Source organism: Bidens hawaiensis, unplaced genomic scaffold (genome assembly GCF_021521415.1).
Source record: "Bidens hawaiensis isolate Kalapana, Puna unplaced genomic scaffold, B.hawaiensis_p1.1 tig00012954_1, whole genome shotgun sequence".
In the NCBI taxonomy this organism is placed as follows: domain Eukaryota; kingdom Viridiplantae; phylum Streptophyta; class Magnoliopsida; order Asterales; family Asteraceae; genus Bidens; species Bidens hawaiensis.
This window is the reverse complement of record NW_027492082.1, coordinates 245225-302783: the sequence shown is the minus strand read 5'-3', so window position 1 is coordinate 302783 and position 57559 is coordinate 245225. Positions and strand designations below refer to the sequence as shown.

Here is a 57559-nt window from a genome sequence, read left to right as displayed (position 1 = left end):
TTCAATATATTACACTAAGAAAATTTTAACAACTACATGAATGTGAATAAAACAATAATTTTTAAAATTATAAAACTTCACGCCAATTTTCCCTTTAACCATTAAGTTTTGTCAAAATAACCATGACATAAACACAGTTAAAAAAGATGCAAAAAAGTTAATAACGAAAATGAAAGGATTAAACAAGTCAAACAATGAAGCCGATGCTTGATTTGAATCTGCCCAGTTTAGCTAAACTCACCCAGGCTCTTAAATCAGTATAATAATAATAATTATTATAATAATAATACACAAAACCAAAAGACACGTTGATGAACAGTATTGATGGGTGGGCCACAACAAGTAAATGATTGAGAAGTTTACGAAAGAAGTGTGAAAAGTTTTTATTTTTTTGTTAAAAAGAAAACAAAAACCAGATGTATGATTGAAATTCGATATAATGAATTATATATCTCATCAAAGCTTATGAAACAAAAAACTAAACTGAACCCCTCTGAATTCTTCATCACCACAATGAAAACTCTTACACTTCTTCCTCTATGTTTTTCCTCATCTTGCATATGGTTTCTCTTGGTTTCTTCACTTTGCAACATCTGTGTTTGTAATCAAAACTCAGACCCAGTTCAATGCATACCCACGGAAAGATTGGCTCTTATTGATCTCAAGAACAATCTCACTGACCATGCAAACCGTCTATCATCTTGGGTAGGCAAAGACTGCTGCACTTGGTCTGGTGTGGTCTGTAACAATTTCACGGGTCACGTCCATGAGATTCACCTTCGTGGACCTGTCATAATACATGAACCTTATTACACCCATGATGAAGTTGAAGAAGCAAGAAAAAGAAGGTTAGGAGGAACCATAAGTCCATCAGTGATCAACCTGTTACAACTCCGATACCTTGACTTGAGCCGCAACGATTTTGGCCACGGCTCGATTCCAGCATTCATAGGTTCTTTCCAAAATCTTATGTATCTTAACCTCTCAATGTCTGAATTTGGTGGCGAAATTCCTCACCAACTTGGAAATCTGTCAAGACTGCGCATCCTAGATCTTCATGGTTCCAGTAATCTACATTCTGAAAAATTAGCATGGCTAAAGAATCTTAAAGGATTGCGAAACCTGGATATGGGTGGCACCAACCTCAGAAACGCTTCAGATTGGTTTCCGGTAGTCAGCAATCTCACTTCTTTGTTAGAGCTTCATTTTTCCGAGTGTGGGTTAAATTTGTTACCTAGCAATCCAACAACAGGTGCTTTTACGTCCCTTATTGCTCTAGATCTTTCGTATAATCTCTTTGACACTGTGTTGCCTGGATGGATTTTTAGCCTCCATAATTTAGCTTTTTTAGATCTTACCGATTGCCATATTATTGGTGTAAATCCTGGAATTCATGGTGGTTTCCATAGCATGATATCTTTAAGGACTCTTTTTCTTTCATTTAACACCTTTGTGAATTCTGCATCCCTACTGAATGGATTGTCTAGTCTAAGTAATCTTCGTCAGCTTGATCTTAGTTTTTGTGATATTTCTTCACCGATTCTAGGCAATCTACAGAACTTGTCATCTATTGAACGTGTTGACTTATCACACAACCAGATTGTAGAGGAGATACCTAAATCATTAAGTAATCTATGCAACATCACCACCCTTAATCTGAGAGAGAACAAATTTTCTGGTAATGTGTCAGAGCTTCTTTAAAGATTATGTGAATGCAAGTCACCTAAGTTGGAAGAATTAGATTTCAGTGATAATTATCTGATTGGTCAACTACCTGAAAGGCTTGGAAAATTGAACAATCTGGCCACTATCTATCTTGCTTCCAATAACTTAACAGGGACCATTCCAGAAAGTACTGGGCGACTTAGTAAACTATCTAGTCTAGATCTTCATGACAATTCATTAACGGGTATTGTGACCAATAACCACTTTGTCAATCTAACGGCCTTGAAATTTTTTTGGGCTGAGGAAAACAAGTTGGTGTTTAAGCTAAATGTTAACAACTGGATTCCGCCGTTTAAACTCAAAGAGTTTAGAGTACGTTCTTGCAGTTTAGGCCCTCAATTTCCTTCTTGGATTCAGTCACAAACAGACTTAACACAATTAGATGTAGCCCACACAAACATATCAGACACCATTCCCAGTTGGTTTTGGACTGCGTTCCCAAGTGTATATTACTTGAACATATCCAACAACAACATTCAAGGGAAGTTGGGAGATGTTATTTCTTTTGCACCTGAAGCAGTATTGGATCTAAGTAACAACCATTTACACGGTACGTTACCTAGTAATTGTAGTACACTGAACTTTCTGGATCTTTCTAACAATAATCTCTCAGGATCTCTACAACAGTTCTTGTGTTCAAGCTTTTCAGAACCGCCGTTGTTACAATTTCTTAATCTAGCAAACAATAACATGTCAGGTGTTATCTCAGATTGCTGGATGAATTTTCTTTATCTAACCACTCTGTACCTCAAGAAAAATCGGTTTTCTGGTATAACCAGATTGGGATTATGCTTTGATTTGATTTTGGTTTAAGTGGAATATAATGCTGACCATGGATGATAAAGCAGAAAAGATACTAAAAAAAAAAGAAAAAAAGAAGTGAATTGGAGATTTTGGAATCTGGTTGTAAAGTCAACGTTGACCAAAAAGTCGACAATATTCGATGGCAGGAGAAGAGTTCATGTTGGTTGGGGGATTTGTTTAGCCAAGAAGTGTTTATATATAGATTTGTTTGTTTGGTTTGACACAACTTTTCTTTAAATCTTTTTTTGTGATTTAGGACTGAAGAAGTAAACAACGGGAACACGTTTATAGAACATCTTCTCATTCATGTGTGTTGTCAATTTATCTGTTTTGAGTTTTTGTCATGGAACTTTGTGTTTGATTCTTTGATATGTGATGGTGTGTACAAAATTAATTAGGGTTATACATCCTAGAAGGTGTATGTTAGTTTCAAGATTCTTGCGTCAACCCCTTTGTAAAAGATAAACTGTTAGTAATTGCGCATTTGTGGTTCATGATAATTTTTATTGAAAATAATCTAGTTGTCTTTCGAAGCACCAAGATATGACTGCCCCATTAATTGTTCTTTACTGCTCTTGATCCATCATTTTACGCTTTTTGTTGTAGCTGTGGATGAAAGGGTTCTTGTTGCTTTTTGTTGTATTTCAGGTTTTTATTCTTTGGAGAGAATCATTGAATTAATATATGATTGAACTTACAATTTCATTATTTTCAGTTTGATGCAGATACCGGGAATCCACATTCACGTTTTAGCACACGTAAAAATATCGTAGCTGATTATTACAATTCACTCAAGTAATCATTTTCACATTTTGTCTCAGCTTTTCGCTTGCACCAACGTGTTCAAACAAGCTAGTATATACACGGGTAAACATATCACTCAGTTTCAAATTTTACATCCCATTAAATTAAATAACACTCGTACATCACTTTTCCCATAATGAGAAACTAATCGCATTGTCTACCTTTTATAAAACAATTCTACTCATATTAATAGTTGTATGAATTTGCTATCTACATTGGAGGAACTAGAGGACTCAAAATCAAGATATTGGAAACTTTCTATGTGTTTTTAGTTTCTTTCTATTTGTTGTCTTGAGTCTTGACAGAGTATCTATTGAGGGTTGTTTGGAGTAAATTATAACAATTTGATAACTCATTTGAATGTACATTTAATATGACTATGGAATTCTTTAAAATACTTGAGCATCCGTAGTCCGTAGAGGATCCACTGTAAAGTGAAAAACATCCCGTCACATCATTATTATCATGCGTAATAGTTTCACATGAAAAAGAAAAAGAAAAGTGTGTGATTGTGATTGGTTAAGATAAATATTAAATAAATTAACACACTTGATCCCTGCCCTACACCCGTTTTTCACTCAACGAGAGAGCTCCCCAACACTCCGAAAACGCCCCATACGTTTTGGTCAGATGGGAGTTTTTGTCTTTGGTGGCATGGGCGTTGGGTGCTACCTGTGTTGTCAAAAGCCCTTTGGTCACACACCTTAGGCAAGGCCCAAGGAAAACACCTTGCTTCCATTTAGCGATGGGTAAGAGTCTGGTCAGTTGCTATTAGATTTCATGAGATGCTGGCCAAATGCTGAAAATTCCAGCAAAAGTTCGTAAATTCCAGACAAACTTGTTTAATACATACTAACTTGAATTTAACGTTGAGTAAAGCATATGAATATCTTCTAAAGAATATGATATATTAATTAAATATATGTGTTAGCTAATTGAATAAATTTTAAAATGTATATCTTAGTTACTTACATAATTTATCGAAATGTACGAATAATGATCAAATAATATTGATTTTATGATAATATACATAATAGAATTTTGAAATGTGTCTTTTACAAAATTGAAATAATTTTAAAATGTATCCGTTACAAATTTGAATAAATTTTGAAATGTATCCGTTAGAAATTTGAATAAATTTTGAAATGTATCCATTAACACCCTTAAGCATTCAAATCAAAATTTAAAATCTATCCGTTAGGTAATTGAATATATTTTGAAATGTATGCGTTAACACCCTTAAGCATTTAAATCGGTTATCAATACGAAGGCGTACTTTTTGAAAACCCACAACCACTACAATAACCACACTGCGGTGTAATCGTTCGCCATCGTCCTCACACGAAGTATCCACCAAAGCTATCGCTATCGTAAGCATTCTCATCATCCCTTTGATTTTAATCTTTACTCTAAATTTGATGCATACATATCTTTATAGGATTGAATCGTTGACCAATATTCATAAATATATTGTTCAATTTTCGCTTTTTACCTTTATTCATGTACCGAATTAACTGATAATTTGATAACTTTGGTATGATTGTGTCTGGGCATTGAAATCGATTATTAACAATCGTGTATGGTCAAGATTACTCTATTGATGTCTAATTGAAGTCGTAAAAAACGAGTATAACGATTAGGTTTTCGTACAATCCATTATTTCTCTCTTGATTGTGGCTTTAAATGGAATTCATGAGGTTTTTATTGCGTAAATTTGTTCTTAATTCAGAATATGCTGTTCATCATTACACTTTGGATCGAATTGTCGAAATCATACACCATGCACCAGACGAAAAAACATGAATTGCTATTAGGTTTGTCTATAAATTTGTTATTTATTGCTTGATTGTCGTTTCTAAGGGTATTTATGAGGAACTTATTTAGTATGCTCTTAAATCAAACTAATTAATTAGTTCATCATTAGACTTTGCTATTTGTGACGGTTAGAAGCCGATGATCATTGAAAATCAGGGTTAACTGATTTGATTTTCTCCTGCAGTCGATGTGTAGGACGTTTGTATGTGTTGTTTCAAATTTTAAATCCGTAATTGGAAATTCTAGTTTACATTTTCATGAATCTTCTTAAACTTCAAATTTCTTACCAAAGTAACACTTCAAAATGCAGTTCTTGAAGAACTCACGTGAGCCTATAATTTCTAGAAAGCGATTGTTGGATTATTCTAACAATAGTGATCTAGAAAAACTCAGAAAACAGAAACCAATGGTGCAAGCGGTTCATGATTTCCCTCCTCCTTGGGAATGAAAGGAGGCGCTAAACTAGCCTTTGAAGAACTCAACAAATGTTTACTCAAATCTTGAGAATAATAAGCTCAGTAGCTTGAATCCTAATGAATTTGGAAGAATTAATGGTTCTTCCGTCTCAAGTACATCAATCGGTAAAGTAAAAGTTAGGGACCGCGCAAGTTCAAACAATGGTGGTGCCCAAATTCGGAAGTCACCAACACCATTGTTACTGTGAGGAGCCAGGGAAGCTTCTAGATGATGTAAGACACAAATATTTGGAAGATGAACTCTCATTTTTGGAGGATAAGAAATTCAAAAGCATTGAATATGCATATGCAGAATTCTGGGAGAACAAAACCTTCATTTGGGTAAAAGCCTACTTGAAAAAGTCAACTTTTGTGACGCTATAAAGGAGGATAATGACCAACAATCAATGGTCATCGCCACCAAGGTGTCAAGGAGAAAACATTTGAAGAATGCAAAGAATGTTACCTCAAATGTTAGAAAGTTGACTTTAAATGGAAAAAATAAAAGGTTTCAACCCATATAATTGGGCAGAAACATTCTTTTGCTCAAATGAAAGTGAGGCCAAAACGTCAGAATTCAAAACGAATATTGTATCGCATATGGAGCACATGAAACATGGAATGATCAAAGAAGCAATAAGTATTTCTGTTCAAGTCCACCTACAACTTTTGCGAGAAAACAAATTGAAGATATAGGGAGAAAAGATTGCTCATTGGAGGGTTCCTGTGGAGGTTGTCAAGTTAGTCAAACAAATGTTGAAATGGATGGAGCCTGTAAAGAGCTTAGGCCCCATATGTGGTGTACAAATTGGGGATAAATTCAAATATCGGGCACAACTAAAGATGATCGGTCTTCACTGCCAACTTCAATCAGGTATTGATTATACCAATATTGAAGGAAAAAAATTGGCAATAAGTATCGTTGACTCGCATCGGTACGCAAATGAGTCCGGATCAACTGATATGCTGATATATTGTGGTTAGGGTAGTCTTTGGATTCTTGTGGCGCAAATTGCTATCAGAAGATCGAAAACTTATACATGGTAACCTGGCTTTGAAGAACATTATGGATGAGAGAAACGTGATTAAGTGATAAAGAAACTTGAAGGGTTTGATAAGAATGAGGTGTTTGTGCATGATGGTATGTATGTTGTGAATCATTGTACACAATAAAAAAAATGAAGAAGACAAGATCAAGTTGAAGTTACATTTAAATATAGTACCTCAGCAACCTCCACTTTACCATATGTTTGTGTATAACTGATAGAAACATCTAGCATTCAATACTTGGTCAAGTGCAGGCTGTCTAGTTAATCTATTTAAATGAAACCCAAACACAATCTTTCCATCTTCATTTCTTGTTTGTCTATAATGATTTGCATCATACAAACCATCATACACAAACGCCTCATCCTTATCAAATTCAAGCTTCTTAATCACTCGGATTACAGTTTTCTCATCCATACTGTTCTTCAACACCAGATTACCGAGTTTAAGTTCTTGATCTTCTGGTAGCGATTTAGGCCCTAAGAATTTTAGACCACCATGACCACAATATATCAACATATCAGCAGATCCGGTCTCATTTGCGTACTGATGAGAGTCAACGATACTTATTGCCAAGTTTTTTCCTTCAATCTTGGTATAATCAATACCCGATTGAAGTTGGCAGTGAAGACCGATCATCTTTAGTTGTGCCCGGTATTTGAACTTATCCCCAATTTGTACACCACATATGGGGCCTAAGCTCTTTACAGGCTCCATCCATTTCAGCATTTGTTTCGTTAATTTGACAGCCTCCAAAGGAACCCTCCAGTGAGCAATCTTTTCTCTCTTTATCTTCATTTTGTTTTCTTGCAAAAGTTGGGGGTAGACTTGATAAAAATACACATTGCTTCTTTGATCTTTACACATTTCGTGTGTTCCTTACTCAATAGAAGGTCTATTGTGACTTCTGACTTTTTTGGCCTGGCCTTCCTTTGAGCCAAAAGAAGATTTGTTGTCGCCCAATTCTTTGGGTTGAAACCTTTTATCTTCACCATTCGAAGTCAACCTCCTAATGTTTGAATTAACATTTTCTTAATTCTTCAAAAGTTTCTCCCTGACACAATGGTAGCAGTGACCTTTGTTCGTTGGTCATGACCCTCCTTTGTAGGGTCCAAATTTTAACCTTTACAGCAGACTTTGACCGAAATGAAGTTTTCTTCCTCATGAATCCTGCATGTTTCATGCTTTTGAGTTTATTTTCCTTCGAATACCGAGAATTCATCTTCCAAAATTGTTTACATTATCTAATAGCTTCAATGGGTTCATCACATTAACAATGGGTGGTGGCGACTTTGGGTTTTTGGGTCTCACCATTGTTTGAGTGTGTGGGATCCATAACATAACTTTACCAGTTGGTGGCCTTGTGCCAGTAGAACCATGGGCTCTAACAAACTTATTAGGCTTCAAGCAACCAAGTTTATTATTTACAAGAATTGAGTTAACTTTTCTTAAATTCTTCAATGGCATTTGATTCCCAGTCAGGAGCGAAATCACGAACTGTTTGCACCATTAGTGTCGGTTTTCTGAGCTTCTCAAGATCGCGATAATTAGAATCCTCTGACGATCACTTTATAGGACTTATAGGCTCTCTTGTGTTCGAATCATGCCAAATTAAACGTCACTTGCCATTTTTTTGGGAAATTGAATCGACAAACGCAAAGGAGCGTCCCAAGATTAAGCGTTAGCTTGCAATGGAGCTTCAATATATCTATTCAATTGGATTCAACATCACTACAATTCTGCGTCTATTTTAGGTATTTGTGATAGCTCAATTTGATAATTTATCGGTCTGTTGTTTATTTTTGGCAGATAACTTTAGTGTTTGGATAAACAAGCATACCGTCTTTGTTTTCTATGGAAATGTTATTTTGGAATATAGCAAGTTTGTAGCTCAGTTCTTCGCCGTATTTTTTTTCTCAAAAATGTATATATGTTTGTCATGCTTAGCTTGCTTATTGTTAAATTGTTATTTATTAATTCCAAAAGATTGAAATTGAATTTACAAAACTGAAATCACTTTAGATGGCTCGATTTGTTAAAAAAACACACACTAGAAAATCAGGATTCGAGTTAACATTCGAGTTAATTCACTTTAATCTAGTTTGGTGATTAATTCAAACGATTGATAGTTAATCGGGTGCAATACTTGTCTTGGACAATTTGTGAAAGGTTTAATTTCGTTATCCAGTACAACAAAACCGGGATAAGCAACGAGATTCAATTGAACGTCATTTGATGCTTTGAAATAGAAAATGTAACTCATTCAAACAGTTTATGTCTTTAATCTTTATGATCGCCAAGTACAGAAAGAAACTGTTAGTGTATTTCAAAGTCAAAATTGGGCTCAGTACACTTTTGTCTAAGAAAGTTATTATGCACAAAATTATATGCCAAAGATGCATAGTCTCAAATTGACGGATTTGTAGTAATTAATAGTTGTGAATTGAATCGCTAAGGGGCAACATTGGAATTTAATTTAAAACTCCATATGCAATAGTGGTAGCAAACAGTTTGTTTAATTAAAACTCTAGGATCATTTAATTACCAACCCATGTTCCAACCCTTAATATGTTTGCAATTATGCTTCATGGGTTTGGTGGGTCGAGTCCAAGGGTTTCACAGATCCTATCCTTGAATGGCTAAAAGCCTAAAACCACTCATAAATGTAGACTAAGTTTGCAATGATTAAAAACTATATACCAAACTTGCAATATGATCAAACCATGTGGTCCACGTGGACCATTTGTGTAATTTTTTTCTCGGTTTCACTAAGAAACTATAGAATTCAATTTCTAGAAATGCAACATGACCTTGTTTTTATGAGCAACGGGTTGTATGACTCTAAAATGATGGCTAGTGAAATTTTCAAAAGCTTATATTGTTCGATTTAGTTACAAAATCGAGTGCTATAGACTATAGCTTTAAAATGCTACATGTAGAATTTAATTAGCTTATAACTATTATACTTTCAACCCATTATATCTATAATGTTTTGTCATGCCTTTTTTTTCTATATAATAGATAAAATATGCCTATCATAGTTTTATCTCTAAACATGTGTGATACTTATATTGTCATCTTCTTTTAAATTATATTATTTTTATATAGATTAAAAATTGTATAAGGTTCTTCATTAGCACATCTGTTTAGGAAATTTTGAATTGACTAATCTTTACATATACATCATCATAGACTACTTGAACTATATTTGGCCTTTTAAGACTATTCATATTGGTTAGGTCTATAAACACCTCAGCTATTTGAAAGACATCCTTCAAATTTTAATGATGACTTTTAAGCTTTATTTATTTAATTTCTACTTGGTAATAAAGTTATAGAAAAAAGAAATTAATGATAAGAAATGTATTTGATCATTTCAATTACTTAATTTGAGAAACCAATAAGATGCATCTAATACCAGACATTAATGAGTAATTTGGTATCAAGTATGAGACCGGATAGATACACTATTTTGAAACCATGCTTGTCAAACCGTAAATTTATTCTCAGTTAACTAATATATAAATTTATATATTTGTTTGTAGTTAGAAAACTTTAAATTTAAATTGTTATAATAAGACTTTTTGTTTTTCATACTGCATAAATACAAATAAACACTAAAACTAAATATTATCTAGTGAACAAGTTAGATATATTTACATATTATAAACTGATGGGAAATATCAAAATTTGAAATTTAGATCGTTAAAAAAATAGTTGAATTTACATAATGTATATCTTTATAATGATTACATATGTATATAGAAAAATTAAAGAAATAAGCTATATTTAAAGTAAAAAAGGAAAAAAATTAAGAAGGGATATATTTGTTTGAAATTTTAAATAAATTGTCGAATTTTAGAAAATTGAAATTTGAATATTTGAATTTTATAAAATAAGTTAATATTTAATTTGTAAAATTTAATACAAAATCTTAAACTATCTTGATTTTGAAAAGTTTACAAGTTCGTAAGAAGTTTATAAATACTAAAAATTTCATAATATTTTTCAAGAAAAAAATAAAATCAATTTAAATAATAAAGAAAATAAATAAATAAATCAATTAAAGAGATGACATGTTGGTCTAGTAATATAGTTTTTTGTTCTTTAAAAAGTGAGGTGGTTGGTTCAAATCCTTGCAAATTCAATGTTAAAAAATTTTAGTGAACAAATGACTAAATAAATAAATAAATAAATCAATTAAACATAAATAAATAAATAAATAAATCAACAAACTCTAAAATTAAACATAGCCGTTAGATATCTATACAAATTTTAAAACGTATTCGTTAGTCATTTAATTATATAATTTTTGAAAACAGTTATAATCTAATAACATTGATTTTAACATAATATAACAAACTCTAAAATTAGAATATAATAATACACTTCTAAATGTAAGTCCTCCTATACCTAAGCCTAACTTGCACCATACCATGAGTAATGCGTAGTAGCGCAAATCTTTGGCCTTTGGATTAGAGGCGCTTCGCCGACAAGATAGCACAAGCAAAGCTATTCTCATTCACTCGTTATAGTCATTCATTTTTCATGCTAATATATATAGAGAAAGAATGAGGCAAGGCAACAGAGAAACAAATGACTTCAATTAGACCAAACCCACCCGAAGAGGAACGTGCGCACGTTGGCATTAGTAGATGTTACAGTATTTCAGCTGGAACAGCTATATGTACATTTTCTAATGAAAAATTAAATAGAAAATATGGAGTAATTTACTGACGAAATCTAAAATTAGAATGTAACATAATATACTTAGGTGCTGTTTGTTTTTGCAGACATAAACTGTCTGCAAGCTGATTTCATCTGTTTTCATGTCTGCAACTGAAGATGTGGTCTGAAGATCTGCAAGCTGAAAATATAAGACTGTTTGTTTTTATAAGCTGATACTGTCTGCATAACTGTCAAACTTATCTCACAAGATAGAAGTCATTTATTCAAGTTACATCTAGTTTTTAGTCTTTGCTTGCCATGCCGATTTGGTTTTGGTGGGTGGTGGAAGGTGGTGGTGGTGGATGGTGGTAGTGGCGGCGGACGGTGGGTAGTGGCGGTGGATGGTGGTGGTGGACAATGGGTGGTGGTGATGGATGGTTTTGGTTGGTGGTGGACGGTGGTGGTGATGGATGGTGGTGGTGGTGGGTGATGGATGGTGGTGGTGGCGGTGATGGATGGTGGTGGTGGTGATGGATGGTGGTGGTGATGGATGGTGGGTGGTGGACGGTGGTGGTGATGGATGGTGGTGGTGGTGGCGGACGGTGGTGGTGATGGATGGTGGGTGGTGGACGGTGGTGGTGATGGATGGTGGGTGGTGGACGGTGGTGGTGGCGGTGATGGATGGTGGTGGTGGTGGCGGTGATGGATGGTGGTGGTGGTGGGTGATGGATGGTGGTGGTGGCGGTGATGGATGGTGGTGGTGGTGGCGGACGGTGGTGGTGATGGATGGTGGGTGGTGGACGGTGGTGGTGATGGATGGTGGGTGGTGGACGGTGGTGGTGGCGGTGGATGGTGGTGGACGGTGGCGGCGGGGTACGGGGGTGGTGGTGGCGGCGTACGGTGGGTGGTGGTGTTGGCGGACGGTGGTAGGAGCAGTGGATGAGAGGGTGGCTGCAAAGGGAGAAGAGTATGGTTTTTTTGTGAAGATGTTTTAAGCAAGATTTCCTTGCTTTTCTTTTAAGATGAAAGAAGATAACTTCAGATCTGTTTTAAGAAAAAAAACAAACAGTCTTCAAGGGTAATGTCTGCGCGCCTGCAGACATTAGCTCCCTTGAAGATGTTTGAAGAAAAAACAAACACCCCCTTACTTGTTTACTTGAGACATATACCATTTTTTTCCCTAACCATAACCGTACATATATATGTTTATTGTTATTTTTTCTTTATTATAGAGTGATTTATCTATCTCTCTATATCTTTTTTTGGTAATAAAGTTGTAAGGGAAAAATTTCAAATTTTGAAATTCTAATCTTTAAAGGAATATTCAACCTTAGGAATAATGTATAAATTTATTACCATTACATAGTAAAAAAAACTGTAAGAAATGAGTTGTATTTAAAGTTTAAAAAAAAGAAATTAAGAGGGGTATATTTGTTTAAATTTTTAAATAATTAGTTGATTTTAAAATTTTGAAGATTTGAAATTTATATAAAAGTTAACATCTTTTTAATACAAATTCTTAAATATTTTGAATTCTTAATATTTATTAAAGTTCTTAAATTTTATAAATTGATTCAAAGTCTTAAAAATCTTGATTTTGAAAGTTATAAAAGTTTACAAGTTTATACAAAGTATAAATTTTAAAATATGTTTACAAGTTTTTGTTATATAAAAAAGACCTCAATTGAAATAATAAAGAAGATAAATAAAGTCAAATTAAATTTTAGAGGGGCCCGCACCTATCAAAAACTAACAAAAGCTACATACAGACATGCTCAAGAGACATTTTTAGATGTCCCTGATACTTATTGTTTATGAGAAAGCATGTGATTTTTGATGTTTTAATAGGGATAAAAATAAATACATAAAAATCACAAAAAGGGACATGAATTTATTGTTAAGTAAAACTTTAAATTTCACATCTTAAGAAATCTAAATATTAATTACATGTAGCCGTAACTATATATGTACAAAAATTTTAAAATGTGTTCGTTAGGTATTTAATTACACAATTATTAATAGCATAACGAAAAAAAGGTTATAGGAAAAAAATTAATTATAAGACATGCATTTGGTAATCTCAATGAGTAATTTTAAATAGGGGTGAGTAAGATAAGGGTTGGACCCTTGAAACCCGGTTACCCGACTTGTAAAACCCTTATTTAGATCCGAATATATAATATGGGTCGGGTAAAGGGCATTTAAATTTCACCTTAAAGGATAAAAGGGTTTCAAGGGTCCGACCTTTTTTCAAACACTTGACCCGTTTACTAGTTTCTAGATAGATATACATCAAATTCGCGATTAATATGAAATTTAGGAGAGACTTGTATTTTATATATGATTCATCAGAAGTTTCCCAAATACTAAGAAAAATAAAAATAGAGGGCCATACTATTTATTGGAAACATGTATATGAAAATCACTAAATTTTTCTCTACATGTAATTTGTGAATGTAAATATTATTTGCATTAGTTTAAATGGTTGATAAACTTTCGAAGTTAGACTTTACTATGTTATTTATTTAAAGTATAATTGTTCTACGATTCATATTTTAAAGTCATATATGAGATATGCAACTAGTAAATGCATAAAAAGATATGTGAGTACTGTCTTAAAGGATAAAGGGTTGGACCCTTGAAACCCTTATTTATACCCGACCCTTTTATTGTTTAGAGGGTAGGGTCTCGGGTCCACGTTTCTTCCTAAAAGGGTAAAGGGTCCGGGTAGGGTATTAGATAAAAGGGTCAGGTCTTATCCTTTAAACAGCCCTAATTTTAAAAAATCTAACAAGATGCATCTAATACATGACAATAATTTGGGTATCCACAAGTATGGGGCCTGAGACATACATTGTTTTGAAACCGGGTATGTCAAAATTTAAATTTATTCTCAGTTAACTAAATCTATATTTTTACTTGTAGTTAGAAAATTAATTAAAATTACTTAGTTTTTTATACTGATAAACAAAAATAAACAACTCAATCTAAATATTATATAATGAACAGGTTAAGTATATTTAAATTTTATGTAATTAAAAGAAAATTTCAAATTTTCAAAGGAACAGTTGCATATTACATAAAATGTATATATTTATAATCATTGCATATATGTAAAGAAAAATGGTAAGAAATAAGTTGTATTTAAAGTAAAACAAATCTTGAAGGATGGTATATTTGTTTAAATTTTTAAATAGTTAGTTGATTTTAAGACATTGGAGATTTGAAATTTATATAAAAGTTAGTATGTTCTTAATACAAATTCTTAAATTTAATGAATTCTTAATATTTATTAAAATTCTTAAATTTTACAAATTTATTCAAAGTCTTAAAAAATCTTAATTTTGAAAGTCTATAAAAGTTTACAAGTTTGTAACAAGTTTATAAATTTTAAAAAGTTCACACGTTTTCTTATTAAAAAGAACACACTTTAAAAAATAAAGAAAATACTTAAATTCAATTAAATTATTGGAGGGGCCAACACCTATCAAAAACTCGTAAAAGCCACAAGCGGACATGCTCGAGAGTCAGTTTTAGGCTTCGCTGATACTTATTAACGTCGTTATGAGAAAGCAAATGATTTTTAGTGATTTTAATAGAGATAAAAGAAAGTACATAAAAATCACAAAAAAAGGATATGCATTATTATTGTTGAGTAAAACTCTAAAATTCACATCTTATGAAATCTAAATATTAATTACATGTAGCCGTTAATCATACATTTAAAAAAATTTTAAAAAGTATCCGTTAGTTATTTAATTGTGCAATCTTTAAAAGCATAATGTAATCCAATAACATAGATTTTAAATTTTAACATAATATAACGAAATCTAAAATAATAATGTAATAATAATATACTTCAAAAATGAAAATTTTAGAAAGAAAATGAAAACCAAGCTTAATTAGCCGTTAGCTTAATTAGCTTTTAAATCGGTTATAAATACATAGACCAGCTTTTGAAGACCTGCAACAACTCCAACTGTTAACTCACTGCATATTGTAACCGCTTTCCATCATCCTCACTCACAATATCATTCACCAACGCACATTTGCAAGTAAGCAATCGATTTCTGTAAATTTGATGCATTCGTATCTTTATACGTACACTTAAATTTCTTGACGAATTATTATGAAATGTTGCTTAATCTTTACCGATATAATTAATAACTTGTTATCTTTGGTGTAATGTGTTAATGCATTGAAATCGGTTATCAATAATCGTGTATATCGTGTTGGGTTCTATACGGGTGTAGCCCCGGCCTGTCTTGGGTTGGGCAGTTGAAGACTAGAAGGGTTGAATGGGCTGGCCACCCACTCAACTTTAGTGGCCCGTTTTATATTATTTCTTGTAACTTATGGAGGAAGAAATAAAACACTAGTTAGCCTCCCTATATAAACAATGTTGTATCTTGTAATTTCTTGAGCACCTCAATAAAAGAAGAGACCCTGTTCGTTGCCCGTGGACGTAGGTTACACACCGTGACCGAACCACGTAAATCCCGTGTTCGTATGTATTGCTTTACTCCTATACAATTATTATTATTAGCAATTGTGTGTGTTCGTGAAACCCACTTTCGCCGTCATTGACTTAATATATTACATTGAATTCTGTGATTTGTTTGTGGATACCTATTGCCATCGTCCAAGCATTTTTCTCACTACCATTATTAATTAATTTATATAGCCTACAATCATATTGTGAAACTCGATCAGAAGGAAGCAAGCCGTGCATGTTCATTCACTTTCAGGTTCTGTTCGTTTGGTTACTTGTTTTTATTAATTTAAGTTTTGTTTTACTTCTCGTTTAGCTGCTGCGCTTATTCGTCTCGTATTATTATTCGTTTTAGAAATCAATTAGAAATACCGTTGTATTGTGTTGATTTCTGTCACCCTATCCGACTCCTTTCGGGTCAGCCGCGTACACGTAATACCTAACAAGTGGTATCAGAGCCAGGTTGGCTCTCACTCTTTGATCTCCGGTATTATGGCTGATGAGGGTAAAACGAAAATCGAGAAGTTCGATGGACAAAACTTTGGATGGTGGAAGATGCAAATCACGGATTTGCTAATACAGAAAGATCTAGATGTGGCTTTGGAGGAACCGCCAGAAAAGATTACAGATGAGTGGAAAGCTATTGACAAGAAGGCGAAGTCAACAATTAGGCTTGCCTTGTCTATGAACGTGGCGTACAACATCTTAGACGAAACCACAGCGCGTGGAATCATGGAGGCGTTGTCAAACATGTATGAGAAGCCATCATCTGCAAATAAGGTGTTCCTAATCCGGGAGTTGGTAAACACACGCATGAAAGAGGGAGGTTCTGTTACCGAACACATATACACCTTCAATTCTCACCTGAGACGTTTATCATCGGTGAAGTTCAAGATTGATGATGAATTGCAAGCTTGCCTACTTTTGTCTTCATTACCTGACAGTTGGTCAGGAACAATCACTGCAGTCACCAGTTCAGTAGGTTCGGATGCCTTGACTTTCAACAAAGTTCGTGACCTGATTTTGAATGAAGATTCTAGAAGGAGGAATAATGGAGAATCATCAAGCACTTTGCTAAGTGCTGAAGGTAGAGGGAGAAGCAAGAACAAAGGAGGCAACAGGGGTAGATCAAAATCTAAGAAAAGAAGCAAATCTAGACCAAGAAAAGATATTACCTGCTGGAATTGCCAGGAGAATGGGCATTTCAGAAGTCAATGTACCAACCCTCCAGCACCTCAACAGAAAAAGGAAGTAAAATCTACTTCGGAAGTAAATGCTGCTACAAATGAAGTTTCAGATGATGAAGCCCTAGTCTGTTGTGTTGAGAACACAGTTGAGTCTTGGATCATGGACTCTGGTGCGTCTTTCCATGCCACGTTTAGCACAAAGAGCCTAATGAATGTTAGAACAGGAAACTTTGGTAAAGTCCGTTTGGCGAATAATGAGGCTCTAGATATTACCGGGATGGGGGATATCGACTTGAAGACTTCTTCGGGAACTACATGGACTCTGAAAGATGTCAGAATAATTCCTGGGTTAAGGAAGATGCTGATTTCTATTGGGCAGCTTGATGTTGAAGGTTATAGTGTTACTTTCAGAGGAGGGCAATGGAAGGTCATTAAAGGTAACTTGGTAATTGCTCGCGGGAAGAAAAAGGGTACGTTGTACATGGCAGAAATCTCAGCGGGAGAGGTGAATTCAGTGGCTAGTGGATCGAGTCCATCATGTTTGTGGCATCAACGACTCGGCCACATGAGTGAGAAAGGTTTGAAGATACTGGCAGAGAAAGGAAAATTCCCTGATTTGAAAAAGGTGGAACTTGATACAGGGTTCTGTGAACCTTGTGTGCTTGGCAAGAAGAAACGGGTCACCTTCATAAAATCAGGAAAAACACTTAAAGCAAAGAAACTTGAGCTCGTTCATACTGATGTGTATGGACCAACACCAGTATCATCATTAGGTGGCTCCAACTACTACGTTACTTTCATTGATGACGCTACACGGAAGCTATGGGTCTATTTTCTCAAAAACAAGTTCGAGGTATTTGAGATTTTTAAGAAATGGAGGGCAGCCGTGGAGATGGAAACGAATCTGAAAGTGAAGTGTTTAAAGTCTGACAATGGTGGGGAGTACATCAGCAAGGAATTCGTTAATTACTGTGCTGAGAGGGGTATAAAGATGATTAATACCGTTCCCGGTACGCCACAGCAGAATGGAGTAGCCGAAAGAATTAATAGGACACTGAATGAAAGAGCTAGGGCAATGAGGTTAAATGCAGGGCTTCCAAAGACCTTCTGGGCAGATGCAGTCAACACTGCTGCATATCTTATAAATAGAGGACCGTCAGTTCCTCTTGGATTCAGACTTCCAGAGGAAGTATGGAGTGGAAAAGAGGTTAAATTCAAACATCTTAAAGTGTTCGGTTGTGATGCTTACATTGGGATAAAAGATACTGAGAGGGACAAGCTTGACCCTAAGGCGAAGAAGTGTACTTTTATAGGCTATGGAGACACAAAGATGGGCTATAGGCTTTGGGATCCAGAGGCCAGAAAGGTATGTCGGGCTCGTGATCCGGTTTTTAATGAAGCAAGACTTTACAAAGATAGAAAGTCATTCACACAAGAAGTTGATAAGAACATGTAGAGTTTGAAGATTCAAGTGAGAAGGTTGATAGTCAGAGCTCAGAAACATCAGAAGAGGTTTTGGAAGAAAATGCAGATGAATTTGAGGATTTCTCTGACAGTGGGAGTTCAGAGCCTAATACTGAACAGTCTCCACTAGAACAAGAAATGATTACACCTCAGCTAGAGGTTAGGAGGTCTTCCAGAACCATTAGACCTCCTAAGAGATATTCTCCTTCTGTTAATTACCTTCTACTGACAGAGAATGGTGAACCACAGTGTTACTCTGAAGTAATGAGCTTGAAAGACTCGTCTCAGTGGGAGAAAGCGATGAGAGAAGAGATGGATTCACTTAACAAGAACGAGACTTGGGTTCTTACAAAGTTTCCGCCCGGGAAGAAAGCTCTTCAGAACCGATGGGTATTCAGGATCAAGGATGAAAGTGATGATACAAAGAGATACAAAGCACGATTGGTAGTGAAAGGGTTCCAACAAAAGCATGGGGTTGATTATAATGAGATATTTTCCCCTGTGGTAAAAATGACTACAATCAGACTGGTGCTTAGTATTGTGGCTGCAGAAAACTTACATCTGGAGCAGTTGGATGTGAAGACAGCTTTTCTGCATGGTGACCTTGAGGAGGATATCTACATGGCACAGCCAGAGGGGTTTCAAACAGTTGGTAAAGAAAGCATGGTGTGCAAGTTAAAGAAGAGTCTTTATGGGTTGAAGCAGGCGCCCAGGCAGTGGTATATCAAGTTTGATGATTTTATGGGCAGGAATGGATATAAAAGATGTGAGATGGACTACTGTTGTTATCTCAAGAAATTCACCAGCTCTTATATCATTCTACTGTTGTATGTAGATGATATGTTGATTGCCGGTTCAGACATGTCAGAGATTAATAAGTTGAAGCGACAGATGTCTGAAGAATTTGAAATGAAAGATTTAGGTCCAGCCAAGCAAATTCTTGGCATGAGCATCACCAGAAACAAGAAGGACCGTTCTCTAACTTTATCTCAGGAGAAATACATATGGAAGATTTTAGAGAAGTTTAACATAAGCGATGAGAAAACCGCTACTCGAAGTGCACCTATGGGTAGTCATATTAAACTTTCTAAGGATCAGTCTCCTAGTACTGATGGAGAAAAGGCAGATATGGCAAAGATTCCTTATGCATCTGCAGTGGGTAGTCTTATGTATGCAATGGTATGCACGAGACCTGACATCGCTCACGCAGTGGGAGTTATTAGCAGATTCATGTCAAATCCAGGGAAAGCACATTGGGAAGCAGTGAAGTGGCTGCTTAGGTACCTAAAGGGAACTTCAAAGATGGCGTTATGCTTTAAAGGCAAGAATGCAATTCTTAAAGGGTTTTCAGATGCTGACTTGGGCGGATGTAAGGAGACTTATAAGAGTACTACGGGATATGTGTTCACTATGGGGGATACTGCAATCTGTTGGAAGTCTAGACTGCAAAAGAGTGTGGCACTCTCAACCACAGAAGCTGAGTATATGGCAGCTGCTGAAGCGAGTAAAGAGCTTGTTTGGTTGAGGACTTTCTTAGAGGAGTTAGGCAGGGAACAAACTGATTATCCATTGTACTGCGATAATGAAAGTGCTGTGAAATTAGCCAAGAATCCTGTGTATCATGGTAAAACAAAGCACATTCATATGCGTTATCATTACATTCGGGGTTTAGTCAGTGATGGGACTATTCGGTTGGACAACATTAGGGGAGACAGGAATCCGGCGGATATGTTTACCAAGGTTGTGACCTTGGACAAACTGAAGCTATGTGTAGCTTCAGTTGGTCTCCAGGAATAGTGTTGACGAGGTGGCGACGAACAGGTAGAAGACATGGTTTATATTGAAGACAAAAGATTACAGGTACTGGTGTGTTTACAGGTGGAGCAAGTGAAGACGTTCCAAGGCTCCAAGTGGGAGATTGTTGGGTTCTATACGGGTGTAGCCCCGGCCCGTCTTGGGTTGGGCAGTTGAAGACTAGAAGGGTTGAATGGGCTGGCCACCCACTCAACTTTAGTGGCCCGTTTTATATTATTTCTTGTAACTTATGGAGGAAGAAATAAAACCCTAGTTAGCCTCCCTATATAAACAATGTTGTATCTTGTAATTTCTTGAGCACCTCAATAAAAGAAGAGACCCTGTTCGTTGCCCGTGGACGTAGGTTACACACCGTGACCGAACCACGTAAATCCCGTGTTCGTATGTATTGCTTTACTCCTATACAATTATTATTATTAGCAATTGTGTGTGTTCGTGAAACCCACTTTCGCCGTCATTGACTTAATATATTACATTGAATTTTGTGATTTGTTTGTGGATACCTATTGCCATCGTCCAAGCATTTTTCTCACTACCATTATTAATTAATTTATATAGCCTACAATCATATTGTGAAACTCGATCAGAAGGAAGCAAGCCGTGCATGTTCATTCGCTTTCAGGTTCTGTTCGTTTGGTTACTTGTTTTTATTAATTTAAGTTTTGTTTTACTTCTCGTTTAGCTGCTGCGCTTATTCGTCTCGTATTATTATTCGTTTTAGAAATCAATTAGAAATACCGTTGTATTGTGTTGATTTCTGTCACCCTATCCGACTCCTTTCGGGTCAGCCGCGTACACGTAATACCTAACATATCGTCAAGTGTACTCCATGCAGACGATGAAGATTTTGAATTGCATTTAGTTTTGTGTCAATTCAGTCATTTCTTGCTTGATTAATTGTAGCTTTGAAAAGCATTTATGTGGAAATTATATCGTAAATCTTATCATCGATACGATTTAATTAGTTTTATATCATAATATTTTCATCGATTCGATTTAATAATTGGTTGTTCGGGTTAGTTAGAAACTGAAATCTGTTAAAATTAGGTACAAATCTGTTATTTCTTGCTCGATTGTGGCTTTTAAGAGTATTGATTAATAATGAGAATTTATTGCATAAATCTGTTATTCGATTCAAACTGATAGTTCATAGTTCATCAGTTCATCAGTATACTTTGCTGTTGGTCAGTTAGAAACTAAAAATCTGTGAAAATTAGGGTTTAGTAATTAGATTTTCTGTATTTGTATTTAACTTTTTACTTTTTAAATCTGCGGCTGTTGTTTACGCGCGTATTTAACAGTCTTATCAGAATTCTGATTAATTTCTTGCTAAATTGACGTTTCAGGTTTTAAAAATGGAGCTTACGAAGAAGAACACGTGAGCCAATTGTTCCCAGAAAGCGATCATATGAGGATTCCAACGATCGTGATCTCAAGAAACCAAATAAATTTGGTCGATCCACAGATTTTACTGGAACAAGACCACCAAGTGGTAAGGTCAAATTTTGGGATCCAAGAAGTTCAAACAGCGGTGGCGCCCACAAACCGAAAGTCACCACCACTGTAACTGTGAGAAAACCGTTGAAGCCTTTAAATGGTGGAAACACTAACGTTGTGAAGATGAACTCAAGCGTTAACGTTAAGGAGAGTTTGTTGAAAACTCAATCTTTTGAGCAAGACAAACTCAAAAGCAAGAAGCAACCAGAAGTCAGCAGAAACAAACCTTCATCCAGCTCGAAGCCCGCTGGAAAGGTTAAGTTTTGGGACCCTCTAACAGCGGGCCATGACCAACAGCCAAAGGTCACCACCACTGTTCATGTATCAAGGGGAAAGCCTTTGCAGAATGCTGAAAATGTTGTCTCAAATGGTGAGGCTAAAAGGCTAAAACAAGGCGAGGCCCAAAAATCAGCAGTCACGATGACTAGTACTGCATCACAAAAGGAAAACGAGAACCGTGAGAAGATCAAAGAAGAAATGAAGGTCTTTGATCAAGTCCACGCCCAACGTTTGGATGAAAACCGAATGAAGATAAAGGGGGGAAAGATTGGTAATTGGAGAGTTCCTTTGGAAGCAGTCAAGTTAACGAAAGAAATACTGAAATGGATGGAGCCCGTAAAGAGCTTAGGCCCCATATGTGGTGTACAAGTTGGTGATAAGTTCAAATACCGGCACAACTAAAGATGATCGGTCTTCACTGCCAACTTCAATCTGGTATTGATTATACCAAGATTGAAGGAAAAAACTTGGCAATAAGTATCGTTGACTCTCATCGGTACGCAAATGAGACCGGATCCGCTGATACGCTGATATACTGTGGTCACGGTGGTCATAGTGGTCTTAAATTCTTAGGGCCGAAACCGCCACCAGAAGATCAATAACTTAAACGCGGTAATCTGGCGTTGAAGAACAATATAGATGCGAGAACTGTAATCCGAGTGATTAAGAAGCTTGAATTTGGTAAGGATGAGGTGTTTGTGTATGATGGTTTGTATGTTGCGAATCATTATACACGACATCGAAATGAAGATGGCAAGATAATGTTCAAGTATCATTTAAATAGAGTACCTGGGCAGCCTGCACTTCACCAAATGCTGAATGCTTGAATCTGGATTTAAGTTTGGCAACCTGTCTATTGTTCAGTATTTGTAACTCTTTTATTTCTTATGAACTACAGTTAGCATGTTTAGTTCTCTTGTAATAGCTAGTTATGGGCCATCTGTTATTGAAATATACAAGTCAATCATTTGTTTGACCTCAAAAATATTTAGTTATGAAGTTGCCTTATAATCCATTTTTAATCGATTCACAGTATTTAAGTTGTGAGTTAACCTTGACTTCTAAAACAATAATGAAATTCTATTTTATGCTTCAACCTACAAAACAATGATGCCAAAGCAGAACATGAAGCAACCGACCTGTGTTAATAGGCTTTTCGGGGGTACGTACGTTGTAATCTATACATATACTTTGGATTGTTCGTAATTAATGAGAATAGCACGATCTAAATAACACATATCTGGCAACATTTTGTCACTACATAATTATAACCCGGAGACCTTGTCATTACATGGTTAACGTATCCTACAACTCTCTCCACGATGTCCGGCAACATGCTATAATCACTCCATGATGACGGTGAACATACCTTTTTAAGCAATTGCATATGTACATATTTCTATGATGCATGATTAATTTAGTTAACCTATGAAACATGAACAGAAATTTAAATTGTGTTTTTCGCATATAAGGTCTATTTGATTAACTGTTCAATATAGGTTAAGATCAATCTCAAATCGTAAGAATGGTTTATAACTAAATATCTAAAAGTGGTAATGGCTAGTAGTTATATTTTGCTAAATTTAGCAACGTGTTTAATATTTCTCGGTAATAAGAGATTCCCAGCTTGCTTTTCGCTAAATTACGCCCAACAACATTCTTTGTCATTATTTGGTTGATCAACCCTATAATTCACTCAATTTGTTGCATAGCCGGTAGTTGAGTTTTACTAAATTTAGACAGTTGGCTAACAATTTCTCGGTAAATGGAGATTCCCAACTTGTTTCTTGCTCAATGAAATTCGACAACATTCACTGGTTGACCCAGCAATCAACTGTGTTGACGTCTAATTGATTACATTTATTCAGTCGGAGACTAGAGGTCGTATATCGTTCAAATATGTTAAAAAGGATTTTGGCTGTTGGGCCAACATGTACAGTATCATATATAGAAAAGCTTAAGGGTCAAGTGATCTAAGCGAGTCATTCTGTGTTTGTCCCTGCAATGAAACTCGAGTATGATCTTCACAATCTTTTAAAAAAATTACTAATGGTGTCTACGCCATGTTTTCCCAGGCGTCTGGATATGAGTTTACATTTGAGATGCGTAACTCGTTTGGACCATATGTGATTAGTCAATAACTAATAACTAAAAGTTGATAAAACAACACTGTACAGCCCTTGTAGAATGGTTTTACTATTGTGGAGTAATCTAGGTTTAACAGTCAACAAAACCACACGTCTGAGCCAGGCAAAAACCAACTAAACCAACAGAAAACAAGTCTAAAAAGCCTAGACTGTAATACAGGCTCACTCTTTGCGAACTGAGTATTTAACTACCAAGATATAAACATTGTCAAACATTACCATCTTTTGTTTAATCGCGACTCAACAAAAATCATTTTGAAAGATCATAACAGTGTTCACTTAACATCCAAGGTATTGTAACAGAAAAAAAATCTATGAATTGATACTTATACATACTATATAGTATATATCACACAAATAGTATATATATATCATCTTAATGCGTACATACATATTAGCCATAGCACCGAATAGGGTCATTGCAACCTTTCTCAGTAGATTGTCTGGACCCAAACCGGCCTCCCTTTGCAAGATACTGCTGATGGTACTCTTCTGCCCTGTAGAACTTCTTAGCTGGCAAGATCTCTGTGACCACTTTCCGGTTCAGTTTCTTGCTGTGTTTCTCCTTCGACTCTTTTGCTGCTTTCTCTTGCTCGGGTGTGTAAAAGTAAATCCCAGATCTATATTGTGTTCCAACATCATTTCCCTGCCATGATCAACAACCAAGATTTTAGAATACCCAAAAAAAGTCACCCGATTTAAAACGAACTTAGAACCGTAAATATTGCTTGAGCACGCGTTACTAATTATATTTGCGTAATAGTTCAAAACAGGAAAGTGTCCTAAAGGGACTTGTGAAAAATTACCAAAATGACCCTTAATCGCCAAACCAATTAGTACTAGGATACAGTGCATGATGCCGTGATGATGCATAGATAGGCTTTTAAATGAACTATATGTTAAGTGAATTGTTTAGTGAGAAGTCCGTTTATGTTTATTTAATAAATGAAATAACATGAGCATATGCCTCATGAGCATTCATTAATTTTCGTTCATTTACGTTCATGCGTTTGCATATTCATTTTAACTTATATATTAGTTATTCGTAATACACTAATACTTATGTTCGTTTACGTTTATTTAAACATTACCAAACAAACACGAACACAAATTCCCTCATTTTCAAAAAAAACATAAGCGTGTTCATTCATTCGTTTGCTCGAGTGCCCGGTTAAGGTTAAACGACCCTTCACGAACAGCCCATCACATACACGTATAGTTTTCATTCGTATATGTTCAGTTCGTTTACAGTCACAAATTCTAGAAAATTAAAAGGCCCATTATATACACATATATATGTACAAGTTTACCTACAACTTCTACTTAAAATCAATACAATTAGGGCACAATTCCATATCCATTTAGCTCCAATTTAGCTTAAATTTGCTAACTTTGGCCATAATTATTAAATAATAATAATAATAATTTCAAAAATTAACAGGCTTCATGGACAGAATATGCTTGTGAGCATCACAGAAAGTAAAAACCCCTAAAATTAATCTACAATTTAATCAAAATTTCAATAATTAAAGTACTGACCTGACGATTAAGTGTGGTGGGGTCATGCCTCTCCCAGAAACAATCAAGCAAGCTCTCAAAACTACACTCTTTCGGGTCATACTGGACCCGAACAACCTCCGAATGGTTAGTGGTACCCGAACAGACATCACTGTATTTGGGGTTATGAGTAAGCCCCTGGGTGGTGATTGTGGCTGTGACGGTGGTTGTGGTTGTAGTTGTAGTTTTGGTTGTGCTGTGGTTGTGGTCAGCGTTTTTATGTATGAATAGAAGTTTCTCGAATGACGAGTTGAAGACCAAATGTAAACATCTTCACTTTTCCATTTTTAGACAAATTTTAAACGATAAAAACTTTTATGTTTTGATCATTTGGAAAGTTACTTGAGGAGTTTTAAAAATCGTTAGTCGGGTATTAGAATGGAGACTAGTGATTAATTGAGATTAATATGATTGAATTTTAATGTACAATTTTTTATATTATATATACATACACTTATTTTTATATGTAATTTTTAGTTTTATACATACATAAACACATTTTGGTTGGATGCTTGTTGGAAACCCGCTGGTTTTTATGGAATCTCGCTGGAAACAGCTGATTTTGGTCAGAATTTTGTCAGAAACCACTGATTTTGGTTGGAATCTCGTCGGAAACCGCCGATTTTGGCCAAATTTGACCATTAAGCGATTAACTAGCCGATTATCCCAAAATTAATCAGTGAAGTGGGGACTAGTGATTAATCGACGTCTAGTCGGGATTTTGCAACACTGGTTACTAGCCACTAGAGACGTTAAAATCTCTTGATCATTTTTATTTCACCTTTGGAAAAAAGAACAATTACACATAGATATAGATGATAAAATATCCTAGCTAAACCTGGATTTCCTAATTCCTTGATATATCTCGATCATTTTTATTTCACTTTAAAAAAAACATTATAGATGATAAAGCCATGTGTTTAAACCTAAATATCCTATTTTAGTTATATGTGAAACTTGAACTTAAAAGCATTTTTTAATAAAGTGCATGTCTTACTTAATATCGTTAACTAATTTTACAATAGCTTGTATGTAAAGATATATAGTTATAGAAGTGATTACACTTTTTCTTCCATAGCTAAAGTTTGTTTTTTGTTGTTAAAATAATAATATGACAAAAAGTTAAGTTTTGTCTACTTCCTGTTAGTTTGACTATTTTAATTAGCTTTTCAAAACGTAAAACTTCCAACAATTCAAGTTATTTATTTAAAATGTCATTAAAACAAATAAACAAATAGCAAGTCGATATAAACTTGCAAACAAAGGGATATTACATATTGAAGTAATGAAGAGAACGACTTTTTATTTGAAGATAACCTAATGAGTTTATGTCTTTAATCGTTTTGGTAAGGTACGACGGGTACTTGTCTTTCATACATACCAACAAGCCATGAAAATGATCTCATATAAAACCTTCGCTCCCATACAGGCCCGTCTCAACGTCCTCGGATGCCTAAAACTAACTAAAATGTTGAGGCCTTTTTATTTTCTTTTCTTTATGCATATAGCGCTAAAGACTATACAAGAATTATATAATATGGATGATATGTCGTGATAATGGATATGAAGCAATCATCCTTAACTTGTGGCTCATCATTGAGTTACTAATTCTAAAATAACTCTATTTTCAAGATCTCATAATACATAAATCTTATTTAAGATGGAGGCCCTATAAATCTGAAGGCCTAAAGTTAAGATAGAGGCCCTATAAATTTGGAGGCCTAAAGTCATTGCCTCATTTAGCTTACCCATGAGACGGCCCTGCTCCCATAGGTTAGAAATGCTAGCGACATGAATGCCGAGTAAGTCATGAACCAAAAAAGCAAAGATAGGTAAAGTTTTACACCAATTACTAATGAACTCCCAAACTAGCATGGTGAAGTAACCGCTTTGAAAAGATGACAAAGGTAGAGATAATCATAGATGATGATTAAAAGAAGTGAAAATTCCCAAAATAAGCGATTATGAATACGTTTTTCAGGTTTTATGTGTCATTTCCAACAAATTCCCAAAATAGGTATTATAAACTAGTCGTGACGAATAGTTTATGATTACCCACGAGTAGTTTGTGTAACCAATTAAAACTTGCCACGTGTCTATAAACTAACCGTCACGACCAGTTTCACTAATCATCTACTCGTAAAGATTAAATAAGTTTAAAGCCTCGTAATCAACGCCTACGAGTAAATAAGAAATCATTTAGTCGCAACGAGTAGATTCTATAACTTTACGAGTCACGAGTAGTTTATCATATTAACCGCGACGATGCGTTTGATTACCAAATGTACCGAACCGATTAGTTTACCTGGTAAACATTACACATACCAGTAGTTTATATGTAGTTAACTCGTCTTGATTAGTTTACTTTGTTAAATTCCCCATACGAGTAGTTTATTAGTAATTATCTCGTTCTGATAAGTTTACATGATTTACATTACCCATACGAGTAGTTTATAGGTAGTTAACTCGTCGTGTCTTGTTTACCTTATTTACATTCCAATACGAGTAGTTAATTAGTAACTAACTCGTCTTGGCTAGTAATTAACTTCAACTGATAAGTTTACCTTAATTATTCATATTCATTTGATGACAAAGATATATCCAAGTTCGGAACAAACCCCACCAATTTCCCTGTTTCATTTTCGTTTTGTAAGTAACTCATTCGACATCAAACTTTCTTTTGCAATGTCTCCATTGACATCCTCAACAACGTAGATATAAACGACTTCATCTGGTCTTCCTTTAGCACGTTGTAGAAAAAGTGTCATGCCATAGTTGTCGTGTATATCCACTTGATACGAGTAATTACAGAATGTATAAGTTTATAAGATAATCATTTAACATGACCTATTTTAAAACGACTAGTAACAAAATCTATAAACTCACAATAACCAAACCTCAAAGATAGAGATACAACCTGCCGCCCACAATCAAACGGAACATACTCAGTAGCTCCTTTTGTTTCTTCCCACTTTACGTCATAACAAACTATAGTATTATCAATTTCCTCCTCTATTGATGTGCGGGTTCAAAACAACAAGAACATGACGTTTGTATAAACCCAACAACTTCAAACAACATTGTAACGACTAGTTTAGACTATAAAGTAATGAGACGACTTGATTGTTACGTTAAACTAGCCAAGACGAGTTAGTTACTAATTAACTACTCGTATTGTAAAGTAAATAAGGTAAACGAGACACGACGAGTTAACTACCTATAAACTACTCATATGGGTCATGTAAATTAGGTAAACTTATCAGGACGAGTTAATTACTAATAAAATACTCGTATGGGGAATGTAAACTAGTCAAGACGAGTTAACTACATATAAACTACTCACATGCGTAATGTTTACCAAGTAAACTAACCGGTTCGGTACATTTGGTAATCAAACGCATCGTCACAATTAGTTTGATAAACTGCTTGTGACTCGTAAAGTTATAGAATCACTCGTCGCGACTAAATGATTTCTTATTTACTCGTGGGCGTTGATTACGAGGCTTTAAACTTATTTAATTTTTACGAGTAGATGATTAGTGAAACTGGTCGTTACGGTTAGTTTATAGACACATGGCAGGTTTTAATTGATTACACAAACTACTCGTGGGTAATCATAAACTATTCGTCACGACTAGTTTATAATACCTATTTTGGGAATTGTTTAGAAATGACACCTAAAACCTGAAAAACGTATCCATAAACGTTTATTTTGGGAATTTTAATAATGAGACATAGAATGAAAGAGAAAAAGGGGTGACCCAATTTGCAATGCAATCTATGATTACACGTCACATCTTCATATACATTAATCGTTGGTTAACACCAAACAAAGAAATAGTCCGCTTTTCCACAACTTTCACAAAATCAACTGTAATTTTTCACAAAATCCAATGCAATCCACGTGCGGTGATCCGTTGTATACCCAAACCCACAAAGTTGTAAACTAAAATCAAACAATTTGATTAGTTAAGTAATGAAACTCAACCCTTCACACAATCCAATGGAGATTTTCACGAGTCGCTTGAAGAAATGAAAAAGAAAAATGAAAAGAGGAGTATAGAAATATAGAAATGAAAACAACCAAAACAGAGCTCCCAACTGTGAAATGAGTCGTATAAACAAACAAACAAATAATAAAAAAAATATCTTTTTATAAAGAACTGAAAATAGTCATAGAGCGTGCTTTATTAAGGTTCACTCACTTCGATATTCCCTATACTCACCACACATGACACATACCCACACAAGTCGTAAATCTCTCTAATCGCAACTCATTTCCTGATCTTTGCAAATTAAGGTAATAATCGATTTCCGATCGCATTACACAACCATTTTGTTGTTGTTCTTCAATCGTTGAATTAAATTAGGCTCATAGTCACTGATTACCTTGTGATATGTTTTCGTCTTGTTATTGATTGCATATAATAGATTACCTTGCGATTTAAGTTTTCCCGTCGTATAGATAACAGATTGCATATAACACTTTGAATACACGCACAATTTTACCTATATTGTTAGTAGTTGTTTAGGTATAACTACGGTTTGAACATAAATTGCGTTGTAAGCAGTGTTTTAAAAACCGGTTCAAACCGGATTTCGCACGGTAGGCCGGTATTTTGAGTCCAGTATTTTTGGCCGGTTTGCTGAACATCGTACCGGCGATTTCTGTCTAAAATACCGGTTTTTACCGGCAAACCGGTTTTAAGCCCGAGAAATTTTTGATATTTGCGGCCCATATTTTTTCATAATTACTTTTAACCCAACAATTAGCATTCAAATGTGTAAACTTTAGGAATAATTTATTAAAACTGAGTACTTTTGCATTATTTTTTGAATATGGATTACTTTTTGTTATAGGAATTATTTAGTTTTGGGTTATTTTTGTATTGAAGTTACATTTGTTGGAAATTATAAGATAAAATATTCAACCGGTTGAACCTCCCGGTATAACCCGGTTCAACCGGTTGTATCATTTTTTAGCCCAATCCGGTACAAGTAAAATACCGGTTTTTATTATAAAACATTGGTTGTAAGTTATTGTTTGGGAGAGTGTATAAGTTTATAGCTAAACATTTGACCTAGAGTTAAGCTTTAGAATGTAGCAGTAAGTTATTGTTTAGGAGAATAATAGTAATAATAGAATTGGAGCTCATGTAGGTCAAACTTTGAACATACTTGGCTTTGACTTAAATCTCCCAAACATACCTTCTAAGTTCTTCTAAGCGTCAAAAAGTTATACCTCTTATGAAGATTTTTAATACTATTTCCGTTGTATTTTAATATTTAATTTAGTTAGTTTGGCCTTTTCAAGTGGAAAAGTTTACAACCGTACCTGCATTGATTAATATCCACAAAAAATTTCCATATTGATAGTCATTTTCGTTATAGTTGATTCATTTGAGGCTGTTGGTTAATGGTTGGGTCGGCTGAACCTGCAAACCGGACCAAGTAGTTGGACTGAATTTCAAACAAAAAAAATTATAACTTTTTTCCTTTCAAAATCTCATTTATTATTTCAGTCTCCATATTCTGTTTATTCCAACTTTCAAATTTGGTTAATATTGGATAATTAATTAACACCAAATCATTAAGTAGTTCCATATCTTGTTTTATGTGTATGTACACATTCTTTTTAAATTATTTATGACATCATCTGGATATTGAAATCACCAGTGGACCGGTAAGGTGACCAGTTCAATGATTATTAAAACCTTGTCTATAATTTTTTGCCTTTCTTTGCCAGGAACTTTTGGTTAGTGATCTGCAAGAAACTAGAAGCGGTATCTCAACAATATTATTATTTAATAATCTTAGAATAAAGTGTTATGGTCGAATAATGCTATTTCTTGCAAGTAAACAAAGCTAGATGATGGCCACAAATGCAGTAATCGGATTAAGGGCAGGTGAAAGACTATTAACTTCATCTTCTTACTACTCTGATGTCAATGAAAAGCTGCCAAACAGTTGTGAACTCGGGTTCATATCTGTCCCAACTAAGAACACGATCACTGCAAAAAAGTCAACCAACTACGGTCATGGTTTTAAACCCAAACAACATAATCAAGACACACGTTACATCAGAGCTGTAAAAGAACATGTTAATACTGCTTCTGATTGGGTACAAGGGTTTGAACATATAGTACATGAAGAGTCTGATCAAGAGTTTTCAGTTCAAGCCTTGCTTTCACTGCAAAAGTCTTTGTTAGAGCAACAGTGGAATCTTTCAACCGAAACGGGGTTGACTAAAGTTGGCACTACAGAGAAAAGCAGCAAAAAGGTTTATGTGAATGGTTCTGGGAAGTCAGCACGTAGGCGTAGAATAGATGCTCAGAAAAAAACACTAAATAGAAGAGTATCTTCCAATGAAGTCGATGCAAAGAAAAAGTTAAAATTTGTGATTAGTCCAGAGTTGCTTCAAAACCGTGCAAATGGTTATGTTAAGGGTATAGCAAGTGATACATTGCTCACTCATGCGGAGGTGGTGGTTTTGTCAAAAAAGATTAAAATTGGTCAACGATTAGAAGAGAGGAAATCAATGTAACATAATTTAACACAATATCTTCATAACATGAAGTTTATCCTATATGGTTTTGATGAATAATTTGTAGAAATTTTTCAGATTGAAGGAAAGATTGGGACATGAGCCATCAGAGGTGCAGCTTGCAGCATCACTGAAGATTTCACGAGCTGAATTGCAAATGAAACAGATTGAGTGCAAATTGGCAAGAGAGAAGCTGGCAATGAGCAATGTCCGTCTAGTAATGTCGGTTGCACAAAAGTATGCCCACATGGGTGCTGAAATTGGTGACCTCATTCAGGTGTCTGTTATCTTCATTAAACGTTTGATTAGTGAATAGATGTGCTTTTTAAGCTAGTAAAATAGTGAATATTACGTGTCTGTTGAGCTACAATTTGTGTTTTTTTTGTAGGGAGGTCTAATTGGACTTCTGCGCGGGATAGAGAAATATGATTCATCGAGAGGGTTCAAGATTTCTACATATGTTTATTGGTGGATAAGACAGGTAAAAATAATAAATTCATTTTTAATATAATTACTTCATTCATGAAGTTACAATAGAATAATAAAAAATCCTTATTTAACTTCAGGGTGTTTCGAAAGCAATGATTGAAAATTCTGGAACCCTAAGGTTACCTATCCACATGCATGAAAGATTGAGTGCAATACGACATGCGAAAGCTAAACTCGAGAAAAAAGGAATAACTCCCTCAATTGAAGTAAGTTAACCATGGCGGTTATTTAAAATAAATTACATTATTGTTACATTTACCTTGGTTTTTGAACTTGAGCTAATGAGTTATTACTTTCTGCTGATGTAGAAAATTGCAGAAAGCCTGAACATTTCAACAAAAAAAGTATTGAATGCCACTGAGGTACTTGAAGTATTTATAAATTTGTTTTTTCACATTGAATTTGTTTGTTTACTAGCATATTAATTTCTAGACCCTTTCTTGTAGGCAAAATGCAAAGTGTTCTCACTTGATAGGCCAGCATTCCCGTCTTTAAATGGTCTTCCAAGTGATACCTTTCACAGTGTAAGTCTAGATTCATACAAATAAACTCACATGACGCATCTGTAAATCTGTATAGACTCGATTATTAACGTTTTGTGTTGGTAAATTGGACGACGAAATTAAGAATTTTAAAAACGTAACACCATTTAGGCAACTTTCAACCCATTTGACGCGTGTTCTTATTAGCTTTCCCATTTCTTTTCTTTAGCTCGTTGACAAGCTCATTTGTAAGTCAACGGTTTGAATTGTCACCTTGGGTATCATTAAGCGTTTTGTTATTGTTGCAGTACATGGCAGATGATCACCCCGAGAACAATCCTTGGCATGGAGTAGATCATGACGCGCTCAAGGTATTTCACATGTTTTACAGCATTTATCCTATTGATTTCTTTTTTGTTCTTTATCTATAAAGTAGTGTACTTTTGTTGGATGAATTTAAAACCCTATATCTTCAACTTTATACGAGAATATGTGAGAAAACACTTGACACAGTGTCCTGCACTCTACTGTCTCAGTGAACTGAAAGGACCTGATTGCCCTTATGTTCATTATCTATAATTCTACTTTCTACATGTATGATGTACCCATAATTTTTGCAGGATGAAGTGAACAAGTTGATGACCACAACTTTAAGGGAACGAGAAAGAGAGATCATCTGCTTGTACTATGGTCTCGACAATGAATTTCTTACCTGGGAAGATATTAGTCGAAGGTACCAACTCTATTTTTTTTAAATTATAATTGAGATTGATTTTTAACTGTGATCTAGGACAATTTAGATAACCTACAATTTCAAATTTTTTTACTATAATAATAAAAAATGGGTACAGGATGAACGGGTCACATCTTATTACAATGGTCAGCATTATGATGAGTTGACCTATCTGTTAATTATGTCTACAAATACAAATTTCTTACAATAAATATCTAAATATTTTGTTCGACTCAATTGTGTTTTTATTAAACTTATAGTTTGACCCGTTTGACTTGTAAAAATGTAAAATCAACCTTAGTCGACCTATCTACAAGTAATAGAGAGAAAATTGTCACCTCTACTTTTATGTAGGATATGGCTATTCAAACCATCATATTTCTTTTTACATATAACGATAAAAACTAATGGTGGTAATTCATGACCCAACCCGACTGACACATGAATAAACATGCCGTGTTCATGCTTACTTGTGAAAACCATTTCATTAATAGGTTGACCCTTCAGCCTGTATAATTAAATGCGTCAACTTGACAACTCCTTACACTTTTAACCCATCTTTTACAATCCGCCAGCCCACTTATAAGTTGTAACTCATTTACAACTTACCACACGCTGTAGTCAACCTGTTCGACTAGTGTAGATAAATGGGTTCTAGTTACACGAACATAAGTGTGTCCGGGTTAGGTTGGTATCTTTGACACGAATAAATATATGGGTCATGTTCAAGTTCAAGTATTTAACCCAAAAATTGATTAAAATTTTAATCAACCGAATTACAAGATACAAAAAAATAATAATTGTAAATTAACGATTTTTAGTGGCTTGCAGGATGGGGTTGTCGAGAGAACGGGTTAGGCAAGTCGGGCTTGTTGCACTCGAGAAACTAAAACATGCGGCCCGAAGGACAAATCTTGATGCTATGTTAGTGGAACATTGATCTTTTGCTGTGTCAGACTAGGCAAATCGCCTGTATATACACACGATAGATACATATTGATACATATATACATTGCATGTAAAGGTGCAATAGCTTTAAAATAAGACTTGGTGTATTGTGCAGGCAACATTTATACCATGTGAAGATAATGATATTTTTTCTAATTAAACAACACTGTCGGTTTTTTAGTCTACATTTAGCATATCTATATTTAAGCAATATTTAGCTTCTTTAAGATTCAATAACAAGAAATGTAAAGATACTAAGGGGGTGTTTGGGATTTCTTATTTTTGCCTCCTTGTGACTTATAACTTATTAAAATGTTAAAAAGGTGTTTAGGTTTGCTTATGTAAAAGAAAAAGTTTCATAAATCACAGGATTGTGCATCCCCTCACAACTTTGTAATATAAAGTAACTAGTTAAGGTTTAAACTTGAAATATATAACTTGTAAGCTAGTCTTGATGATGAATCTTCACCATAACATATACATTAGTGTGTTTGTGAATTTAAAAGGACTCTTCATTAGTACTCGAATATATTTTGAAACAAATTTTAGTAGTTTGAATTCGGGGGTTGAAATAAATTTGCAATTTAATTTAACTAAATAACAAACTTAAATAACCTTTGTTTGTTATTGATTTCAACCGAATACAGGTTTGTGAAAAATCAAAACCCAATTTGGTTAGGTTTTTAAAAGTAGCTTTTTAATCAGTTTGAACACAACATATGTCTTGTAAAATGTGAAATTGACACATTTTAATCCAGAATTATCGAATAAGAATCATACAATAAAGCTAAGTTGCACTTTATAAAAACCTTACATCTTTATATTGAAGATGGTTTACAAACATTAATTTTAAGAATAAAGTATACGGATTTATGTGGTTTGTCAAGATTTCACTTTTAATATCTAGTTTTAGGAAATCACACGACCTGTCCAAACTTTACATAATTGTAACACGTTTGTTCCTTGACTTCGATGGATGTTATGAGAAAAATCCTAAAAGGACTCCTTTTTGGAGAAAGAAACACAAAATAACCCTTACACATTAAGATTCCATAAATGTCTTTAACATTTGAACTTAGATGTCACTTTGAGAAGTGTTTGTTCCTTGACATCGATCGTCTGACCAATGCCACCACCCCGTGGCCTGTCAAGATTTCCATTTTCTCTAATTTTAAGAAATTACCCAACTGGTCCAAACTTTACATAACTGTAACACATTTGATCCCTTACATCGATGGAGGTTAACCGTTTTCTGTTAAATGTTAAATGTACGTGAAAAGACAATAATACCCTTACTTAAGTGTCATTAATTTGACATTGTGTGTGTGGGTTGTTTCCCTCTGTGTTCGGACTTCGGATCATCCCCGCCAGCCAGCCAGCTCAATTTATTTATTTTATGTATTGTATTCTATAAAAACCAACAAATTAATTAGGCTCGTAACGGAGATCCAATTTCAAGGTCACATTACACACCGGCCGTCGGAAAATAATAATAATATCTATCTCCTCCTTCAATTCAATTTATTATTATTATTATTCGCCATGAATCCTGAGTAGTAAGTCATTCGATTTTGTTATATTATCCAAATTTAACCTAACATTACTCTATTCGATTTTGTTCTTCCTCTAATTGTTATTCAGATCTGCTTCGGTTCTTAATTATACATCAATCGGTAGCGATTTCCGTAGGAATTAGTTTGTGATTGTCATGAATTTGAACGATCCGAACAGATCGCTCGTTTTATTATCAAATTATTGTTCAATCTGTTATCTAAACGTGTAGAATTTAACACGTAATGTGCACATGATCTCACATCGTTTTAATCATGATTTATGCGTTTTATTGTATGTGTGAATGTATGATTGGATTAATGGTGAAGAGTTATTAAGCTATATATTGAGTTATTTAATAATAATGTTAATGTGACTTGCAATATATCTATCTATCTATCAGTTGTATAAGTTTTGTAGCAAAATAGCCGTGCCTAAATAAGCACTTATATTGACACGAGGAATAGGAAACCGTAACTAGGAACAATCTGATCGTTTGTGACCTCGCGAATGAGATTATGATGGTATAGTTTTCGTAATGTAGCTCAGTAGCTGCTGCCTATAGATGCAAAATCCAGTTATGTGATCAGATTACCGTCCAATTTGTTATCTAAACATGTAGAATTTAGCACTGAATGTGTATGTACTCTCGCATTGCTGTGTGAGGAATGGGGATTGGAAGTTGAAATAATTATTGAGGCGTGTAAGGAAACGTGAGCTGACGTTTTATTATATGTATGATTGTATTAATGTTGAATATATTATGAAGCTTCTTAGTATTTGAGAATGATGTGACCTGTAGATAAATGATTTGATGATAGCAGTATGAGTCCTTCAATACCTCTATATATACCTCTCACTTGCATAACTGAAGTTCTATAGCAAAATGTGCATGCCTAATTTGGAATAATCTGATTGTTTGTGGCCTAATGAACGATATTGTGGTGGTATAGTTTTCATAATGTAGCTCATTAGCTTCTATAGAAGCAAAATCCAGTTGTGTGATCAAGTTGAAAGATTTGCTTTTATAGCATTAGTGTTGCTTTGAGAGAATGAGGGTTGTTTTTCTTTATCACATTAATTATTTGTGACATTTTGAGTTAGTTGCAAAATGATACTTTTAAGTTTATAGCATTATTCGAATTTTTCGAAGAATACATGTCTATTATATCTGACAAGGAGTACTTGTTATATATTTCATACAGTGACTACTTGTTCAAGCTTTTGCTGATTGGAGATTCGGGAGTTGGCAAATCTTGTCTTCTGCTCAGATTTGCTGTAAGAGAGCATTATGTTTCATGTCTTTTTATGCATTTAAGTGATTCTTTGTAGTATATTTCATTACTTAGCCCATTTGAACCATGCATATCGCATAGTATCATTATCGTTTTCAGAATTTAATTGGAAAAACAAAAATCAGTAAAAGAAATGTATGATATTAGTGGCAATAAAGCTGGTTGCTACATTTTTATATACGCTGCTTGATATGAAGTGTTCTTATTTTGCTAATCTTGATCTCTTTTGTACAGGATGACTCATATCTTGACAGTTATATCAGCACAATTGGTGTGGACTTTGTAAGAATCAACACTTTTGCACTTAGAAATGTCATATCATTTTAAAATATAGCATTTTGTTACAGTTATCTTTATCTATACTCAATGTTTTATTTTTGTTGTTACCAGAAAATTCGCACCGTGGATCAAGATGGAAAGACCATTAAGCTACAAATTGTGAGGGGTCTCTTTTAAAAAACATTATGTAATTTTATGTTCTACTTATTTGATATAGAAAATCATATTATCTATGTTTACCTTTGGTTGTTTAAACATGCAGTGGGACACTGCTGGACAAGAAAGGTTCAGGACAATTACTAGTAGCTACTACCGTGGAGCCCATGGCATTATAGTATGTTTCTTCCAAAGAGCTTGTATTTGTGTTTTAAAACAAATTATCTAAAGTTGCAGTAAGCAGCTGTTATGCTATCTTTTTTTGTCATTTCTCTTTAAATTTTGTAAATAATCAGAACTTGTCAAACATCTTATTACTACAACTTTAAACAACATAAAGACATCTAAACACTATATCTATAACCTGTAATGTTAGATTATTGTTTGATTCTGATTATTATTTAAATCCCCTTTTAGCTTTGATAAATTAAATGTTGCTTCTACCTCCTTTTTGATGTTCTTGTAATTGGAATTCTGCAGATAGTTTATGATGTTACTGATCTGGAAAGTTTCAACAATGTTAAGCAATGGTTGAGTGAAATTGACCGTTATGCAAGTGAAAATGTAAATAAGCTTCTTGTTGGTAACAAATGTGATCTTACCGAGAGCAGGGCTGTATCATATGAGACCGCAAAGGTACAGATTTATGATTCTTTCTCATTCTATTATTCTAATACACACAATTTGTCACATTGAAAATTTGTACAACATTGGAGAAAATATGTTTGCGGGTCAACCTGGCTCGTTTAGATTATTCTATAACAAGTTAAAGTTGGTCATTCTTTTTGATGGTTAGGAATTTGCTGATGATATTGGCATTCCGTTTATGGAAACTAGTGCTAAAGACGCCACTAACGTTGAGCAAGCTTTTATGGCTATGTGTGCTGATATCAAGAACAGGTAAATATATACGTTAATTAATGATTACTTGGTTATTACACTTGTAGGCTAAAATATTTGGGTTACAATATTTATTAAATTCTTATGAAATAAAAGAAATCTATAGCTTTAGTTCAGTTTGGTTCAGGTTTATTCTGTTTTAATTACGTGCAAAACCAAAACCGAACCAAAAGTTCAGTTTTTATGAAAACATATAACCAAACTGCTGGTTTTTGTTTCGGGTTGGTTATTTGGGTTACGGGTTGTTTTTTTGGTTTCATTCACAGCTGTACCTCTAGCAGAGGTCCGGTCCCATTGGTTGGCATGATATTGGTGGGTCTCGTTACCTTTCTGATAACGGGTTCTAATGGTTACATTATAATGGCGGTCAACTCAACTTGACGAAACCGCATTATGAATGTACTACTCAACCCCATGTTGCCACGTTTATCAATTATTAAGTTTAAAAAGTTGGTTTGACTATGGATCAATGCAGGATGGCGAGCCAGCCTTCATCAAACAAGAGGCCACCTACTGTGCAGATCAAAGGGCAACCAATCAGCCAAAAGAGTGGCTGCTGCTCATCTTAGGTTATTCTTCCTACCGTTCAATCATATAGATCGTCACCATCATTTTATTGATTTTTTGCATTATTGTTTGAATTATTATTATTATTGTTATTATTTGTGTTGTAAGGATTGTTTACTGCTAGTGTCAATCTGCCTGCAGTCCCAATCTCTTACCAACCAGAATTCATTGTTTGTTTAAATGTTGTTTAGATAAGAGGGCATTTTGGCAAACATTTTATGCAAACATGACCTCAGAACTTAAATACACTATACACAAAGAGCATGGTGTCGGCGAATAATGAAATAGCTATTATTAGAACATAGATTCGGATTTATTAGTCAAAAGCAACAAAAAGGAAATAGGTTCCAAAAGTCGTGGTCAAATTCAAAACTTCATTCTTCTTCATCGTCGTTCACTTTCTCATCTTTTTTCTCTTAAAGCTTAAGTGTTAGTCTTCTTGGGCAACAAAGAAAGGGTCAATGTTTGGAAAAACACCAGCTTCAGGAATCGGTACCGCCTCCAACGGTTTTCTGATATCATGGTCCCTTTCTAATTGCCAAGTTTAAATGCTTCAGCGTTATGAAAAACTCGAGTGTTCATGAAAAATCTAGTCACGACTAGTTAAATCCCTTTACCTAAAATGTAACCATCATACATGATATTTTATTTTAGTTACAAATTTAGTATGCTTTTACAAAGACCTAAATTGATAAACACACCTTAATTGAACCCACAAGTTCAAAATCACTCTAGATTGTTTGACATGTACTCTAGATTAACACACCTTAATTGAACCCACAAGTTCAAAATCACCTGCTTTCGAATTCTAACCTTTCAGATTTTTTTAACATGAAAAAAAAATCATATTAAACAAAAGGTGACTTTCATTCTTTGATCTAAAAACCGTATGATGTATGCGTGTGCAATTGTGTATATATAGGGTTGGCTTGAATGGAAACCAATTAAAATTAGAACCGTTTTAACCATTTTTTGAAGAAAAAACACAATGACATTTATCAAAATATAAGTGAAACATTAGTTCAACTTATTATTGTGATGAAACGATATAGAAGAATCACATGGGAGTATCATAAGTAAAACATTAAATATTAGTTGAATACACTAGTTTTACATATAAAGATTTCCATGTGGTGGTAAGACTCGATTTTATTGGTGACTGGTATGGAAGGGTATTGCAATTTTTAAGCAAATAAAGAAACAAAACAAAAGAAAAACAGATATATAATCCTTTTTTATTTCACAACTTGATCGTTCACGCAACCTAGGTCTAATATCACAAATAACTGAAACGCTAAAAGTATAGATTGACAAATTCACCTGTGAGTACTATGCATGTACATTTTGAGTATGGTTTAGCGTGTTGAATAAACACTATTTTTAAGTTATGAGACCTTGAACTTTATCGACTATTATTGAATGTTGATACAACACTTCTTGATTCTTGATTTAGATTTTAGTTTAGTGCATGGACCGGTGAATGCACAATGCTACCATAACTTAAAAAATATTATTAAGAGTTTAAACAAAATTATACACGCATATAACACCAATTATACGTCCGATTACATAACTTTTCATTTTTCAAGGAATCTTTGTATACACACTCAGAACCCGTCAAATTATCATTGATCACATCTTAAGATACTAATGAATAACCACATTTGCCCAGACACCACTTTCCAGAGTTTTAAACGCTTATTCAAGTTAATAAAGTAGAAAATCCCCAAAATAATATAGTTTGATCAAAAAAATTTAGAAATAGCTTATGTGCTACAAAAATCCCCTAAATAGCCTATATTATCTGCCAGATCTGACGAAAACAAGAACTAATCCGACAAATTAGTATTAGCCTATTAGATGTTAACACGTAATCAAAATATCCGGCGGATTTGACGTTTTTAAGCTATCCGACGGATTTGTGTTATAGGCAACGTAATAATAAACAGTCGGATATGACGGTTCAGTTAATGCTTCCGTCATATCTAACCGTTTAATTTGTCCGTCAAACCCTAGATTTTCATTTCCGGGGTTTTTTATTTTGAGTTATAGAGTGAAATTGAACACTATGGTTGTGTTCTCATCGCAAAACTAAGCGATTTGTACTATGAATTTGCTTGATTCTGAAGAAGATAGATGTTGGTTATGAAGGTTTAGGGGTTGAGATGTAAAATATGAAAATTTTCGTCGATCCATTAAAAATTCCCGTCGGATTCAACGGTTCTTTAATGAAATCCCTCGACTCTATTAATACGTTGACACATGAATTGGTCAATTTATATAGTTCAAAACACATTTGAAACTACAATTTTCCCGCCCTCATAAAAACACCCTTTTCAGTTCAATTTCACAATAATCTCATCTTCAATCATTATTATCTTATTATTATTATTATTATTATTATTATTATTATTATTATTATTATTATTATCCTCATTCGCTCTCAAATCTGATACATTTAATCTCCATGTAGATTGATTATTGACTCACTTCTTCAATTCACTTCAAATCATCTAAGTTTACTCAAACCAGTCATTTCTAGGGTTTCAATCATTCATTCACAATGCACATCAAAGAGGTAAGTTTAGAAGGATTCAAATCATACGCTACACGAACACTAGTTCCAGGTTTCGATCCGTACTTCAACGCCATAACTGGATTAAACGGATCCGGCAAATCGAATATTCTCGATTCGATCTGCTTCGTGTTAGGTATTACGAACTTGCAGCAGGTTCGAGCTTCGAACCTGCAGGAGCTGGTGTATAAGCAAGGGCAGGCTGGTATCACCAAGGCTACGGTGTCGGTTGTGTTCGATAACTCGGATAGGAGTAGAAGTCCTCTTGGTTATGAAGAGTGTTCTGAAATTACTGTCACACGTCAGGTATGGAGGTTGATAATAATAATAATAATAATAATTATTATTATTATTATTATTATTATTATTATTATTATTATTATTATAATAATAACAACAACAATAAGCTATTTGATAGAATTTATTTAGTAATAATAATAATAATAATGATAATGATAATAATAATAATATAAATAATAATAATAATAATAAGCTATTAGATAGAATTTTAAATATGAATTGTGTAGTATAGTTGTTTAATTGGTTTCTAGGGGAAGACTTGCAATTGACTTTAGAATGTTAATCATTATGCTTTGAATATTGGTTAAGATTTCAAACTTTTTTGAAAAATATATGGAATCTATGCTATGCTACGATATGTGCTAAAAATAGAACTGTGTTGATTTATATGATGGTGAAAAAATATTATCAGTTTTTTTAGTAGTGTGTATGTATGCCATTTGAACGAGAATGAATACCACACAGAAAAGTCAAGACCCGAGTTTCATTAAAGGAAAGAAAAGAGGGGGGGGGGATAAAGAGTAAAATGAGAGGGACCGCTTTCCTTCAAATCGGAAGGAATGGGAAGGGAAATGAAGGAGAAGAAAGAAAAGGGAAGGAAAATCTTTCATGACCTTTTCTTAAATAAACTCGGGAACACTAATTTTTTTGCCTTTTTGGCTACGCCATTTATTTTTTTTATAAATCACTTAAAAATATGTTATATTGGCTATTGCGGTTACTATTTGGTTATTTCAGTTTTGTGCACACCCTTAAATGTATGGGTTTGAGCAAAGAAGTTATTGATTTGGAGTTGATTCGTACGAGATACTGTTACAAGTTATGTTTAACAACACTTCATAACTTACGCACCTTAATGTTTTTTTAACTTTTCAGATTGTGGTTGGTGGGAGAAACAAATACTTGATTAACGGACATGTTGCACAACCAAGCAGAGTGCAAAATCTTTTCCACTCAGTGCAACTAAATGTCAACAATCCACATTTTTTAATTATGCAAGGGCGCATTACAAAGGTATTAAACATGAAACCCCCGGAAATATTATCCATGCTTGAAGAAGCAGCAGGAACACGAATGTATGAAACTAAAAAAGATGCTGCTTTAAAAACCCTTGAGAAGAAACAAGGTAAAGTTGATGAAATCAACAAGCTTCTTGATCATGAAATACTTCCAGCTTTAGAGAAGCTAAAAAGTGAGCGGATGCAATACATGAAATGGTCCAATGGGAATGCGGACTTGGATAGATTGAAACGGTTTTGTATTGCTTATGAGTATGTGCAAGCAGAGAAGGTCAGGGATAATGCAGTTGTTGGTGTTGATGAGATGAAAAGTAAGATTTGTGAGATTGGTAATGATGTTGAGAGTATGAATGTGGAGGTGCAAGAGATGGAAACACGCGTGGGGAAGTTAACGGTTGAAAAAGATGCAACTATGGTGGGGAGGTTAAAGGTTTGTCGGATAAAGTTGATGCTATAGCGCGTGATCTTGTTAAAGAAACGTCTGTATTGAAAAACCGTCAGGATGATCTCACAACCGAGTTAAAGAATGCAGAGAAGGTATGCATCATTTTTGGCCAAGTTTAGGGGTGTGCATGGGTTGGTTTGGGTCGGTTTTGGGCTCAAACTGAACAAAAAACCGAAAGTTTGGTTTTTATGCTTTTAAAAATCATTCGGTTTCTGTTTTCACAGGTTCAATTTGGTTATAAAAGTTGGTTGGGTTTTTACGATGTATCTCAGTTTTTTTGGGTACATGCAAAACCAAAACCAAAACCTAACCGGGAATTCGGTTTTGGGTTGGATTCGGTTTTGTTGGTTAAGTGTCAGTTATTTCGTTTTTTATGCACACCTCTAGCCAAATTGTGTTTCCATATGTTCAAAATGTAGTAATTTTTCATATCTTGAGGTTATTAGATTGGAAAAAGTATTGAAGAACTGAAACAGTCAGAGAAAGACAGAATATCGGCTGTAAAGAGTGCAGAAGACGGAGCTGCTGATCTAAAGAGAAGAGTGGAGGAGCTAGCAAAGAGTTTAGAAAACCTTGAGAAAGAACAACAGGTAAATGCAATAATAATTTAAGTTTGACCACCTCACAAAATCAACTGTAATGATATTGGAGTGAATTGGACAGGGTGTTGTTGCTGGTAAGAGTAGTGGGAATGAAGAAAAGTGTCTTGAAGATCAGTTAGGTGATGCTAAAGTGGCAGTTGGAAGAGTAGAAAGCGAGGTTGAACAATTGAAAACAAAGATAAAGCATAGTGAAAAGGAGTTAAAAGAGAATAAAACTAAGTTATCATTAAAACACAACGAAGCTGTTGAAGCAGAAAAGCAGTTAAAAATCAGACAAAAAGATTTAGAAAATGTTGAAATGGGTTTAAAATCCCTCTCATATGAGGAAGGACAGATGGAAAGTTTAGAAAAGGTGTGATTTTTACTTCAAAAAGTGTACTTTTGCATATTGAGTTCTTTCTTATGTGAAATATGAGTGATGATCAGGATCGAACAGTGGAATTAGAAGCAGTACATAAAATTAAAGAAGAGATCCGGAATATTTCGTCACGTTTGGGGAACATCGAGTTTTCTTATCGTGATCCCGTGAATAACTTTGATCGGTCAAAAGTCAAAGGTGTGGTTGCAAAGCTTATTAAAGTGAAAGATAGCTCAACAATGACTGCCTTGGAGGTTCTAGTTTACTATATCATGCAGAGTTATTAGTTATAGCCTTTGCTTATTGATAATATTTATTAATTTATTTATGATACTTTGATTCAGGTTTGTGCAGGTGGAAAGTTGTATAATGTTGTGCTTGATACTGAAAACACAGGAAAACAACTTCTTCAAAATGGTGATCTTAGAAGAAGAATGACATTTATCCCTTTAAATAAAATCCAAAGCCATCCTGTACCACCTAATATTCAAAGAGACGCTGCTAATTTGATAAGTGTATATTCTTTTATTATTCACCTGTATTATATTATATTCTCACATGATTTTATATACTCAGGTAGGTAAAGGCAATGCTGAAGTTGCACTTTCATTGGTTAATTATGATAACGAACTCCAGGTTTGTTTTCTCATTTTTTATTTTTTTGGATTTCACTTTCATCAGCTTTTCATTATTAGCTGAAAAATTCTGTTTAATTCTACTTTTTTTTTTAACTCAGTTATCTACTTTTCTGAGAGCTGTTTATATTTCAGAGTGCAATGGAATATGTATTCGGTTCAACTTTTGTCTGCAAAACAATTGAAGCTGCACGAGAGGTATTTTGTCATAAGAAAAGTATAAATACTATCTTCAATGTGCCACCTATCTTATCAGTTTTATCATGAAAATGTATGTAACTACTTTATTTTTGTGCGTATATCAACTTATGGCACACAGGTTGCTTTTAATCAGAAAGTTAGAACCACAAGTGTGACATTAGGAGGTGACATATATCAACCAAGTGGACTCTTGACTGGTGGTTCTCGCAAGTAAACAAACATTTCATAAAATTTTATTAATTAATTACATTTATGATTACTTATTAGTGTACTTGAGAACCCACAATAGAAAATTGCTTTATTTTATAAACTGAAATATAATTTGTTAATGTGCAGGGGTGGTGGTGATCTATTAAGGCAGTTGCATGCTTTGGCAGAGGCTGAATCAGATTTGACTTTACATCAAAAGCGCCTATCAGAAATCGAAGCAAAGGTTAACATTTAAAGCTATGTTGTTTATGTCTAAACTCTAAAGCTTAATATCATGGCTGTTTATCAACAATATTTTACAAGTGTCTAAACGTGTCATTTATATGTCCAGATCAGCGAGATCCTTCCACTTTATAGAAAGTATAATGACCTAAAGAAACAGTTGGCACTCAAATCAAACGAGCTATCTCTCTTCCAGAGTAGAGTTGAGCAGAACGAGCATCACAAGGTTCCACCATATTCTGTTTTCATTAGTTTTTATATATATATATATTTAAAAGTTTATTTTTTTTAATTTTGTTTGCATTTTGGTGATGTAGCTTAGTGAGACGGTAAAACGGATCGAGCAGCAGCTTGCAGAAGCAAAATCTGCTATTAGTGAAAAGGAAGCACTTTATAAAGAATGCGTGACTGAAGTTGCAACTTTAGAAAAATCAATTTATGATCATGCTAATAATCGGGAACGTATACTTAAAGATCTAGAAAAAAAGATTAAAGCAATCAAGACACAAATGCAGTCAGCTTCAAAAGACCTTATGGTACGTATTTTAGGTTTTTTTTTAATTATTATTTTCATATTTCAGATTCTGACATGAGTGTTCGATGTTCATCTAGGGGCATAAAAATGAAAGGGAGAAATTAATAATGGAAGTGGAAGCTGTCAAACAAGAACAAGCATCTTTGGAGAATCAATTAGTTTCTTTTCAGAAGCAGATTAGTGTGTTGACTTCGGAAGTAGATGAACTCAAGACCAAGGTTGACTATTTTGACATAATTTTTTTCTATATCTACAATATGAAAGACCATGCTTACATTGATGCAGGTCACTTCACTGAAAGATGAACATAGCCAAACACAATCTGAGCTAAATGCAGCCCGTACAAAAGTCAATGAGTGCGATTCACAAATTAGTTGCATTCTTAAAGATCAGCAGAAACTTAAAAACGAGATCAGTGAGAAAACTCTTGAAAGGAAGAAGTTGGAAAATGAGGTAAGTTTTTATTCACTAATGCTTATTTACAATGTTGTTATAACATTTGCTATATTGTGTAGGTGAAACGGATGGAAACTGAACGAAAAGACTGTTCACTAAAAGTAGATAAACTGATTGAGAAAAACAGTTGGATAACTGCTGAGAAACAGCTTTTTGGAAAAAGTGGAAGTGAATATGATTTCGCATCGCGTGATCCACACATAGCAAGAGATGAATTTGAAAAACTCCAGACTGAACAAGCAGGGTATTTTTTTTACTTTTAATATAACCTTAAAAACCTTTTTTACGGAAAGTGGAATATTTTACTTATTTTTTTAGTTGTTTGTTTGTTAAAGGCTTGAGAAGAGGGTGAACAAGAAAGTTATGGCTATGTTTGAGAAAGCAGAAGACGAGTACAATAGTTTGTTAGCCAGGAAGAAAATTATTGAGGTTGGTAAACAATTAACATAGATTCTTAATTGACCATTTTGACCAAAACTTTTTCCTTATATGAATAGTCATTTGACCAATTTTTAAATTTATAATTATTTGATGTGATTGGGTAGTGTCAAGTGGTCACATTCAAAGCAAAAAAAAAACATCTTTCGGGCTTATGTGTCAAAATCTCATTGGCTGACGTATCATCATCTGAATGGTTGCTCGGCCGGTCAATTTCTTTTTTAAGGCCAAAACCTCGTCATTTGCGATAACAAGTCCACATGACATCTTGTGATTGTGATGTACTTTTGTCTAATCATTTGTAACAGTCAAGGTTACACTTTTAAAAGATGGTCAAATTTAAGTAAAAAGGTTAGTTAAAAGGGTCATTTTTGTAAGTCAACTTATTTCGAGTTTTTTATTGCATAGAATGACAAGTCAAAGATTAAGTTGGTGATTGAAGAGCTAGATGAAAAGAAAAAAGAGACACTAAAAGTCACATGGGTGAAAGTAAACAGGTGAGTTTGTGTTAAATTTCAAGTATGATTTTATATAATTAATTAATCCAATATTTCATCTATTTTCAGTGATTTTGGATCTATATTTTCCACTTAGTTACCTGGCACAATGGCAAAACTAGAACCCCCAGAGGGAGGTACTTTTTTAGACGGGTTAGAAGTCCGCGTCGCATTTGGGAGTGTTTGGAAACAGTCATTATCAGAACTTAGTGGAGGACAAAGATCTTTACTTGCACTTTCACTAATTTTGGCATTGCTTCTCTTCAAACCAGCTCCACTTTATATTCTGGATGAGGTACACACGCACACACACATAAATAACAGAACAATGTACATAATATCTTGAACAGGTTGATGCAGCACTTGATCTAAGTCACACACAGAACATCGGGAGAATGATCAAAGCACACTTTCCGCATTCACAGGTATGTATGCTGATATATTACATATTAGTTACAAACTTAAAAGGTTGTGTTTGTATATTAACATAAAATGTTCATTGTTTTTGTGTTGACAGTTTATCGTGGTGTCCCAGAAAGAAGGCATGTTCAACAATGCCAATGTTCTTTTCCGTACAAAGTTTGTAGATGGCGTCTCAACTGTTCAGAGAACGGTTGCTTCGAAGTAAATGATCATGCCTTTCAACAACCAAGTGTAAACCATTTTGTAATCATCTTATATATATATATGGTTTGGATCAAATACAAATGAAATTAACGTGCTAAACGTGAGAATCAAGTAGAGTAATTATGTAATTACTCTATGATGTAATTACATAATTTTTATATATAATTACTCTACTTGATTCTCACGTTTAGCATGTTAATTTCATTTGTACGTTAACATTCCCCTATATATATATGTGTGTACACACTCATCTCCGCTTTATATATGTATTATTATTAGTGAAGAAAAGTTATTTTCATGAAAGGGTGGATCGCGAAATTGGATAACTGAATCATAAAAAGATAACAAATTGAAATAACCGAACGAGAAAACATAAAACCATCAAACCATGCAGCTTACTCGTTTTTATTTTTATTTCTATAACTATCGTTTTGTAGTGATAATTAGAAGTAACCCTAATTAATATATTGTAACAATCCATAATTTGAATTTCTCATCATCAATTTGTAGGTTCTAATAAATAATCGAATTGGTTTAAAACAATCTCATTGCATGTAACTTTACTATGTATACTTACGCCCTTTTAAACAATGTCAAATCACCATATATAAGTTGTAAACTCATATGGCAAAATCTGTTATCTTTAGAAGATGAACCAAAAACTAATCTTTTGTGCTCTCAACTTTAGGCTCTTGTGTGGTACACTTCTCCCCATTAGTTATGAGTAGAGGTCGCGGCACCATAGTAGCAAAATTTTCCGTCCTTTGATCGAGTGGATACCCGATCAAAGTGAAATGGCACTAATTTTGACGTAATTTTACTAATTTCGTGAAAATAGCGTTAAAAGCGGCAGAAGGTTAATCAGGCATCATGTGATGGCGTTGATAACCGAAAGACAAGGGTACATGCACCAATCGGCTGGGGTATGATGGTTGAGTGTTATGTGCCTTATGTCCAAGGCTTGATGCAAAACCACTATCGAGCCAGGGGTCTCACTGGAAACATCCTCTCTATTCCTATGGAGTAGAGGTAAGGTTGTCTACATCTTACCCTCCTCAGACCCTATCATAGCTTTGCTATTGGTGGGATACACTGAGTACGATGATGATGATGATGATGATGATCGAGTGGATACTCGGGCATGTAATTCGTTAGAGGAATGTGCATCTGCAAAACGAGCAACTTATAGTGTTAGGTTACTAGCTAGTCCGGTTTGACTAGGTTTCAATAGCTTAAAAGCCTTAAATGAATCAAGACAACCAAGCCATGAGGTTGTTTGGATATGTGGTAAAACCGTAAAAGTGATTATTGCGATTCGACAATATTAATGCTATTATATGAATCCCAATGCTTAAAACACCATTAGAAACAAACATCCAAACACTCCCTCACTTTACAAGTTTTGAGACTTCATTTTCTAAATTTACTTGAATGTTGTCTCGCAGCTAAGCTCAAGCTTTCACCTTTTCTCGAGCCTAAGCCTCGAGACAAGCAAGTTTGAGCTCAGCTGCCTCAAAATACACGTGTAGTTTTCTTACCAAATTCGAGAACTGATTGTAACCTTCAACATCATAGGTTTGACTCAATGCCAAGGGTGCAACCGAAGGTTTTATAGAAGTTCCTGGAGCCGCAGACTACACAATTATCAACAATAACACAAATCATTAGTATCGATTACTAAGGCGGAAAACACAAGATATTAAAACTTATCGATTACATATTCATCTAACGGCATGTCAAATAGGCTAGACCGAAGTTTCCTTTTGTCCTCCGTCGAATTCATTCTAATGAAAAACTTCTGGGCATGACTAGCTACTTGCGTCGGTGTTCTTGACGGCACGTAGTGCTTAGAAATCGCTTGCCATTGACCTTTTCCGAGCTTCTGCAAACCCGTCAAGAATGATCTATGTTCATCTTCCGTCCATGGCATTCCTGATTAATCGAAACACATCAATACCCACTCGCAACATTAATTATTATTTTTTTTAAACAAGGTTATAAAACATCTCACCTTTATTTTTATCTTGATTATGTCCATCAGATGAATATCCTAAATCTATACAACTATGCTCATTGTTGTACATCTTTAAACTCTCCATGCTTTTGGACTCATGTGTTGAACTACTCGGGCCATTAACGACCTGCATATTACCATCGTCTTCGCGTTGATCTGCTGTTAATGGATCAATCCTCACACCAAAAATATTAATAATATCAACTTTTCCATTGTTGCATGCTGTTGAAGTATGAGCAGTCTGTCCACAATAACAACACTTTTTCATGGATGATTCATTAGAAGACATTATTAAACCTTTTGCACCTTAATTATTTCTCTAGATCTTGACCTGTGTATAATATATATATGTTACACGAACGAGATATATAAAAGAATGATATAACATGATCTTGGTAAAAGTAAAATTATCTAGGACCGAATAATTAGAAGCTAATGTTGGATTGGATTTATAAGATATTTTTGTTTTTGGTTATATACTCATATCTTAAGGACTTGCAATAATTGTTTAAAATCAAAAAGATATATGGATCATATTTCCTTTTTTATGTTACCAATCACAATATAGTTTTGAAGTTTTATGCTTTTAGAGATTTATTACTATTATTGTTATATATATTTCTGACTAAATAAAACGTGATGGAAATCAAATAAAATTTAGATAAATATATGCGCCGTAAAACAGTTTTGTTAATTATAAGTTTATAATAAGTGGAATTTCAGCAAAAAAACACATTCATATATAACTCAAAATTGTTTTAGGTTTAAAAGTTGGAAAATTGTTCAATGAGAATTCACAGTTTATCTGCTTTGTTTTATCAATTATGATGATATGATTCTCACAGTTTATCTGCTTTGTTTTATCAATTATGATGATATGCCTTCAAATAAATAGTTTGTGCAGAGTTTTATATAATATGTATGTCACGTATTTTAATTTTGTGAAAGAGTTTTTTTTGTTATAAAGAAAAACTTTTTAATTTATTATAAAAAACATTTTTATTTATTTTAAATAAATAAATTTTGAACTTTTTAAAAAGAATAACCTTTTAAAAAATATATAATTGTTCAAGTGGGTAATATGATAAGTTTAACATGTTTCTTAAGTGGTGGCTAAAAAACTAATCAAATTGTGCTACGGTCACACGGTGAGACCATTATGCTACATATTAAAACGCCATGCCGACGGTGAGACCATTGTGCTACGCACTAAAAGGCAAAGTGCGCATAATCAATGAAAATATATGCTAATTGCATTTAATCTTTCATGACGTCCCGGTGAAGTATTTAATCTTTATGATCTATCTTTTGTTACCGGTGAAGTATTTAATCTTCATGACTTGATTAAGTCTAGGAATGATAATGAAACCCAAACACTTTGATGAAATCTAAGAATGATAATGAAACCCAAACACGAATTAGTATAGGGTCATCTAGTTGCGGATACAATCATTTTATGTGATTTAGTATCATGTGATTTAAGGTGGCTTAGTATTCTTTAATGAAATAAGACCTCACTAACACTAAGAGATTATCTCAATCGTTCATGAAACTCTTAATATAGTCTACCTCACTAAGAGGTAGGTTCGTCTCGTTGGTAAGTCAAATCATGTAACGGCTTTAGACATCCAGTTTTACAGGGCCTGTTAGTCATATTTAAAAGAGGAGATATGTATTTTGGGTTTTTGAAAATAGATTTTTTCTTTAAATCTGTTAGTCATATTTTAAAAGAGGAGATATGTATTTTGGGTTTTTAAAAATAGATTTTTTTTTTTTAAATCTGTTAGTCATAATTAAAAGAGGAGATATGTATTTTGGGTTTTTGAAAATAGATTTTTTTTAATTAGTAAGTGATAGGCCATAACTAAAGAGAAATGCCTTACTATATTGAATACGCTCTAATGCTATAAGCATAAAAAAAGGCATCAACATTTTGATAGCTTTAGGCATCCAATCAATATTTTAAATAGCTTTAGGTCTCTGACTAAGTTGAGCCGGCATTGTTAAGAGCACCAACATTTTAGATAGCCTTAGGCCTCCGATATTTCCGGCAATGTTAAGAGGTTACATCTGAAGTGTAGAGGTTGCATATGAAGTGTTCGTGAAGCCTCTTAATCTCTTAATAGGTTGGTTAGTCTTTTAATAGGTAACTACTCTTAATAGGTAGCATTGTAAACATTCCTCCAAATCGTTGACATAAAAGTTTAACATTCCTCTAAATCGTTAAAGGAGCCTCTTAATACTCGTAATAGATAAGACTTTCATGCCCCTGTTCTTGAGTTATTTTAAAGGAAGAAAAGAAAATAAAAACTAAAGATAGTTAAAAAATAGGTGTTCTTGAATTTTTTAGGATGTTTAGGATGGAAAGGAAAGAAGTAGAAGAAATTAGGAATGCTTAATTTCAAAAATGAATGTTCTTGAGTTTTTTTTAAGGTTAAAAGAAAATAAGTAGGAGGAGTTAGGAAGGATTAAATTGATGTATTTTTCTAATAAGTTATCCTCCCAAAAATAAAATGATTACTAAGGATAACTATTTTTTAATATAGTTATCATTTTCTTTCCTCTAATTTCCTTCCATCTCAAAAACACACCTAATTAAAAAAAAATTTCATTCCTTCCATTCCCTTTCTTATCATCCCATCTTCTTTCCTTGGTTAGATTCTTATCCCTCCCTCTTCTTTTCTTTTTTTTTTCCTTGTTAAAAAACTCTCATCATCCACCAAGGTAGCTTCTACGTAGAGTTCCACTGTCGCTTGAGCGTAGACAGTGGAGACCATACGTAAAAGGTCGTCGCCCCCCCCCCCCCCAAAATTGAGGAATAAGTACCTTCGGTACAGGATGTGGCGCCTATACTCATCAGTAAGTAGAGGCTGGGGCAATTGTGGGATAATGATGGGGGCAGGTTCTCTTTTTTCAATTCGGGAACTTCATTCTATTAAAAAAAGGCGCCGGTAGGTTTGAGCAACATAGCTATTCTAATCATTGCCAGCAGCGCAGCCGTTGACAAATCCGCCTTAGCCTCAGGTAGTTGATACCGTTTGCCCCCCACACTTCCTAAAAAGTAAAAAGTAAAAAGAGGGGCGAAGGGCCCGTTTGAAGTGGCGAAGGCCTATGCTACAGTAAGAAAAAAAGTAGGTTTCGGTTACGAAGTCACTTAGTCGAACTATAAAGAGAGGCCCTAAATGAAGCGATTAAGCGTCGGGGGCTTTGCTGGCTTGCTGGCTAGCTCGTGCAATCAATAAAAATGATTCGTGTTAGTAAGCTAAGCAAGCCTGGTTCTCCGGGCACTACGGTAGGACGTGGATCGACCATGAAGAGAATGAACTTCTCTATAATGTAATAGAAGTCACAGTCCCTCCCTTTTTCTTTTCTATTGCAATTTCTGGATTATTATACGATGATTTTGAAACTTTCCATATATAGAAAAGAAATAGAAGGAGATAGACTAGAAATGACATAAGTAAACTTTTAAGAACAATGAAGCCTTATTTCTTTATAAAGATTCTCATGTTACACCTATCCCAAATTCCAAATTTCTCAATATGCTCTAATCCCCAAATTGTCGGTGCATGTTTAACCTAGTTGTGCTTATAATATTTATCATCACATTAACATGATAATACACATTACACAAAACAAAGTAACAAACACAAGTACACTTAACTTAAACCATCAAAACCCAAACAAAAAAATGGACACACAATCAACTAAACAACCCATCTCCTTCATAATCATTCACACACCTACGCCAAAGCACGGTGGTGCGCCGCTCCACCCGTCTCATGCTGCCCCATTCCGGTAGTACCCTTATATCCCAACCTATTTCTCGCATGGTCCAACGAATCTGCACCCGGAGGATGTCCCCCAGTCGCGTACTTATAAATCCACGATAACACCGTCACCGCGGCCACTCCGAACCCTCCCGAGGTTAAAAACCCGGTCACGAGAAGAAACACCGTGATCGCAGCCGGTACAAGGACCGGGCTGAAGATCACTAACAGTGGAGTAGCAATTGTGAGTGAGATGACGGTCAAGACTAATACGAGACCCGAGAGGACGAGGAGCGAGCCGCCTGCTGTTGCGGCTGTGGCCGCCTTTACGGCTTGGTGGACTCTTGGTGACACGTGTTGGTATTGTTGATGGTGTGATGATGTTCCAGCAAATGGACGGTTTTGTGGGTTGTAGGATTGGTGGATATCGGTCATGTTATTGTTATAATGGTTTTGGGAATGATAATAGTAATAGGAATGGTGGCGGTGGTGTTTATATTGTGAGAGTGGTGGGATGACGTGTCATGAGATGAAATGTGGTGCGGACACGTGGGGTGTTTCGTGTCGAATGTTGGTTTTGTTTTGGATGTTAAGGTCACATGACAAGGACCAGTGTGGCTACAGTTTTAATATTATTCTCTGTGACACAGAAAAAGAGTGTTTAGGGAAAGTGAGATTTTTAAATATGGGATAGATCAATATTAAGATATTTCTTGAGAAAGAGTAGGGTGTTAACTTAGACCGTCCTTAGTCGAGGCGGTATGAGGCGTTACATTGGGGCACGCCGTCTTCTTTGTCGTTTAGGGTTAATATTTTTGGTGAAGCGAGTAAATAACATTAGGATGACACAGATTTTGAGGGTTGTGAGAGAGAGAGGGGGAGGTTAGAGATATTTTGGGGGTATTTTCTCACTACACCCATTTTTTACAAAATGCCCTGATATGGGGTAATGGAATGGACGATAGAATGAAATAGACGTGATAATGGAATGGACAAAGGAATGGAATGAATTACTTTTATTCCAATGAAATGTTTGGTTACCACATGGAAATGAAATGTATCATTACTTTGTATTGTTGGTATGTAAGAAAAAAATAAAAAAAATAAAATTAAAATGGTAGTGAGTGGTGGTGGTGGTGGTGGTGGTGGGAGTGATGGCGGTAACGGTGGAGGTGGTGGTGGTAACAGTGGAGGTGATGGTGGGCAGCGGTGACGGTGGGCGGCGGGTGTGATGGTGGGGCGATGATTGATGGATGTGGCGGGTGGCTGGCGGTAGTGGGTGGCTGGCACTGATGGCGATGGTTTGTGGAGGTGGGTGTGTGGCGGCGGTGGACGTCGATGGTGGTGATTGGTGGCAGTGGCGGCGATGGTGGGCAGCGGTGACGGTGGGCGTCATGTGTGATGGTGGGGCGATGGTTGATATATGTAGCGATGCTGGGTGGCTGGCACCGATGGCGATGGTTGGTGGAGGTGGGTGGTGGCGGCGGTGGACGCCGATGGTGGTGGCTGGTGGCAGTGGCGGCAGTGGTGGTGGGTGTTGATGTTAGGTGGTGGTGGTGGTGGTGGTGGTGGTGGTGGGAGAGTGGTGGAGGTGATGTAGGGTGAAGAAGGGAACGGAATGAAAAAAAAAACATGGGGTATGGATGGAATGAAATTGGGGTATTTTAGAGGGAATGGAATGAACTAGGTTATGGGTCATTCCATTTATTTAGTCAACCAAACACACTATTTTTCATTCCCTCGCCGTCTTCCATTTCTGCATACCAAACGCTACCTTATTAGATGTCATGTGATACAAAATGTTCGAGTATGCCTAATTTTGAGTACGTATGGTCTTACAACCGCATGCTAATGATGCTTATTTAATAAAAAGTGTTCCCATGTCATTGTTATTTAGACAGTGAGGTATTAAGTAACTAACCGATCAGAATTCATATGTAGTAAAGGGACTCTAACTATCCAAGTTTATAATTATCTTTGGTTTTGATAAATATACTTTTGGATTAAAAATGTTTATTCTCATTAGTTTTAGTTGGATTTGATTGTGGTCCCACCACCTGACCACCTTAAGCCCCTTTACTCGTTACTACACAATCTACATTAGCACTCCCAGGGGTAGAAGATAGGTTTGAGGTGAGGTGTCAGAGAGTGGTCGCCTCACCACGACACATAATTTAAGGTTTATTCATAAAATGAAACAATTAGCTAACTTGAATAGATATGAGAAACAAAAAATATATCTTTGGTTAAAGAACCTGTTGTTTGGGGAAACACTTGTGGACAACCAAGCTTGAAGAAACGACAAAAAAAGTTAGTGCTAGTCGCATTGATGATATCCTTGTAAAACGTAGTTGTTTAACAAAGTAACTATCAATGAATTCAATTTTTCAAACCTGAAACCATCACTTCCAAGTTCATACACAAACATATTCTAACCCATTAATAATTGAAATCCCAAATATCTTTCATCCTTACCTCGGACTAACATATACGAGGTGTTATAGCTGATAAACATTGTGGACTTGTAGCAATAGTCGCTACTCTTGGGTACAATGGAGATTAGTGACCATGGACACAATATCAAGTGTTAGATGAGTCATGTTTGTTAAGAGACTTGTGAATTGTGATGAATGCATCAATCCTTGTATATTGTTGGAACATTAAACATGTACTGCACCGTCTAGAAACTAGATGATCATTAGGGGCGGCTCGAGCATAGGGAGATGTGGGCAACCGGCCGGGGCACTTGATTTTTGGGGGCATAAATTTTTATATATCTATATATTTTTATGAAAAAAGAAATATGTATATTTACTGTTTTATTCTAATTATACAATATCTAAGTTAGTCTAGTGGTAAAGGAGTATGACTTTCAATCAAAAGGTTGCAAGTTCTAGTCTATCTCAATTGAGACACTTTTAAGTTTATTTTTATACACAAAGTGTTTTACACAAA

General features: G+C 34.7%; 5 protein-coding genes and 3 pseudogenes across 6 annotated transcripts; 4 read left to right on the top strand and 4 right to left on the bottom strand.

The window, feature by feature from the left end:
* Positions 1-6232: 6232 nt before the first annotated feature.
* On the bottom strand, positions 6233-7782 carry LOC143542703 (histone-lysine N-methyltransferase, H3 lysine-9 specific SUVH5-like; annotated as a pseudogene).
* Positions 7783-20291: 12509 nt separating this feature from the next.
* LOC143542682 (histone-lysine N-methyltransferase, H3 lysine-9 specific SUVH5-like) lies at positions 20292-22879 on the top strand (annotated as a pseudogene).
* Positions 22880-24510: 1631 nt separating this feature from the next.
* Positions 24511-26041, bottom strand: LOC143542681 (peptide methionine sulfoxide reductase-like). The gene is made up of 3 exons (XM_077035219.1): positions 26034-26041; positions 25739-25952; positions 24511-24845 (listed from the first exon to the last, which is right to left on the bottom strand). Exons 1-3 carry the CDS (start codon positions 26039-26041, stop codon positions 24594-24596), a joined length of 474 nt encoding a protein of 157 aa, XP_076891334.1. The 3' UTR covers positions 24511-24593.
* A 3982-nt stretch (positions 26042-30023) lies between these two features.
* LOC143542721 (RNA polymerase sigma factor sigA-like) lies at positions 30024-35099 on the top strand. The gene is made up of 10 exons (XM_077035248.1): positions 30024-30056; positions 31503-32296; positions 32379-32577; positions 32689-32781; positions 32867-32995; positions 33098-33151; positions 33236-33313; positions 33580-33642; positions 33892-34004; positions 34836-35099. Exons 2-10 carry the CDS (start codon positions 31626-31628, stop codon positions 34942-34944), a joined length of 1509 nt encoding a protein of 502 aa, XP_076891363.1. The 5' UTR covers positions 30024-30056; positions 31503-31625; the 3' UTR covers positions 34945-35099.
* Positions 35100-36446: 1347 nt separating this feature from the next.
* Positions 36447-39907, top strand: LOC143542702 (ras-related protein RABD2c-like). The gene is made up of 8 exons (XM_077035234.1): positions 36447-36508; positions 37709-37781; positions 38033-38080; positions 38189-38236; positions 38340-38411; positions 38714-38869; positions 39030-39133; positions 39609-39907. The coding sequence occupies exons 1-8, from the start codon at positions 36495-36497 to the stop codon at positions 39700-39702; spliced, it is 609 nt and encodes a 202-aa protein (XP_076891349.1). The 5' UTR covers positions 36447-36494; the 3' UTR covers positions 39703-39907.
* Positions 39908-42229: 2322 nt separating this feature from the next.
* Positions 42230-48879, top strand: LOC143542720 (structural maintenance of chromosomes protein 2-1-like; annotated as a pseudogene). The gene is made up of 20 exons (XR_013136941.1): positions 42230-42581; positions 43452-44131; positions 44486-44629; positions 44703-44993; positions 45068-45253; positions 45344-45512; positions 45580-45635; positions 45770-45832; positions 45954-46045; positions 46172-46268; positions 46377-46493; positions 46585-46803; positions 46880-47020; positions 47088-47255; positions 47318-47502; positions 47594-47687; positions 48105-48193; positions 48263-48488; positions 48544-48618; positions 48711-48879. The product of XR_013136941.1 is annotated as a structural maintenance of chromosomes protein 2-1-like (transcript).
* Positions 48880-50295: 1416 nt separating this feature from the next.
* On the bottom strand, positions 50296-51123 carry LOC143542680 (transcription factor MYBS3-like). The gene is made up of 3 exons (XM_077035218.1): positions 50832-51123; positions 50538-50752; positions 50296-50454 (listed from the first exon to the last, which is right to left on the bottom strand). Exons 1-3 carry the CDS (start codon positions 51121-51123, stop codon positions 50296-50298), a joined length of 666 nt encoding a protein of 221 aa, XP_076891333.1.
* Positions 51124-54491: 3368 nt separating this feature from the next.
* On the bottom strand, positions 54492-55055 carry LOC143542700 (oleosin Cor a 13-like). The gene has a single exon (XM_077035233.1). The coding sequence runs from the start codon at positions 55037-55039 to the stop codon at positions 54578-54580; it is 462 nt and encodes a 153-aa protein (XP_076891348.1). The 5' UTR covers positions 55040-55055; the 3' UTR covers positions 54492-54577.
* Positions 55056-57559: the final 2504 nt, after the last annotated feature.

Coding starts and splice junctions, on each gene's coding strand:
- LOC143542702 (XM_077035234.1), top strand. Junction 37,782..38,032: donor GTCTTCTGCTCAGATTTGCT/GTAAGAGAGCAT, acceptor TCTTTTGTACAG/GATGACTCATATCTTGACAG. Junction 38,412..38,713: donor GTGGAGCCCATGGCATTATA/GTATGTTTCTTC, acceptor GGAATTCTGCAG/ATAGTTTATGATGTTACTGA.
- LOC143542700 (XM_077035233.1), bottom strand. CDS start 55,039: ATGACCGATATCCACCAATCCTACAACCCACAAAACCGTCCATTTGCT.
- LOC143542681 (XM_077035219.1), bottom strand. Junction 24,846..25,738: donor CCACCACACTTAATCGTCAG/GTCAGTACTTTA, acceptor TGATCATGGCAG/GGAAATGATGTTGGAACACA.
- LOC143542680 (XM_077035218.1), bottom strand. CDS start 51,123: ATGTCTTCTAATGAATCATCCATGAAAAAGTGTTGTTATTGTGGACAG. Junction 50,753..50,831: donor TAATCAAGATAAAAATAAAG/GTGAGATGTTTT, acceptor TCGATTAATCAG/GAATGCCATGGACGGAAGAT. Junction 50,455..50,537: donor ACATGCCGTTAGATGAATAT/GTAATCGATAAG, acceptor ATAATTGTGTAG/TCTGCGGCTCCAGGAACTTC.
- LOC143542721 (XM_077035248.1), top strand. CDS start 31,626: ATGATGGCCACAAATGCAGTAATCGGATTAAGGGCAGGTGAAAGACTA. Junction 32,578..32,688: donor AAATTGGTGACCTCATTCAG/GTGTCTGTTATC, acceptor TTTTTTTTGTAG/GGAGGTCTAATTGGACTTCT. Junction 33,643..33,891: donor TAGATCATGACGCGCTCAAG/GTATTTCACATG, acceptor TAATTTTTGCAG/GATGAAGTGAACAAGTTGAT.